The 72,089-nt window shown below is 37.0% G+C and overlaps 5 protein-coding genes across 5 annotated transcripts in view; 3 read left to right on the top strand and 2 right to left on the bottom strand.

The window, feature by feature from the left end:
- The first annotated feature begins 13,562 nt into the window (after nucleotides 1–13,562).
- LOC107855827 (acyltransferase Pun1) lies at nucleotides 13,563–30,169 on the top strand. Its single transcript, XM_047414496.1, is given in 3 exon segments — nucleotides 13,563–14,764; nucleotides 29,282–30,054; nucleotides 30,057–30,169. Coding segments are annotated over 3 exon segments (1,350 nt in total). The 5' UTR covers nucleotides 13,563–14,300.
- A 797-nt stretch (nucleotides 30,170–30,966) lies between these two features.
- On the top strand, nucleotides 30,967–34,794 carry LOC107855894 (GDSL esterase/lipase 5). Its single transcript, XM_016700906.2, has 5 exons — nucleotides 30,967–31,258; nucleotides 31,400–31,521; nucleotides 32,442–32,663; nucleotides 33,572–33,836; nucleotides 34,332–34,794. The coding sequence occupies exons 1-5, from the start codon at nucleotides 31,000–31,002 to the stop codon at nucleotides 34,571–34,573; spliced, it is 1,110 nt and encodes a 369-aa protein (XP_016556392.1). The 5' UTR covers nucleotides 30,967–30,999; the 3' UTR covers nucleotides 34,574–34,794.
- A 762-nt stretch (nucleotides 34,795–35,556) lies between these two features.
- On the top strand, nucleotides 35,557–38,811 carry LOC107855893 (GDSL lipase). Its single transcript, XM_016700904.2, has 5 exons — nucleotides 35,557–36,147; nucleotides 36,562–36,683; nucleotides 36,928–37,143; nucleotides 37,870–38,113; nucleotides 38,340–38,811. Exons 1-5 carry the CDS (start codon nucleotides 35,886–35,888, stop codon nucleotides 38,579–38,581), a joined length of 1,086 nt encoding a protein of 361 aa, XP_016556390.1. The 5' UTR covers nucleotides 35,557–35,885; the 3' UTR covers nucleotides 38,582–38,811.
- Nucleotides 38,812–63,980: 25,169 nt separating this feature from the next.
- LOC107855851 (protein NRT1/ PTR FAMILY 5.10) lies at nucleotides 63,981–69,588 on the bottom strand. Its single transcript, XM_016700859.2, has 4 exons — nucleotides 69,165–69,588; nucleotides 68,005–68,222; nucleotides 65,444–65,979; nucleotides 63,981–65,009 (listed from the first exon to the last, which is right to left on the bottom strand). The coding sequence occupies exons 1-4, from the start codon at nucleotides 69,301–69,303 to the stop codon at nucleotides 64,193–64,195; spliced, it is 1,710 nt and encodes a 569-aa protein (XP_016556345.1). The 5' UTR covers nucleotides 69,304–69,588; the 3' UTR covers nucleotides 63,981–64,192.
- Nucleotides 69,589–70,958: 1,370 nt separating this feature from the next.
- The window catches only part of LOC107855889 (transmembrane 9 superfamily member 1), an 8,630-nt gene continuing 7,499 nt past the window's right edge, over nucleotides 70,959–72,089 (bottom strand). Inside the window, exons 11-12 of the mRNA XM_016700899.2 lie at nucleotides 71,504–71,780; nucleotides 70,959–71,380 (exon numbers count right to left, since the gene is read on the bottom strand). Of these exons, the coding sequence (XP_016556385.1) occupies nucleotides 71,313–71,380; nucleotides 71,504–71,780 (345 nt within the window). The 3' untranslated portion in view covers nucleotides 70,959–71,312. The remainder of the gene's footprint in view (nucleotides 71,381–71,503; nucleotides 71,781–72,089) is intronic.

The raw sequence follows: 72,089 nt of genomic DNA, 5'->3' as shown, positions 1-72,089 counted from the left end.
TTTGATATTTTTCTGTGTGCTCTCCGGTGGTATGGGACACCGTGATGAGTTTTTTTTGTTGTTCTATCTTTCGTGTACTTCCTGGCGGTATGGGACGTTGTGGTAAGTTCTTGTGTTTATGTTCTAAAGATGGTTGATGATGATTATGGCAAGTAGATGCTTTGAGATTTTGTATATGGCTTTACATTTTTGAAATGATACTCAATTGTTATGGAGATTATGGGGTATATTAAGATAGTATGTCATGTTAATACTGTAGTAGTTTAGATGTTGTTACAGTGGTATCAAAGAAGATTCAGGTTCGGTCCTATCCCTTGACTTTAAGATCATTATCTTACTTTATATCGTCTTTACATTATATTTGAGCTTAGTCAGCCGATGATGCCTACTGAGTATCCGTGTTTTGGTACTCATACTACACTTCTATACCTTTTTTGTGCAGACCCGGGTTTTAGTTGTTGCCGTTGAGCTAGTTCATGCGAGTTGACTATTCAGAGATAGGGTAAGCTCTTAGAGATTGAGTTTCCCTCTTTCCCCTCTATCCCTATTTGTCTTTTGCTTTCGAGACAAATGTATGAGATTATTTAAGACATTTTAGATTCTGAGATTGTAAATTCCTCTTGTCAAGTTTAGAAGCTCTTGTATTAATTGTAACACCCTGAAAGTTCCTAACTAAAAATTTGTCCCTAAAAGCATCAAGCATGGGATTCTAGAGTGAATTATACTCAACTCCCTATGGAATTCTTTAAATTTTAACTTTTTATTACGTAGATGACTGAATAACCTTTTCATCAATATAAGATTCGTCCAAAACGGACACTCGGTGATGAAGTTATGGCTATTTTATGTGCTAGTCGTAAAACATCATCATTCAGGTGGATAGCGCGTCGCGGAGAGGGTTTAATTAGTAATTGTCAAATTCCAGTGGGACCTTGCGATGATCCTAATTTTGAATTTTTCAATTTCTAGTGAGACTCCGCGATCATGGCATCGCGGAGTGAGGCAATTTCCCAATTGTCTATTTTCAGTGAGCCACCGCGATTGTGGCGCATCGCGGTGGCTCATAAAATTGGGCACCCAGTTGTAATTTTTACTCCATCTCATTTTGGGTATTTTGGGTAATTCCCACCCCCTTATCAGCTTAAACACGAGATTATATTCCCAAGTGACCACATTACTCATGTTTTCCCCAAAAGTTCACAAGAACTCACCCTAGGGTTTCAAATTAAAAACCCAAACATCTCAAGATTCAACCGTGGGTTTTCAAAACAAATTGAAGATTTGGAATCCCCAAGTCGTGGGCATCAAGAAGCACCATTTGAAATCCTAAAAAGAGATACGCGGGGTTTTTCTAAAATCTCATGGGCATAGAAATCATGATTTTAAGAAAGAGGTTTTCAGATTTATGAATACATTCATGTTTTAGAAATCTTGACGGTATTATTTTTGTCTTTTGACCTTCCCCACATTGATTTGAATTGATATAGGTATATATGTACATGTTTTAAGTTAATGTTTGAATTGAGAGCATGACTCACATGAAATCCCTCTCTTGATGTGATTGTTCCCATGTTTCACATGATATGGATTGTTTTGAAATGCATCTTGAAAAGTATGTTACGAAGTGTCTTGATTTATGAATGATTTGGTTATGAATCTTGAATTCAAAAGAGAGGGTTGTTTGTATTGAAAAATATTGAAAATACATATAATGAAAGAGTGCATAGATTTTGCCAAAAGCACATGACCACCTTATGTTTGAAGAGTTCTTGCATAGTTTTGACTTATGCTTTTGGAACATGAAATCTCTTATACTATTTGCATGTTTGGGTGGTCTAAACTATGTTTTAATGGAAGATCATGCTTATTGCATTATGGCTTAGAATTAGGACTTGCAAGTCTTGGTGTGACGACACCAATTCAGACTATGCCATGATAATTCAGAACAGAATAGAATGCACATTTGAAATCAGACTTTTCAGATATTGAAACTAGAAAAATGCATGATTCAGAACAGGATAAAATTGACAATAAAGAGAGCTTAGGTGGTTCCCCGAAGAAGGTATGAGTTCAGAAAACTCGTTGCCCAAAATCGTAATTTGAAGATCCGGGGTATTATGTCCCCTAGAGGAATTTTACATTGGCCTAGTGCCGTGTAGCATATTAGAATAGAAACTCCAACCCTTGCGGCACATTTGGGTTGGGGGCTTCCCCGCCGAGTCAATGGCGGATTCCATACAGCCCGTGGAAATTTAGAATTGTAGGGGTGTACCACCTTGCTCAGAATTAATATGAAGAACAGAAATTGCATTGTCAAGAACGATTTATGATTTTCAGAAAGGTGCCCATGTTTTTCAAAAATTACTTTATGTATGATGTTTGACAAATTGCTTTCCATTATTTTATTTATATAAAAGATTTATTTTGGAATGCTTTGCATACCAGTACATCTGTATTGGCCCCCCTCTTCCCTCCAGGTTCTGAGGCTCAGTCTAGGGGTCCAAAAAAGCAGTGGTTTCAATTTCAACCAATCTGTAGTTGACAGTCAAGGTCGTGTAATTAACACTTGGGCGGATATCATTAACCGTGCTAACCTTGGTATGGAAGTTATGCATGAACGTAATGCTCATAACTTTCCTCTAGACTTAGCTGCTATCGAAGCTCCATCTACAAATGGATAAGATCCCAGTCTAGTCTATAGGAGGTTTTGAAAAGAAAGGAGCAATAATCATTTTCTTGTTTTATCAAGAGGGTGCTATTGCTCCTTTCTTTTTTTCTTTTTATTTTATTTAGTAATTTACTAGTATTTTACTTACATATACTTTTTTGTTTACATTATAGAAAAAGAAAGAGAGGATATTTGCATGCATTTATCATTTATTCAGGATTGAGTATTCTATTTTCATTTTGTATGTATTTAGTACTTATCAGACAGAGTTGCAGTGTCCAGTTGGTGAGCCTTCTCTTCTCCGGAAGGCTTATTCAGATTGTGTTATTTATGTCCGTTTTGGTCTACTGGGGGCCTTCTCCCAGTTTTAGAAAGTTATCAAATTTCCTCATAGTACAGATTTCGCAGACTGAGTCGGATGTTATTAGATGTAGTTGTTTTTTTTTCAATTTTCCATACTTATGTTGAAATTCAGAATTGACCATGTTTTCGTAGTAGATTATGATTCTACATTTTCCTTATTTATATGAATGTTGTGCATGATTACCAGATAGATGAGGGCATTCTGGGCCTTCATGGTTCGGGATGTCCATCACGGCTAGGCCCTAGTTTGGGTCGTGACAAACTTGGTATCAAAGCATGGTTCATGGTCCTAGGGTGTCTGCAAAATTGCGTCGGGTAGAGTCTTGTTTATGGGTGTGTAGCGCGCCACACTTATAAGCAGGAGGCTACTAGGCGTTTAGGAATGTTTCTCTTCTTTGTGATTTCGTTCGTGCCTTAGAGTCTGAATCAGAAATTGTCCCCCAATCAGTGATCTATTATATTTTAGAAAACAGTTATGCCTCCTCGTCGTTCCAACAACCAGGATACTTATGATGATGAAGTCTGCCCCACCTATGGGATGCGGACCCATAATAGAGCACACACTCCAGAACCTATTCCTACTCTGGGGGTACCTCCAGTACCGACCAGCGCTTCTCGAGCTCCGAGGATAAATGTTAACCATCCCCAATCTTCTTAGAGGGACATATCGAATGCAAAATTAAGACAATCCATTCACATACTTTCCCAGTTGGTAGCCGCGCAGACTCAGAGGTCAGAGGATACTAGTTCTGCATCTGTTACTTCGGAGGCTACTAGGGTAGGCCAGTTTATGAGGATGAACCCGCCCAAATTTTTGGGCACTAAGGTAGAAGAGGACCTGCAGGAGTTTGTAGATAAAATGGAGAAAATCTTTAGAGTTATGCATGTGGATCAGGTGGAAGGGGTTAAGTTAGCAGCATACCAGCTGAAGGATGCAGTAAACCAATGGTATAATGAGTGGGAGAATGTGAAAGAAGAGAGTGTTAAGCCCACAGTTTGGACGAGTTCGTGGAAGCTTTCCTTGATCGATTCTTTTCTCTAGAGCTGAAGGAGGCCAAGGCAGAAGAGTTCATGAATCTTAAGAAGGGGAAGATGAGTGTTCAGGAGTATACTTTAATGTTTAATCAATTGGCCCATTATGCTCTTGAGATGATGAGTAGTATGAGGGCCCGAATGAGGAAGTTTGCTTCTGGCCTTTCAGAGGATCTAGTGCTTGAGTGTCAGGGAGCTATGCTGAATAGGAAATTGGACTTTGCTAGGCTGACAGTCCATATGCAGTAGGTTGAGGAGAAGAAGAAGAAGATAGCCAAGTCTAGAGAGAAGGACAGGCAGGCGAAGAGAGCCAGATCAGCGGATCAGAACCCCAACCAGCAGCAGGGTGGTAATTAGGGTAACAAATGGCAAAAGAAAAAGTTTTGTCGCAAGGCGCAGTCTGCAGCTAGCGCCCCAGCGCCCAGACCTCCAGTTGATAGACAATCTCAGAGTTTTCAGACTAGTCATGGACCCAGAGCTCAGGATACTCAGTCACAGGGTAGTGTGTCTCAACAGTACCATCCTCAACCACGGTGCGACACTTGTTATAGTCATCATCCGAGAAGGTGCCAGCTCGGTGCATTTGTGTGTTATTCTTGTGGTCAGACAAGTCACTTTTAGAGGGATTGTCCTTTGTCCAAAAAGGGTGTTTGGGGTGCCAAGTCTCAGTAAAACTCTTCTGCACCACCACCACCTCAAAAGGGCGCCACTTCAGTTGCCGAGAGCGGTCACAATCGGTTGTATCCTTTGACAAATCACTAGGAGGCAGAAGCCTCACCAGATGTAGTCACCGGTACATTACAAATCTTTTCCCATGATGTATATGTGTTGCTTGATCTCGAGTCTACTTTATCGTATGTGACCCTGTTTGTAGTTGTTGGTTTTGGTTTTGAGCCTGATATGATTCCTGAACCTTTCTCTATTTCCACCCCGGTGGGTGATTCTGTTGTAGCTAGAAGGGTGTATAGGGGTTGTGTTGTGTCCATTTGTAGTTGGGATACCGTATCCAACCTCATAGAGCTTGATATGGTTGATTTTAATGTCATCTTGAGGATGGACTGGCTCCATTCATGTTATGCTACTCTAAATTGTAGAACCCGAAAAGTCACTTTCTCCTTCCCAAATGAACTAGTTATAGAGTGGGAAGGTCATTCTTTAGCACCTAGAGGGCACTTTATATCTTATCTCAGAGCCCATAAATTGATTTCTAAGGGTTACTTGTATCATCTTATTCAGGTTAAAAATTCTCATGCCGAAAGTATTCTTCTTCAGTCTGTCCCTGTAGTAAATGAATTTCCAGAAGTTTTTCCAGATGATCTCCCAGGAATTCCACCTGATAGGGAGATAGACTTTGGCATTGATGTGTTGTCATATACCCACCCCATTTCTATTCTGCCATATAGAATGGCTCCTGCGGAGTTAAGAGAGTTGAAATAATAGCTAGCAGATCTACTAGATAAAGGTTTTATCAGACCTAGTGTTTTGCCCTGGGGTGCACCTGTACTCTTCGTGCGAAAGAAAGATGGTTCCCTGCGTATGTGCATAGATTACCGCAAGTTGAATAAGGTCACAGTGAAAAATAAATATCCTCTTCCCAGAATCGATGACTTTTTTTATCATCTTCAGGGTGCTAAGTGTTTTTCTAAAATAGACCATCATTCGGGGTATCATCAGTTAAAGGTTACGGAGTCAGACATTCCTAAAACAGCTTTCTGAACCAGATATGGCCATTACGAATTCTTGGTCATGTTCTTCGGGTTGACTAATGCTCCTGCAGCTTTCATGGACCTAATGAACAGGGTTTTCCATCAGTTCCTAAACTTATTTGTCATAGTTTTTATCGATGACATCTTGATTTACTCCAAAAGTGAGGAGGACCATGCTAATCACCTCCGAATAATTCTTCGGACTCTCAAAGATCATAAGTTGTATGCGAAATTCTCCAAGTGTGAATTTTGGCTGAATGCTATTGCTTTCTTGGGGAACATTGTTTCTAGTGAATGGATTAAGGTTGATCCCCAAAAGATTGAGGTAGTGAAGAAATGGCCCAGACCCAGGACTCGAACCAATATTCGGAGCTTCTTGAATTTGGCAGGGTATTACAGAAGGTTCGTAGAGAGTTTCTCCTCCATATCTGCACCACTTACTAAGTTGACTCAGAAAAGGTGAAGTTTGTATGGTCTGACTCTTGTGAGAATAGTTTTGAGAAATTGAAAGACAAGTTGACTACAGCTCCTATTTTGACTCTTTTGAAAGGTACAGAGGGTTTTGTTGTGTACTGTGATGCGTCCCGTGTGGGACTTGGGTGTGTACTTATGTAGCACGGTAAGGTGGTGGCTTATGCATCTAGGCAGCTAAAGGTGCATGAGCAGAATTACCCCACTCATGACTTGGAATTAGCAGCTGTGGTATTTGAGCTTAGAAGTTGGAGGCATTATCTTTATGGGGTGCATGTTGACATTTTCACTGACCATAAGAGTTTGCAGTATGTTTTCTCGCAGAAAGAACTAAACCTCAGGCAGAGGCGTTGGATGGAGCTTTTAAAAGACTATAACATGATCCTTTACTACCATCCGGGTAAGGCAAATATTGCAGTTGACGCCCTCAGTAGATTATCTCTGGGCAGTCTTTCTCATGTTGAGGAAGGGAAGATAAAAATGGTGAAGGATGTTCACCGACTTGCAAATCTTGGAGTGCGACTCTTAGATTTTGAAGATGGAAGGGTGGTTGTGTCTGAGATAGCTAAATCATCCCTTTGTGTAAAACTTTAAAAAAAGCAGGCCGGAGATCCCATCTTAATACAAATTAAGAATAATGTGGGTCAGCAGAAAGTCATGTCCTTCAAAATTGGTGGTGATGGTATTTTGAGGTATCAAGGTAGATTATGTGTACCAGATATTGATGGTTTGCGGAAGAGAATCCTTGACGAAGCCCACACTTTGGGGTATGTTGTTCCCCCAGGCTCTACTGAGATGTACCATGATCTAAAATCCATATATTGGTGGAATAATATGAAGCATGATGTGGCTAACTTTGTTTCCAAGTGTTTGAATTGCCAACAAGTTAAGGTGGAACATATGAGGCCAGGCAGTACTTCTCAAGAGATAGGTTTACCTTTATGGAAATGGGAGATGATCAATATGGACTTCATTTCAAGACTTTCAAAGTCCCGAAACTAGTATGATTCTATATGGGTAATTGTAGATAGGCTAACTAAGTCAGCGCACTTTCTGCCTGTCAGGACTAGCTATTCGGGAGAGGATTATGCCAAGTTATTCACAGCAAAAATAGTTCATTTGTATGGTACACCTATGTCTATCATATCCGACCGAGGTACACAGTTCTCTTCTCAATTTTGGAGATTATTCCAGAGAGGTTTAGGAACCCAAGTGAACCTTAGTACTATTTTTTACCCCCGAACGGATGGGCAAGCAGAGCTCACCATTCAGACCCTTGAGGATATGTTGAGGGCCTGCGTAGTTGACTTCAAAGGCAGTTGGGTAGATCATTTGCCATTGATAGAGTTCACATATAATAATAGTTTCTATTCTGGTATTAAGATGGCACCATTTGAGGCATTGTATGGGAGGAGATATAGTTCTCCGATAGGATGGTATGAAGTAGGTGAGATACAAATGTTTAGGCATGATCTTGTTAACCGGGCAATGAAATATGTGAAAATTATCATAGAACGACTTAAGACAGCTCAGAGTCGTCAGAAATCCTTCGCCGATATTAGAAGAAGAGCTCTAGAATTTGAAGTTGGGGATTTTGTATTTCTCAAGGTTTCTCCCATAAAGGGAGTCATGCAATTCGGGAAGAAAGGTAAGCTAAGTCCTCTCTATATAGGATCTTACCAGATTGTGAGAAGGTTAGGTGGTGTTGCATATGAGTTAGAATTTCCTGCCAGTTTGGGTTCTGTCTATCCGGTATTTTATTTATCTATGTTGAAGAAATGTATTGGAGACCATTCGTTAGTGCTGCCTATCGAAGAAATCAAAGTGACAGACTCCTTATCCTATGAAGAAGAGCCTTTAGAAATTTTGGATCGCCAAGTTAGACAATTGAGAAACAAAGAGATAGCCTCAGTTAAAGTGTTGTAGAGAAACCAGAAAATTGAAGAAACAATTTGGGAATCCGAAGTTGACATAAGAGCTAGATACCCAAACCTTTTTGACCCAGTGGATGACGTAATGGAAGGTACAATCCTTGACTTATTCTTTCTATGCCTTAGTATGCTTGAAGTCATGCTTATCTGTGTTCCACGTCAATATTCGGGGACAAATGTTCCCAAGGGGGGGATATTGTAACGCCCCGAAAGTTCCTAACTAAAAATTTATCCCTAAAAGTATCAAGCATGGGATTATAGAGTGAATTATACTCAACCCCTGTGGAATTCTTTAAATTTTAACTTCTCATAATGTGGATGACTGAATAATCTTTTCATCGATATAAGATTCGTACAAAATGGACACTCGGTGATGAAGTTATGGCTATTTTATGTGTTAGTCGTAAAACATCGTCATTCAGGTAGTTAGCTCGTCGCGGAGAGGGTTTAATTAGTAATTGTCGAATTCCAATGGGACCTCGCAATAGTGGCGCATCGCGGGGTATCCCAATTTCGCATTCGTCAATTTCTAGTGAGACTCCGCGATCGTGGTGCGTCGCGGAGTAAGGCAATTTCCCAATTGTCAATTTTCAGTGAGCCACCGCGATGAATGAAATTCAACACATATGTAGCATAGTACATCGACTCAACATAATTTTAGTTAGCATTTGTTAAAATAGTCATTAATAGACAATAATGACTAATAAGACCCCCCAAAAGAGTTATTTCTACTTCGATAGTAGTACAATGTACTTTTTCCCAAGGCCAAGATCGTCAATACAAAGCTACAATATTGTCAGTTTGTAGGAAGGACAATTTAAAATTTTTCAACATAATTAAATAATTAATGACTACTTAGTTGGTAGATTGACCGTAGAAATTAATTAAGTGGGTAAGCTAGGTGGAGGTGGCACGTCAATTGCTACTTATCCATCATGAACAAACAACAAACAGTAGGGGTGAAATATTTTTCTAATCTGTTATTTTTATTATAACAACCATACACATCTTCTGTGTAATCCTGCAAGTGAAGTAAAAAAGAATAACAAATACATGAAACTTAACTCTCTTGTGAAGATAGAGAAATTTCCAAAAAATCTCTAGACTCAAGTTAGCATATCAAGCATATCAAAGCAGTATCGAATAATTATTTTTTATGAAAATTCACACATCTAGGGTGTGTTTAGTATGATGGAAAATATTTTCTTAAAATCGGGCACCCAGTTGTAATTTTTACTCCATCTCATTAACGGTATTTTGGGTAATTCCCACCCCCTTATCAGCTTAAACACGAGATTATATTCCCAAGTGACCACATACTCATGTTTTCCCCAAAAGTTCACAAGAACTCACCCTAGGGTTTCAAATTAAAAACCCAAACATCTCAAGATTCAACTGTGGGTTTTCAAAACAAATTGAAGATTTGATATCCCCAAGTTGTGGGCATCAAGAAGCACCCTTTGAAATCCTAAATAGAGGTACGCGGGGTTTTTCTAAAATCTCATGGGCATAGAAATCATGATTTTAAGAAAGGGGTTTTCAGATTTATGAATACATTCATGTTTTAGAAATCTTGACGGTATTGTTTTGGTCTTTTGACCTTTCCCACATTGATTTGAATTGATATATGTATATATGTACATGTTTTAAGTTAATATTCGAATTGAGAGCATGACTCACATGAAATACCTCTCTTGATGTGATTGTTCCCATGTTTAACATGATATGGATTGTTTTGAAATGTATCTTGAAAAGCATGTTACGAAGTGTCTTGATTTATGAATGATTTGGTTATGAATCTTGAATTCAAAAGAGAGGGTTGTTTATATTGAAAAATATTGAAAATACATATAATGAAAGAGTGCATTGATTTTTCCAAAAGCACATGACCACCTTATGTTTGAAAAGTTCTTGCATAATTTTGACTTATGCTTTCGGAACATGAAATTTCTTATACTATTTGCATGTTTGGGTGGTCTGAACTATGTTTTAATGGAACATCACGCTTATTGCATTATGGCTCAGAATTAGGACTTGCAAGTCTTAGTGTGACAACACCAATTCAGATTATGCCATGATAATTCAGAACAGAATAGAATGCACGTTTGAAATCAGACTTTTCAGATGTTGAAACTAGAAAAATGCATGATTCAGAACAGGATAAAATTGGGCATAAAGAGAGCTTAGGTAGTTCCCTGAAGAAGGCATGAGTTCAGACAACTCGTTGCCCAAAACCGTGATGTGTCGATCCGGGGTATTATGTCCCCTAGAGGAATTTTACGCTGGCCTAGTGCCGTATTAGAATAGAACCTCCAACCCTTGCGGCACACTTGGGTTGGGGGCTTCCTCGCCGAGTCAATGGTGGATTCCATACAGCCCGTGGGATTTTAGAATTGTAGGGGTGTACCACCTAGCTTAGAATTAATATGAAGAGCAGAAACTGGATTGTCAAGAACGATTTATGATTTTCAGAAAGGTGCTCATGTGTTTCGAAAATTACTTTATGTATGATGTTTGACAAATTGCTCTCCATTATTTTATTTAAATAAAAACTTTATTTTGGAATGCTTTGCATATCAGTACATCGGTATTGACCCCTCCCCCTTCCCTCCAGGTTCTGAGGCTCAGTCTAGGGGTCCAGAAAAGCAGTAGCACTTATCAGACAGAGTTGCAGTGTCCAGTTGGTGAGCCTTCTCTACTCCGGAAGGCTTATTCAGATTATGTTATTTATGTCCGTTTTGGTCTACTGGGGGCCTTGTCCCAGTTTTAGACAGTTGTCAGATTTCTGCATAGTAGAAATTTCGCAGACTGGGTCGGATGTTATTAGATGTAGTTTTTTTTTTCAATTTTCCATACTTATGTTGAAATTCAGAATTGACCATGTTTCCATAGTAGATTATGATTCTGCATTTTCCTTGTTTATACGAATTTTGTACATGATTACCAGATAGAGAAGGGCGTTCCGGGCCTTCATGGTTCGGGATGTCCGTTACGGTCAGGCCCTAGTTCGGGTCGTGACATTAATACTATCAGGTCGTGGGTTTTGTGTTTGAATATCAGTTGTCCTTAGTAGTGAAATGTTGTTGTTATATATTGCGTTCACATATAGGGTCCAAGTTGAACGTTCTTACCAAGGTAACTCATTGCAATAGCTTCGGGTTACGGTATTGGCTTATATACCGGTAGGATGTGGTAGGTGCCATCATGACTTTGAAATCGGGTCGTGACACTTGTCTCAACCCACATCGCCCCGCACCGCCCATTGCCATCTCTAGTCACATAGGACACATGTGTCTATTTGTTTAACTTTATATAAATTTAAGTATCTACTTGTTCATGCCCAAAGTTGGAGGGCATATATGCAAGTTGAAGACAAATTAAAGAACAAGTTGATCCATTATGATACATTCTAATACAAAATTATTGAGAGATCTCCTCCAAATCACTGATATGGCTATCGAAATCGTGAGCCTCAACATGTAGATTCCAAATTGAAGTGGTTGTATCAAGCCCTTTATAATATTAGGGTATGCAAATTTATTCATTTAAATAAATAACATTTATAAAATCATATAGTAATTTATTACTGATTTATTTAGACACTAATCAATTAATATCATATTACAAATACATTGTTTATTTGTAGAATTAAATAATATCACTTTGGAATGCTTAAGTGAGGAGGTCTTATCTGAAATGTCATGAAATTTGATCTGAAATTTGTTTGCAACTATATATCCAAGTGGTGTGTCATCTATATCAACCTAAGTGATATATAAACTGTCCATTCTAACATTTAGTTACTGTCCATCTTAATTTAAACTTGTGGAGTACTATTTATCAACATCACTACTGAACACCATGCCAATTGGCGAATCATTTTTCAAGAATCCTTGGCAGGATTTGTGATGGTAATTGTCTCATTCCTGATTTTACTGGCAAGTAACAAAGAAATTTCACTCTTTATATATAAAAATAGCTGTTATTATTTTTTATTATTGTTATTAATTGCTTTCTTTTATGGCCGATTTCTTTTTTCACAGACCATTCTTTGGTCAATTGCAACCTGAAGATGAATTTGATAAAAGTGGACAGACTACAGATACATGGTTTTGAGAGACCACTATTCAAGCATGTTTGCAATGCCTAAGAATTTACAAGTTTTCTTTAATTCGAAATAACTTTGGATACGGAGTGTTTGAAGTTTCATATGAATGAAGTTCATATATTTGATGTTTTAAAGTGGCTAGACATACACTCCGACATGAAACCTAGTAACCTACACTTGATTCGTAAGTTACTCTATTTTTATTAAATCTTTTTGTAGTTCTTACGTAAATATTCAATAACAAAACCAATACTTATGCCTTAGTACCGAGTAAATGGAAATTGACAATATGAATCATTACTGTCTCGCGCTGTAGGGAGGTTTGGTACAATCATAGTTTCTAAGTTACTTTTACTATTTACTGTTTTTAGTAACTAGTTATCTTTATGCCCCTCAACTTTGTCAAAAGGTTACTGTTTTTATTTTAATTAATTACTGTTTTTAGTTTATTATTATTATTATTATTATTATTATTATTATTATTATGGGTTGTAACATAGGGTATATTTGGACATTTTCGCAAAGTTAAGAGGTATATTTATTCCTAAACTTTAAAGGCATATTTGGATCAAACCTGTAACGGAGTTTCACAAAGTTTAGGGGTATATTTGCTCCTAAACTTTAACAATGAGGACATATTTGGACCAAACTTATATCGAAGGATATATTTAGATCTTTTTATAAAATTGAGGGGCATATTTAACCCTTTTTCCTTAATTGAATAAGAAGCTAGGAGACAAAAAACCCAAAAGATTCCTTTCAAATGCTGTATGAACATCTTTAGCATTGGCAATAATGTGATTATTTATACCCTTTTTCAATCAAATTCCAGCATTTTCTTCTCTTACACCTAACAAAAATATAAAGTTATCATGACGTACTTTTGAATCCCAAGGAAAACAATGTCATAATTTGGCAAATGAAACTTACTATCACGTGGGGCTGGACCCCATCATTTTAAAAACATTTTTTTTTTTTACTTTAAACTCAGTTTAATTATAGCTATAAAGAGATATCATATCAAATGCACCAAATATATTATTTGAATCAATATAATTAATATTATTGTATTATTTAAATAAATATCATATTCTATTTACACTTTTATTATTATTACTTTAGATATTTTATATAAAATTTTACTTTATTGACATGTACAACTGTAAACAAAATGAATTGATCGCATTGTAAACACTTCTCATTATTAATAATAAGATTGTAAATTCGAGTCCCCGAAATACTATAATAATTGGTTGAGAGCTCTTAGAAGGTAAAAAAAATAATATTTTCTTTTAAAAATTCAGGTGCTGGTAGGAATAAAAGAATGTGTTGGTTGACTTCCCATCACTTTTCACCTTTGAATCTTGAATTTCAGAGGTTAACAAGGCTATTCATTTTGGAATATTCCATTGCTGATTGGGTGGATCAGTTTGGAGTTCCCTATAAATTCCAACTCAACTTCTCAAAGGAAAAAGGGTGCATTCTAACTCTTCTTTCACCTATTTACTTTCATCTATTTTCTTGTCATAATTTCCTTGAATAACTTGCAAGTCTTTGATGCCATAAGATGGTGGACTTAGAATTTTTACCTAGGACGTTTGAAAAACAAAAATAAAATGCTTAGAATTTCACTTGAGAATATTAAAGTATGTTTTGAACCCTCTAAATCATTAAGTCAATCTCTTATTTTGTGTTGGAGGATTCAAAATCTATTTATAATTTTATATATATAAAAATTTTAAAACTCACTTTATATGTACGGTATAACTTTTTATCGAAAGAATTCGATTCAACACACCCCCTAAATAATTTTTTGTAAACACGGTAATGAACGTGTGTGATACTGTGTGTGGATTCTCTGGTTATATGTGTGATACTTTTTGATAAAGGCACAGCACCCCCTCTCCCCCCTCCCCTCCGCCCATCCTATCCCACCATAAAACACAAAAATGTCATGAATAATATATGTTTGGTTTTTGCAGCTGATATTGAAAATATTCTCAACTAATTTCAGTAACAAAATGGCTTCCTCAGCTCTAGTTTCTTTGTCAAAAAAGATCATCAAACCATTCTCTCCAACCACTCCTTCTGAAAGAATTTACAAGCTTTCCTTCATTGATCAATTCAATAGTACACAATATGTCCCCATAGCCTTTTTCTATCCCAACAATAAGGTATTCAAACCAAATGACATGCGTAACGTTATTGAAAATTCCCTTTCAAAAGCCTTAGCTGCTTATTACGCTTTTGCTGGAACATTAAGGGACAATGTTCATATCGAGTGTAACGATATAGGTGCTGATTTTTACAAGGCTCGATTCGATTGTCCCATGTCTGAAATTCTCAAAAGTCAGGACAGAAATGTCAAAGAAGTATATTCCAAAGATATACCGTGGAATGTCATTGCACCTAATAGAAAATTGGTCATGGTTCAATTGAATCAGTTTGATCGTGGAGGAATTGATCTAAGTGTATGTGTATGTGTGTCTTAAAATACCTCTCAAGCTTTCACACACACAACTGCCATTGCAGCAGTTACTGAGCTTGATGAGAAGGAGGGAAGAAGAGAGAAATTGAACTAAGAAGAGACTTTGTATATTGAGTTATATGTACAATGAGAGTTCATGCCACCTATTTATAGACTCACATGACTAACATGTGATTATCTAGAAGCTTCCTAACAACCTCCTAACAACTTAATCAAGTGGTCAACACACTAACCAACTTGACACACTTAACAAACTCACTTAACAAGCAATGCAACAGTGTTAACTAACTAAACACAGTATTAACCAACTGTTAACTAGCTAATATAGCAGAAGTACCGATCCTATAAGTTTTAACACTCCCCCTCAAGATGCTGTAACACCCCGCTTTTCGAACGAGAACGAAAATCGTCATTTCCTTCACGTAAAGGTTCCAAAAGCCATAAATCCAATGCAAGTTTAGTTTGTTAATAAATTATGTATTGTGGAAACCTATTTGAGCATGAATTGATATCATAGAGGTCCCCAAGCTCAAGGACAAGTTGAAAGTTTTCCTATCGTTCGAATTTTAGTGAGCGTTAAAACTTAGGTCAACTTCAATCGACCATTACTCTTTGTATATATTTAATTAGAGTGCCTACTATATATCAAATGAAAGGTCTTCGAATTATCTTTCCAACGATACCAATTTTGCAAAAATCCAACACCCAAGGAAGAAGGTATGGCTTTGCAAAGTGGAGTGTGTCGTGCAGCATAAGTTGTGCGACGCACACCCTAACTTATGCTATAAGGTGTGCGACGCACAACCTAATGTGTGCGATACAAAGTGCGTCGCACAACCTATATTATGAGATAAGGTGTGTGTCGCATACATTATTACTCAAGTGACTTAAACACTCTATTTTTGGGGGCAAAATGGTCCTTTTCCCACCCTTATTTAGCCATAAACACGAAATTCAGTCCCCAAATACCCCAAAATACACCTTCATTCATCAAAATTGCTCAAGAACTCTCCTTAGGGTTTTAAAGTAAAAACCCAAGAAACTCAAGATTCAACCGTGGGTTTTTGAAACTAATTGCATATTTGGAATGCCCAGAACGTAGGCTTCAAAAAGCACCTATCATCTTCGCATATAGAGGTACGTGGGGTTATCTCGAAATCTCATGGGCTTAAAACTTCATGTTTTTAAAATGGAGGTTTTGAAATTACGAATATGATTATGTTTTAAATGTTTTATGATATTGGTTTGGTCTTTAGGTCTATTCCCAAAGTAATTTGATATATGATATACGTATATGCATGTATTCCGAAAAGATGTTAACTTGAGAGCATGAATTATATGAAAATTCCTCTCTTGATATAATTTTGTATTAAATCCTCATATGATGTGAATTGTTTGAAATCATCTTGACAAGCATGACATGAAATATTTTGAAAATAGTTATTATTTTTGACTTGAAATGAGAGGGTTGTTATGTTGAAATATGATGAATATAATGGTTGCATGAAATAATGATGTGATATTGATGGCTTGCAAGTCGGGTATAATGATACCCTATAGAATAAGATAAATGATTGAATTAAATGAAGTTTGATGCATTGATTTTACATGAGATAGGTGGATGCCTGAAGAAGGCATTTGAGTGTAAGGGCTCATCACTGGAAATCGTGTTTGCCGACATAGGGATTTCGTACCAGGCTACGTGATCTTGTGTACTTGACTTTATGTCATTCCCAAATTAGGACTATGGTTAGGAGCCCAGGCTAAGTGATCTTGGGCACTACTATACTTTATTGGGTCGAGACACCCTATTGTGTGATCTTGTGTGCCTTCCCCTCACTTATACTCTAATCTCGGTGGCAACCGAGATTAGACAGTTGGTGTAAATGTTATATGTAGGGTATTCCACCTAGCTCAGCTGCATTACATTGTTGTTGAAAACTATTACATGATGCTCATGTGTTTTCAAATGATTTGATATGAAACTGCTTTATAATGGCTCTCACCTATATTTGGTAAAAATATTATATTTTGTTTTGATTTCTCTGCATACCAGTACTTTTGTATTGACCCCCTTCCCTCCCAGGTTCGGAGGCACAGTCTAGGGGTCCAGAAAATTAGTAGATTCTCCAGATAGATTTGCAGAGTCGAGTGGTGAGCCTTCTATCTTCCGGAAGGCCTAATGTCTGGCAATTTAATTATTATTTAGTAGTTTTGGGTTTACTGGGGGTCTTGTCCCAATTTTTAGATAGTTATTTATTTCAGTCATGTAATAGAGATTTTGCAGACATTTTTGAGATGTTGATTGAGATTGTGGGACATTATTACCCCTTATTGTTTTCATATGATTCTTGACCATGTTTTCGTTATATTGTGTATCTTTCGTATTTCTTTTGTCATATAAGTCATGTGCATAATTACCAGACAGATAGGGGTATTTCGTTCCTTTATGGTTCGGAATACTCGTCACGGCCAGAGCCCCGGTTCGATCGTGACAAACTTGGTATCAGAGCACAGTTCATGGTCCCAGGGTGTCTGCAAAATTACGTCGGGTAGATTCTTGTTTATAAGTGTGTAGCGTGCCACACTTATAAGTAGGAAGCTACTAGGTGTTTAGGAAATATTTACCTTCTTTGTGAATTAGTTCGTGTTTCAGAGTCAAGTATGTTCCTAATCAGAAATCTTTTATCTTACAGAAATAACAGTTATGCCTCCTCATCGCAATACTAATAAGAGTGATCAGAATGATGAAGTCCATCCCACTATGGGATGAGGACACGTAATAGAGCTCCTACTCCAGACCCTGTCCCTACTCTGGGAGTCCCTCCAGTTCCGACCAGTCTACCTCGGGCTCTATGGACCAATTTTAATCGTCCCCCGGTAAATCAGAGAGATATTTTAAATGCAGAGTTTAGATAATCTATTCACATGTTGACAAAGTTGGTGGCTGTGCAGACTCAGCGGTGAAAGGATACTTGTTCTGCATCTGTTACTTTCGAAGCTACTCGGGTGAGCCAATTCATGAGGATAAATTCTCCCAAATTCACAGGTACTAAGGTAGAAGAGGATTCGCAGGGATTTGTAGATAAAATGGAAAAGATTTTCAAAGTGATGCATGTTGATGAGGTAAAAGGGGTAGAATTGGAGGCGTACCAGCTGAAAAAAGTGGCGAATCAGTGGTACAACGATTGGAAAGATGCGAAGGGCAACAATGCTGAGCCTTCAATATGGAATAAGTTTGTTGATGCTTTCCTTGACAGGTTCTTTTCTCTGGAGCTGAGGGAAGCTAAAGTAGAAGAGTTCATGAACCTCAAGCAGGGTAAGATAAGCGTGCAGGAGTACACTTTAAAATTTAATCATCTGTCCTGTTATGCTCCTGAGATGACGAGTAGTATGAGGGCCCGAATGAGGAAATTTGCATCTGGCCTTTCTAATGACCTGGTGCTTGAGTGCCAGGGAGCTATGGTGAATAAGGAGTTGAACTTTTCTAGGCTGAACGTTCATATGCAACAGGTAGAAGAGAAAAAGAAGAAGATTTCTTAGGCTAGGGAGCTAGAAAGACAGACGAAAAGAGCAAGATCTGCTGACCAGGGTCACAGCCAGCCTTAAAGGGGTAAGTGGGGAAATAAATTGCAGAAGAAGAAGAATTGGGCTAATGCACAAACTGCTACCAGCACCCCAGCGCCCAGACCCCAACAGACAGACGATCTTAGAGTTTCCAGACTCAACATGGATCCAGAGCCCCAGATACTCAGTCGTAGGGCAGTGTGGCCCAGCAGCGTCGTACTTATCAACGGTGTGAGTTTTGTGGAAAGAATCACCTAGGAAGGTGCTTTTTTGAGGGGAGAAACTGTTACACTTGTGGCAAGATAGGTCATCTTCAGAGAGATTGCCCTTCTGCGAGAGAAAATACGGGGGCGGAGGGGGGGGGGAAGGGCTAAGCCCCAAACTGCCTCCACGGCTCCTCCTCTAAGGGTGCTCCTTCAGCTGTCGGGAGTGGTCGTAATCGGTTATATGCTTTGGCTAACCGCCAGGAGGCGGAAGCTTCACCAGATATTGTCACTGGTACGTTGTGAATCTTTTCTCGTGATGTTTATGTGTTACTTGATCCCGGGTCTACCTTATCTTATGTGACCCCTTATGTGGCTGTTGGTTTTGGGTTTGAACCCGAAGTTATTGTAGAACCCTTCACTGTTTCCACTCCAGTAAGTGATTCTGTTGTTGCTAGAAGGGTGTATAGAAATTGTGTTGTGTCTGTTCTTAGTCGGGATATTGTGGCAGACCTTATAGAACTTGATATGGTAGATTTTGATGTTATCCTTGGGATGGACTGGCTCTATGTATGTTATGCCACACTTGATTGCAGGACCCGGAGGGTTACTTTTTCTTTCCCGAATGAGACACCAATTGAGTGGGCAGGAAATTCTGTGGCACCTAGAGGTCACTTTATCGCTTATCTTAGAGCCTGAAAGCTCATCTCCAGGGATTGTATGTATCATCTAATCTGAGTAAAAGACTCCAGGGTTGAAAATCTTCCTCTTCAGCCAGTCTCTATAGTGAATGAGTTTCTAGAGGTCTTTCTTGAAGATCTCCCAGGGATACCACCTGATAGGGAGATAGTTTTTGGCATTGATGTATTGCCAGAACTAGTCCTATTTCCATCCCTATGTATAGAATGGCCCCGCAAAACTGAAAGAATTAAAAGAACAATTCACAGACCTCCTAGACAAAGGATTAATTCGTCCTAGTGTTTCCCCATGGGGTGCACCCATACTTTTTATGCGAAAGAATGATGGATCCCTTCGTATGTCCATAGACTATCGTCAGTTGAATAAGGTCATTATTAAAAACAAATATCCTCTTCCTAGAATTGATGATCTTTTTGACCAGCTTCAGGGTGCTAAGTATTTTTTGAAAATAGACCTTCATTCGGGCTATCATCAGTTGAAGGTTAGGGAGTCAGACATTCCCAAAACAGCCTTCCGAACCTGATATGGTCACTATGAGTTCTTAGTCATGTCCTTCGGGTTGACTAACCCCCTGCTACCTTCATGGATCTTATGAATAGGGTATTCCATCAATTTCTAGACTTGTTCATCATAGTATTCATTGATGATATTCTGATCTATTCTAAAAGTGAAGAGGGCCATACCAATCTCCTCCGAATTATCCTTCAGTCCCTTAAAGATCATCAGTTATATGCTAAGTTCTCCAAATATGAATTCTGGGTGAATACTATTGCTTTCTTGGGACATATTGTGTCTAGCGACGAGATTAGAGTGGATCCCTAAAAGATTGAGGCAGTGAGAAAATGGCCCAGACCCACGACTCCAACCAATATCTGGAGCTTCTTGGGCCTGGCGGGTTATTACAGAAGGTTTGTAGAGAGTTTTTCTTCCATAGCTGCTCCGCTCACTAAGTTGACTCAAAAAAAGGTGAAGTTTGTGTGGTCTGATTCATGTGAAAATAGTTTTGAGAAGTTGAAGGACAAGCTAACTACTACTCCTATTTTGACCCTTCTCGAGGGTGTAGATGGTTTTGTGGTGTACTGTGATACGTCTCATGTGGGACTTAGTTGTGTTTTGATGCAGCATGGTAAGGTGATAGCTTATGCATCTAGGCAGTTAAAGGTGCATGAGCAAAATTACCCCACTCATGACTTGGAGCTAGCAGCCGTGGTGTTTGCACTTAGAATCTGGAGTCATTATCTCTATGGAGTGCATGTTGATATTTATATTGACCACAAAAGTTTGCAGTATGTTTTCTCGCAGAAGGAATTAAACCTCAGGCAGAGGCGTTGGATGGAGATTTTGAAAGACTATGATATGAGCCTGCATTACCATCCGGGTAAGGCAAATATTGTAGCCGATGCTCTCAGCGGTTGTCTATGGTCAGCCTTTCTCATGTTGAAAAAGGAAAGAAAAAGATGGTGAAGGACATTCACCGCCTAGCAAATCTGGGAGTGCGACTCTTAGATTTCGAAGATAGAGGGATGATTTTTCATGAGTTAGCTAAGTCATCCCTATGTGCTGAAGTTAAAGAGAAGAAAGTTGAAGACCCCATCTTGATGCAAATCAAGAAAGATGTGGGTCAACAAAAGGTAATGTCGTTTGAAATTAGTGGTGATGGTATTCTGAGATATCAGGTCGATTGTGCATTCTGAATATTGATGGACTGCGAAAAGGGATCCTTGACAAAGCTCACACTTTGAGGTATGTCGTTCACCCAGGCTCTACTAAGATGTACCATGATCTGAAAACCTTATATTGGTGGAATAACATGAAACGTGATGTAGCTAATTTTGTGTCTAAGTATTTGAACTGTTAACAAGTAAAGGTAGAACATTTGAGGCCAGGGGGTACTTCCCAAGAGATAACTCTGCCTTTATGGAAGTGGGAGATGATAAATATGGACTTCATTACAGGACTTCCGAAGTCCCGAAACTAGTATGACTCAATTTGGATGATTGTAGATTGATTGACAAAGTCAGCGCACTTTTTACCTGTAAGGACTAATTATTCGAGAGATGATTATGTGAAGCTGTACATTGAGGAAATAGTTTATTTGCATGGGGCACCTGTCTCTATTATATCCGATCGAGGTACGCAGTTTTCTTCTCTATTTTGGAGATCATTCCAGAAAGGTTTAGGTACCCAGGTGAACTTAAGCATAGCATTCCACCCTCAGACTGATGGGCAGGCTGAGCGCACCATTCAGACCCTTGAGGAAATGTTGAGGGCTTGTGTGATAGATTTCAAAGGTAGTTAGGTAGATCAATTGTCATTGATAGAGTTTGCTTATAGTAATAGCTACCATGCCAGTATTAAGATGGCACCGTTCGAAGCATTGTATGGGAGAAGATGCAGGTCTCCTATAGGGTGGTTTGAATTTGGTGAGACACGGTTGTTTGGGCCTGATCTTGTTCATCAGGCAATGGAGGATGTGAAAATCATCAGAGAAAGACTTAAGATGGCTCAGAGTCGTCAGAAATCCTATTTCGACGTTAGAAGAAGAGAGTTAGAGTTTGAGTTCGGAGATTGGGTATTCCTTAAAGTTTCTCCCATGAAGGGAGTTATGCGCTTTGGGAAGAAAGGTAAGCTAAGTCCTCGCTATATAGGACCATATCAGATTATAAAAAGGATTGGTGGAGTTGCATATGGGTTAGAGTTGCCTGCAAATTTGGGTTCTGTCCACCTGGTATTCCACATATCTATGTTGAAGAAGTGCATTGAAGATCACTCTTTAGTGGTGCCCATTGAAGAAATCAAAGTTTCCGATTCCTTGACTTATGAAGAAAACAAGTTAGAAAATTGAGGAGCAAGGAGATAGCCTCGATGAAAGTATTGTGGAGAAATCAGAAAGTTGAAGAAGCAACCTGGGAATCGGAAGATGACATGAGAAATAGATATCCCAACCTATTTTCTTCGATGGATGATGAGACAGAAGGTACTATTCTTATCCTATACCTCCTGTTCATTAAATATGTTTAAATTCGTGCTTCAACAACTTCCTACCCATCATTCGGGGATGAATGATCCCCAGGGGGATATAATGTAACACCCCATTTTTCAGACGAGAACGAAAATCGTCATTTCCTTCATGTAAAGGTTCCAAAAGCCAGAAATCCAATGCAATTTTAGTGTGTTAATAAATTATGTAGTGTGAAAACTTATTTGAGCATGAATTGAGATCATAGAGGTCCCCAAGCTCAAAGACAAGTTGAAAGTTTTCCTATCGTTCGAATTTTAGTGAGCGTTAAAACTTAGGTCAAATTCAATCGACCATTACTCTTTGTATATATTTAATTATAGTTCCTACTATATATCAAATATATGAAATGAAAGGTCTTCGAATTATCTTTCCAACGATACCAATTTCGCAAAAATCCGACACCAGAGGAAGAAGTTATGGCTTTGGAAAGTGAGTGTGTCGTGCAGCATAAGCTGTGCAACGCACACCCTAACTTATGTTATAAGGTGTACGATGCACAACCTAATGTGTGCTATAAAGAGTGAACCGCACAACCTATATTATGTGATAAGGTGTACGCCGCATACATTATTACTCAAGTGACTTAACCACTCCGTTTTTGGGGCAAAATGGTCCTTTTCCCACCCTTATTTAGTCATAAACACGAAATTCTGTCCCCAAATACCCCAAAATATACCTTCATTCATTAAAATTACTCAAGAACTCTCCTTATGGTTTTAAAATAAAAACCCAAGAAACTCAAGATTCAACCGTGGGTTTTTGAAACTAATTGCATATTTAGAATCCCCAGAACGTAGGCTTCAAGAAACACCTATCATCTTCGTATATAGAGGTACGTGGGGTTATCTCAAAAATCTCATGGGCTTAAAATTTCATGTTTTTAAAATGGAGGATTTGAAATTACGAATATGATTATATTTTAAACGTTTTATGCTATTGATTTGGTCTTTAGGTCTATTCCCAAAGTGATTTGATATATGATATATGTATATGCATGTATTCTGAAAACATGTTAACTTAAGAGCATGAATTATATGAAATCCCTCTCTTGATATGATTTTGTATTAAATCCTCATATAAAGTGAATTGTTTGAAATCATCTTGACAAGCATGATATGAAATATTTTGAAAATGGTTATAATTTTGACTTGAAATGAGAGGGTTGTTATGTTGAAATATGATGAATATAATGGTTGCATGAAAGAATGATGTGATATTGATGGCTTGCAAGTTGGTTATGACGATAACCTACAGAATAAGATATATGATTGAATTAAATGAAGTTTGATGCATTGATTTTACATGAGATAGGTGGATGCCCGAAGAAGGCGTTTGAGTGTAAGGGCTCATCGCTGGAAATCGTGTTTGCCGACATAGGGATTTGGTACCAGGCTTAGTGATCTTGTGTACTTGACTTTATGCCATTCCCAAATTGGTACTATGGTTAGGAGCCAAGGCTAAGTGATCTTGGGCACTACTATACTTTATTGGGTCGAGACACCCTGCTGTGTGATCTTGTGTGTCTTCCCCTCACTTATACTCTAATCTCGGTGGCAATCGAGATTTGACAGTTGGTGTAAATGTTATATGTAGGATATTCCACCTAGCTCAACTGCATTACATTATTGTTGAAAACTATTACATTACGGCCATGTGTTTTCAAATGATTTGCTATGAAACTGCTTTATAATGGCTCTCACCTATATTTGATAAAAATATTATATTTTATTTTAATTTCTTTGCGTACCAGTACTTTTGTATTGACCCCCTTCTCTCCCAGGTTTGGAGGCACAGTCTAGGGGTCCAGAAAATCAATAGATTCTCCAGACAGATTTGCAGAGTCAAGTGGTGAGCCATCTATCTTCCAGAAGGCCGAATGTCTGGCAGTTTAATTATTATTTAGTAGTTTGGGGTCTACTGGGGGCCTTGTCCCAGTTTTCAGATAGTTATTTGTTTCATTCATATAATAGAGATTTTGCTGACGTTTTTGAGATGTTGATTGAGATTGTGAGACATTATTCCCCATTATTGTTTTCATATGATTCGTGACCATGTTTCTATTATATTGTGTATCTTCTGCATTTCTTTTGTCATATAAGTCATGTGCATGATTACCAGACAGATAGGGGTGTTTCGGGCCTTTATGGTTCGTAATACTCATCACGGCCAGGGCCCCGGTTTGGGTCATAACAGATGCAGGGTACAAAATTTTGAGCACACCAAGCTAGATTAGGAGGCGTAAGTGTTGATCATGACTTAAGCCCTTTGTGAGGATGTCTGCAACCTGTTGATTTGTCTGCACTTACATGGGTTGAACCAACCCTTCTTTGATCTTATCTCTGATAAAGTGGTAGTCCACCTTAATATGTTTGGTCCTCTCATGAAATATGGGGTTAGCAGCTAGCTGAATAGCTGATTTGCTATCATTAAAGATGATAATAGGTTTAGTGATTGGGACCCCTAATTCTTCAAGTAGTCCATCCAACCAAGTTACTTCTGCCAAAGCTATGTCCATGCTCCTATATTCTGCCTCAGCTGAGCTTCTGGAGACAGTGTGCTATTTTTTGGACATCCAGGATATCAATAAACAACCAAACTATACCACATAACCTATAATAGACCTCCTAGTGTTTGGACATACAACCCAATCTGAGTTACACCAACAAACTAACTCTGCAGTAGGTTGTGCCTTAAGCCATATACCTTGTCCTACAGTTCCCTTTAGTTATCTTATTACCCTGTTTGCAACCTACAAATATGATTTTCATTGGTCCTACAGTTCCCTTTAGATATCTTGTCCTACAGTTCCCTTTAGATATCCAGTGTCTGTACTACATAACTGATATCAGGTCTTTTTATTGTTTCATACATCAATTTTCCAACAAGTCTTTGATATGATGTTATATCCCTTAGAAAAACATCTTCTTTAACACCTGCTGCTTTATCCACTTCAACAGAGGTTAGCTTGATATTAGTCTCTAATAGAGTAAGAGCTGGCTTAGCACCAGCAAGCCCTGTGTCAAATATAAGCTCCAATAGATATTTTCTTTGGTTCAATATTAGTCCACTTTCAGACCTCAACACTTCAATGCCTAAGAAGTACTTAAGTTCACCTAGATCCTTAAGTTTGAATTGCTGATGGAGAATATCTTTTGCGGCATTTATCATATTTGCATTGTCACCTGTTATTAGAAGATCATCTACATAAACCCGAATCACCACCATACCTTATGACTTCTTTAAGGTAAAGAGTGAATAATTATAACTACTCTGAGTGAATCCTCCATTGAGCAATGTTGCAGTAAGCTTTATGTTCCACTTCTTGATGCATGCTTAAGCCCATACAGTGACTTAATTAATCTGCAGACTTTGTGTTGCCTTCCCTCCTTGAAACCATCTAGCATCTCCATGTATACTTTCTCATCTAAATCACCTTGTAGGAAAACATTGTAGACATCCATCTGATATATACACCACTCTTTTAATGTCGCTAAAGCAATAACACTTTTCACTGTGATCATTTTTGCTACAGGAGAAAATGCTTCATGGTAGTTTAGCCCCTCCTGTTAGCTATAACCCTTGGCTACCAACCTATCCTTTAACCTCTCTACTTCTCCATTGGCTTTGTACTTAATCTTTTACACCCATTTTGATGCAGTTATGTTTTTGTCTAGAGGGATATCAACTACCTCCCAAGTGTGATTGTCTTCAAGAGCTTTAACCTCCTGTTTCATAGCTTCAATCAACCTTTTATCTCTACTAGCTTCATTATAAGATTGTAGTTCTACTTCTGATGACAGACTAGACACAAAACTTTGGTATCTTGAACTAGTATTAGCATAAGATACATAGTTTGTCATAGGATATCTGGTCCCTTTTCTTTTCCCGGGTGATGAGGTTGACTCATCTATGCTGGGCAAGTTCTGTAGGTGATAAGGTTAACTCATCTATGCTGGGTAAGTTGTGAGTATCTTGATCTTAGATACTATCAAAATTATATGGTAATGCACCTTTTTTTTGTAGCTTATGTGATTGACTATCAGGATCTGAGTAAGCATCTGCTTCTGTTACTGCATCAGCATAATCAAGTAAACTCAATTTAAGAAAATCAGTAGTTGATTCTGAGCTTGGTTCCTCTACAAAAGGGAATGAATCTTCTTTGAACACCACATCTCTTGTGACAAACAACTTATTAGTACACCAATCCAGCAATATATAGCCCTTCTGACTGGTAGAATAACCCATCAATACTGCAACTTTAGCTCTTTCAGAGAGCTTATCACCCTTAGGTAGTACTGAAGCATAACATTTGCATCCAATAAATCTTAGGTGTTTCAACGATTGGACTTTACAGAACAATATTTCATAAGTACTTTTACCCTTAATAGCTGAGGATGGTAACCTGTTAATAAGATACACATCAGCCTTAACATTCAAGCCTCAAACCCTGACAGGCATCTGTGACTGAAACTTGATGGATCTTGCAATATTCAATATCTGTTTGTGTTTCCTCTCAACTACACCATTTTGTTGTGGTGTGTACGGATAGCTACTTTGATGTATTATTCCCAAGGACTGAAACAACTCTTTGCATTTAGAATTAAGGAACCCTATCCTATTATCTGACCTCAGTATTTTTACTTGAACACCAAACTGATTCTGAAATAGAGTAAAGAAGTTTTTAGGGCTACAATACTCTCAAACTTTAATTGTAGCAGATGTAACCATGTATATCTACTATGATCATTAACAACAATTAAAAAATAGTACTTCTTGTCAAAAGTAGGTATCTTATAAGGCCCCCAAAGATCTATATGTACAATATCAAAATATTTTAAAGCTCTAGATGTACTGACAGGAAAGATCTGTCTAGTTTGTTTAGCTAATGGACACACATGACACTTATTCAGAATATCTACATCACTACTGTGCCTTAATAGATTCAAAGTTCTTAATGCCTGGGAAGAGGAATGTCCCAGCCTCATATGCCATAGACTGCACTCATGCATCTCTACTCCTATATTTTGCCCTTGATGAGCCACATTGTTAAGAATTCCATCTACTCCCCAAACATTTTTAAGGATGTATAATCCTCATTTTGCCTTACCAATACCCTTTACCTTGCCACTATGAAGGTCCTGAAATACACAAAAGTCAGGATAGAACGAAACAAAATAATAGAGTTTCCTAGTCATCTTAGACACTTATAACAAGTTTAGTTTGAAATCAGGAACATACAACTCATCCCTTACAACTTTATCTTTCAACACCTGTGTTTCTCCTACATGTTATATGTTCACCTTGGCTCTAGTAGGTAGGTTTACTTTATCACACATTGTGCTATCCATTTTATGTTGTGTGTTGCCACATGGTGTATGGCTCCAGAGTCTATTATCCATTTATGTGGAATAACATGGCTAGAAAAACAAGTAACAGTACTTGTCATATTAGCTTGCTCTGAGTCATTTGTCTCTTTGTTGATCAATGTTATGATATATCTATATTCATCTTTTAGAAACCTTATTCCTTTGCTAGACCAATGTTGTTGTTACCTTTACTTCCCTGGTTACCAACTTGATCAGCCAAATATGCTTTTTCTGGTTGAGGTCCAATAAAGTTATGATCTGATAACTAGCTGGTGTTTTGATTAGCAGCTGATTGTCCATATCCACCACCTCTACCTTGCCCATTGTAGAATGCTTGATTTGACCCTCCCCTTGGATTGTTATAGTTACCCTTCTTCTTGTTTCTCCAATCACTTGGATATCCATGAAATTTGTAACAGTTTTCTCTTGTGTGGCCAGTGAAGTTACAGTAATCACATCTTTTACCTTTGTAACCTTGACTTCCATAACTGGTTGATGCCTGATTCCTGCTTCCATATCCAGAATCTGCATATTTCTGTGTACTTGCGTGACAATAAGCTCAGTTTTCTCACTCATAGTTAAAGCGAAAGTAAGTTGTTGGATCGCATCTTCAATAATCATTCATATGCTTGGTTAAGTGTAGGTGTGGTTCACTTCATCAGTATCTGTCTCTTTGCCTGATCATATGTATTATTCAGTCCACTTAGGAATCGTACTAGCCTCAAATGATATAAGTGCTCTGCATACTCCTTAGACTTAGGACAATTACATAATAAAGCTGGAATAACTGCATCATGTTCACTCCAAAAATTCTTCAACTTAGTGAAGGAGGTTGAGACTGAGTTAGTGCCTTGGTGTAGGTTGTTGATTTCACTGTGCAATTGGTACAACCTCATGCGTTTCACATTATCAAACTTCTCCTTAAGATCTTTCCATACCTCGCAAGCATTTGTTGCATACACAATACCACTGAGTAACTCAGCACTTACTGAACTCATCAGCCATGAAAGAACTACTGCATTGGATGTCTCTCATTGATCATGTAATTCCTCTCTGTATGTGTCCTTGCTACAAGTACCAGTCACAAAACCATACTTACTATTTCCCATAGATCTACACCAAATTCCATAATTCTCTGAACCAGTCAACTTAATGGGAATCAATGCATCTCCTGCTACATCTGATGCTCCCAGAAATAGGGAATCACTAGGATCAATCTTAGGTGCCATGTCTATTTCACAGGCTACAACTAGATTGGAATCAAAATGTCACAGAAATCACAAAAATCTACTACATGTTAAAATACCTCTCAACCTTTCACACACTCACACACAATTGCCATTGCAGCGGTTACTGAGCCTAATGAGAAGAATCGAAGAAGAGAGAAAATGATCTATGAAGAAACTTTGTATATTGAGTTATGTACAATGAAAGTTCATGCCACCTATTTATAGACTCGCATGACTAACATATGATATCTAGAAGCTTCCTAACAACCTCCTAACAACTTAATCAAGTAGTCAACACACTAACCAACTTGACACACTTAACAGACTCACTTAACAAGCAATGCAACAGTGTAACTAACTAAATACAGTGTTAGCCAACTGTTAACTAACTAATATAATAGAAGTACTGATCCTATAAGTTTTAACAGTATGTCACACGAAATTGGAGATATCTGCACATTGAACAAATTTATAAATGACTGGGCTGCAATTGCGCCTGATTCTAACTTAAATATACGTCCTCAATTTATTGGATCATCTATTTTCCCACCCAAAAATGAACGTGTGAATGAGCGACCTCTCGAAAAGTGTGTAACAAAGAGGTTAACCGTTTCAAACCGCACACTAAAATCCCTCCTCTCTGAATGTTCATCATCAGGAGTGACAAATCCATCTCGCGTTGAAACACTAACAACACTTCTTTATAAATGTGGCATGAGAGCAAATTCGAATCAATTATTCAAGCCATCAGTTTTGTTTCAGACTATCAATTTAAGACCTATTATACCTTTGCCAGAGAAGACTCCTGAAAACTTCAGTTCTTCCCTTTTCGTACCAACATACACTGAAGAAGAAATGAAGTTATCGCGATTGGTTAGTGAGCTAAGAAAGGGGAAAGAACAATTTTTTGATGATTACAAAAAGTGTAAGCAAGGAGATCCTCAAGATTTGATTTCTACAACAATGTGACCATTTCGAGAAATAAGGGCACTGTTCAAGGACACTAATATTGATCGATCTTCATAGATGTAGCAGCTTGGTAAATTACCACTGTATGATGTAGACTTCGGATGGGTTCGGCCTGATAAAATAAGTATGGCAGACACTCAACTGAGAAATGCTTTCCTGCTGTTTGATAACAACACAGTGGATCATGTAGAAGCACATGTATCTTTTGATGAGGAAAGTACAATGTCCGCGTTCTGAGAGAGATGGATCAACTTCTTGAATTCGAACTTCCATTTGATCAAGCAATTCCGATTTCCAATGGAGCCTCGATGTTGATTAATGATAGACACTTCAAATGTGGAAAATAGTTTTTGGTGCAATCGTGAATCAGGCTTGTGGAGTTTGCATTTGGAGCTCGATTTGAAGATGGAAGATAGTCGTTGAAGTTGAATGATTGGAACACATGTAGTCATTGGAGTTCTATCGTTCCCATGTCTAACTGTGCTTTAAAATTTTATGATCTTAAATATTCTAAAGGAGTGAACTTTGCATCTGGAGGCGCTGGTTGTTTAGTTGAAACCTACACTGGATTCCTAAGTCCTTAATTCGAAGTAAATGGTTACTGTCTATGTCACTCACTTGGGAGGTTTGGTACAATCAAATGGACTGACTCATTGTTTCTAAGCTACTTAGCATTTAATATTTTTAGTAACCATTTGTCTTAAAGATTTAATAAGTTGAATGCATGCATACACAACTTTAAATATCAGGTATCATCAGATGTCCTTTGAAAAAAACAAAGTTCCAAAGATGTTCAAGAAAAGAACATGTTAAAATCAAAACAATTTTCTGCCTTCATTTACATCTAAACAAAGCAAGAAACATGTTTGGCAATTGATTTTCTAAAACCTGATTACTATGATTAACTTTATGAGGAGAAAGCCAACTTATATATAGGCTCAACTTATATAAAAAAGGTATAGTTATAATCGAACTTCATGACATTGACTTCAGCCGATATATATTGAAAAATAAACTTAGTCTTCACATAGAATCGGTAATGGATGCTGACAAGTACTTTCTTTTTTAAAATCATTCCGTACGCCACTAATACTAATATATATTTCTATGCAAATATAAAACAAATCAATATATCCAAGTAATTGATCATATACCATTAACTTGTTCAGCAATTCTAATGGCTTTGGTCATGTCAACCTTGTTTCACTTCTGCATCTTTATTTTAGTTGCAAGTTTTGCCACCACAGTTTTGTGCCATGAAAGACCTCATCAAGCTGCTCTTTTCGTGTTCGGGGATTCAATTTTCGATCCTGGAAATAATAACTACATCAACACCACTGCTGACTTTCAAGCAAATTATTTTCCATATGGAGAATCATTCTTCAAGTACCCTACTGGAAGGGCCTCAGATGGACGCCTCATTCCTGATTTTATCGGTAAAATTTAATCGCGTCTAGTCAACTGTTTGAAAAAATATTTTACTTTGAGTTACCTGCAAGTTGATCCGAACACCACCTGTAATTTATTTTGCTACTAGACATGAGGTGAAGAATTTGAATTTTGGTTGGATTTTGCAGCTGAATATGCTCATTTGCCATTAATTCCGCCTTATTTTGAGATTGGGAAGAAACATTTTGTTCACGGGGTAAACTTTGCATCAGGCGGTTCTGGTTGTTTGGCTGAAACCGGTCGTGGCTTTGTAAGTGACATTTATTTGTTTCTATAACAAGCAAGTAGCAACCTTACTATATTAATGCATAAACGTCTCAAAAGTTAAACGATGCAGCAACATTAATTACAATCCAACTAGCGAAAATAGAAGTCCAAACAACCTTATGCAACAATTCAATAAGAAACTTGACTAAAATGTCCACTGGCATTTTCACGATCTTGGAATAGGTATACAACATGTTTAATCTACAAAGAAAATCATAGGATTTTGCATCAGACAAGAATTGCACCTTTGATCATTCAGTTTTCATAGCAGTTTCCAACGCTTTATGAATTGATAGTGTTTGTGCGGTGGTGCCCTTTCCAACTAATTGAAATGAAGTATCAAAGCCTTGAAGGAAATTATTTAAATTTTTAAGAAAAAATAACTTTTTTTTAATAAACTCTATTTTCAAAATTATATAATCGATTTTTTCTAATTATTCTTTTTTAAGTAATAACATAATACTCTTGATATATGAACTACTTCTAATAATTCTGTTCTTTTATATAAGAAAAAATTATTTTTTCTATTAATAGTATTTATAAAAAATAAGGCCCTAAAATTTGGGGCCTAAGGCGGCACCTATGTTTCAAAGAGGTAGAGCCGCCCCTGCCATAGTCGCCATGCGCGTGTCATCTTCTTCTCCTTTTGCAAACATAGCAGCACCATCTTGTGCCACAATAATATTTGTATTATTAGTACAATCAGGTACAAGAGAAGAAAAAAAAAGTAATAATCAAATTATTTTCATATCATGAAGATCAAAGATTGTCTTATTTACACTTTCACTTGGCTCTCATTTAATTGAATTTCTTGCCTTTGACTAATTACTTTTATGTAATTCTTATATGAATTTGATAGTTAAATCAATATTAGGTGGAATTGTTGGTTTCAATTTTTGTCAGGTTATAGATCTTAAAACACAGTTGGAATATTTCAAAGATGTGGCAAAACTGTTGAAGAAGAAAGTGGGGAGAACAGAGTCCAAACAGATCCTCTCTTGTGCTGTATATATTTTTAGCACTGGCAGTAACGATTACTTTGCCCTATTACCAAATTCGACTTTTTCATTTTCAGATAATGAATATCTACAGATGATTATGGGCAATTTGACTTCTGTTTTAAAGGTAATTATGAACTTAATATTGATTGGGATTTAATTTGTAGTATTTTTTTTAATCTATTGAGGAAATAAATAGAGATATTGTTACTTTCATTTTCTACATTGAGTTTAGGCTAGAGAGTAGCTAGATCTAGGCGTGTCAAATGAGCAAATTGGACTGAATTAAAGCAGATCAAAATGAATTGAGCTAGTAAAAGGACATTAATCTACCCAAATTTTATTTGAGTCGAAATAACCAGGTCAAAATTGGTTTTCAAATTGCTTTTCTCTTCCTACCTGTAAAATGTATTGCTTTATTGTAATTTTTTTTTGTATAAAAAACCATGTTACTTCATTTCCATATTGACGCTCTCTAAAATTTTATTACTTCATTCAATTTTGTATAAATTTTTGGTGAAAAACTCTAATGAGGAACAGTTTGATCCTCCGGGGATAGTGGATTTCAATTTGTCTCCGGGCTTAGGTCTAACAGGTCCGGTACCCAACTAGATTATGAGTTTGCTTTCAATGTGCCAATTTCTTGGATCAGCTTCTGAGGATTGAGATTATTCTCGACTAGCCTTTAATCAAAGCCGATGGTGAAGGTTTAAGTGGCATTGTTGATCAGGCCTGGAAACGCAGAGAGAGGAAATGATTTGCTTTTCTGAATTTTAAATTAGGGTTAATAACATCTTTTTCGTTTTTTTGTTAGAGCAGAAATCACAAAATGGTCTGCTTTTCTAAATTTCTGCATAGATGGAAATATTTATTCACGCGGAGTGTCATAAACGGTGTACACTATGCACCAGGTGTGTTTTAATACATAGTTCAAGTAGGAAAAGTGAACAACTGATAATTGAATTGTGAAATTCGCAAAAAAAATGACAGTTCAGTTGTGTTTTTGACTATTACCTTTTTAAATTAATGCATCAGGGAGTTTACAAGGATGGAGGGAGAAAGTTTGTGATGCTCAATTTGGCTCCATTAGGTTGTCTCCCTATTCTTAGGGCTCTGAACCTTCAAAAAGGAGTTACAAATGGAAGTTGCATGGAGGAGGTCACAAACATGGCGAAAATGTTTAATTCAGCGCTTCCAAAAATGCTCAAACAACTGGAGAAGCAATTGCCTGGATTTAAGCATACAATATTCAACACCTTCAAAGTATCAGCAGAAACCTATGATAATCCAACAAAATATGGTATGTTCTATCGGATCGAACACAAAATCCTGTATTTTTCTGTTCGATTTATGTAAGAATAGTTATTATACCAATAAGTATTATAGGCTGATTCTTTATGTCTTTCCGTTCACATCAGTGTGTGCACTCAGTCGCATAACTACATAGACTGAAAGGCAATCAGTTGAATGCCCTTTGTCCAAAAATTATATGGTGTAATACTGGATATACAGGTCTAAATTATTCTTTATATATATATATATATTAAACACCATTAACGAAATTCCTGATTTCGCAATGCATGTGTCAGAAACTTCATGGTTCTGCTAATAAACTAGAATATGGTTCTTAAATCCTAATAAGTAGTCTAAATGACATGTTGATGCAATGCTCATGACAAAATGTAATTACACAAACTATATATGTAGAGAAAACATAGAGTAAAATATTTATTTTTTCTATAAAGAATGTTTCCTTTGTCGTAATTTACTTATGATTTTGTTTTGTTTTGATTAGGTTTTAAGATATCAGATACGGCTTGTTGTGGAACGGGTCCATTTCGAGGTATTTTTAGTTGTGGAGGCAAGGGACAGGTAAAAGAGTACGAGTTATGTAAAAATGTGAAAGATTACTTGTTTTTCGACTCTGTTCATCCCACTGAGCTTGCCTACCAACAATGCGCCAAATTAATGTGGAATGGAACTCTAGAGGTTGTAGCACCTCACAACCTAAAATCCTTGTTTGAACTTTCAACATAACCTGATGGTAGCATTGGTGGAAAGAAGGAAAAAAGATATAAAAGTTGATGTTAAGGAGTTTTATCTCTATTGTTATTGCTGTTCTCAGTTAACATGATTCAACTAAATGGAATCATGCAATGTACATTTCAGTTGTATATGCCATTGGAGAAGGATTTGTAATATTGTTTGATTTTGGAAGTCACTGAGATTAATAAAACATTATCCCATATCTGTGTGCATCTCTTACCTTGTTCTTCTACAGACACTTTTGTTTCTGTAGTCTGGCATTGCACCATCGTTAGACCTTGAAAAGATGAATGTGATCAGATAGCGCCTATATCAAATGGATTTAAGACCGAATTCGAATTCTCTCACCATATAGAACTAGCTTATACATATCCAACAGAACCTATGATTTCTAGGATTGATTTCTCATATGATTATTTAACTAATAGTTAGTATTATCTTAGAATCACCTTCATTTTTTCTCTGTTTCAATTTTTCATATTATCATTCTACTATTAGTTATTTCTAGCATAACGTGTTCTTTTACAAGTAATATGAAAGAAGATTTTTTATCTTGTGTACCTCGTCCGCCCCTCATACTTTCAATTCCTTCACATAAATATCGCAAAGGGAGCATTACAAGTAATAGAGAAGTAATGTTGCTTGCAAAAAATGAAAGGAACACATTATATTGCACATAGTCATAGCATCACAAAAAAAAAAAAATTATTAAAACCAACCATTGAAGATACAGTGGAAATGGATAAGAATCTTTTTACTTTTTAGTTACAAGTTTTTGTTTTTTTAAATATATTCATTTTATGTCCCGGTTGCGTGGACAGATTCTGTTTCTATCTTCACTTTCTTATAATTTTGGCAGCTGAGATAACGCCATGCGTCCCTTTGAAAAATCTAAAAAAAATATACTTTCAAAATTCCACAAGCATTTTTTAAACTGTAAATGGGACACTCAATTATTTTCACAATAAAAAAACCAATTCTTATGAGTACCAATCACTCCACCCAGCCAAGTTGCCGACACTTTTATGCAACTATTGCCTCCGTTTGAATTGTTTGTCTGATTTTAATGTGACATAATGTTGAAAAGAAAGTAAAGAAACTCTTGAATTTTGTGTTGTTAAAATACAGATACGTAGAATATATTAAAATGTATTTTAATTTTATAAATTTAAATATGTTACCCGAAAAGCTAGAATTAAAGAATGTTTGAAATGGACTACAGAAAAAAGTAAAACAAACAAATTCTAATGGGGTTAGTATTATATATCCAATTGGTTTTTCTTAAGCTTGTTCAAGTACTCCAATGGCTTTGAACTCAAGCTTGTTTCACTTTTGTATCTTTATTTTGGTTGCTTGTTTTGCTCAACCAATATCGTGTATTAGCAGCCATGATAGACCTCAAGCGGCCCTTTTCGTGTTCGGTGATTCATTGTTTGATCCTGGGAACAATAACTACATCAACACCACTACGGAGTACCAAGCAAATTGGTGGCCATATGGAGAAACCTTCTTCAAGTATCCCACTGGCAGGTTCTGTGATGGACGTCTCATCCCTGATTTTATCGGTAAATTTTATGGCCTTTGGTCAATTATTTGATAAGTGTTCAAAAAACAGGAGCGTAGCTAGAGTTCTAGTTATAGCATCACTAGTACTTTTGGACAATTTAGTATTTCTGTCGAAATTCATTAAACTGCCTTCTCTAAAATTCTGGATCCATCCGAGGAAATATTCTTGAAGATCCTCTCAGTGTTTTAGCCGAAAATAACTATCAGCTTATTAAAAGAAAAGAACTAATTGATCAACTATGTTATGCCAAAAGGAAGTTAAAGTGACTTTCCACAGAGGGAAAAGGAAGATATACTCTTTAAATAGGTTCTATAGTCATCTTGAAAGTTTGATTGCAATGAGCCTCACAAGAATTATTTCGGTATAGAGGTATGAAGTGATGAAATTCTGATTTTCTTTATTGTATTTGCAGCTGAATACGCTAATTTACCATTGATTCCTTCGTATTTTGAAATTGGCAAGAAACATTTTGATCATGGAGTAAACTTTGCATCAGGCGGTGCTGGTTGTTTGGTCGAAACTCATCGTGGCTTTGTAAGTGAATTTCCTTTTTCTGTTGTTGTTGTTGTTGTAAGTTACATTACCTTTGAATTTGTGTAATGCAATTCATGTTTTAATTTGAAAGTTAAATGTAATATAGGGTGGACGCCTTTGATATAATTGGTTTCATCTTACTACATTGATAAATAACGATAACTGCTTCTATGTCAAATGTGCAAGTTACTTAGTATTACCAAGACTTGTTTATGTACCTCTGAAGTTTGATTCCATTTGACAGGTTATAGATCTTCATACACAGTTGAAATATTTCAAAAAAGTCGTGAAACTGTTGAAGAAAAAGGTGGGAGCAACAGAGTCCAAACAGATCCTCTCCAATGCGGTATATATATTTAGCGCTGGCGGTAATGATTACTTGGCTCCTTTGTCAACAAATTCGTATCCTGAGAGAGAATATCTGCAGATGATTATGGGCAATTTGACATCTGTTTTGAAGGTAATGAACTAATTGATTCAACCTAATTTTTTCGTATTTCTTTGGAGTTAGTTTTACCACTTTTATCTATTTTAGACTTCATGGCAGAAATGCAAGGCAAGGCTACATACAATAGACCGTTGTGGTCCAACTCTTCACTGGACTCCATTCATAGCAAGAGCTTTAGTGCACCCGGCCCCTCTATCTACTTAAGAATTGGAGTATTTGCTTTACTAAATGATGTTTGGAGCATCATGCATTTTGTGTTTAACACAAATACGCAGCAAGTATTTTAGACTTGTATAATATCTAACGAGTTAGGACTGTTTTCATTTTTTCTTGTCCTAGAAATCAGATATTGTTACGTACTTTCTTTTTCTGTGAAAAAATGACAAATTTAAAACTTCTTGTGTATCTATATGTTGTTTTTGTTACTATCCGTTACTTCTTTTACTTCAGTTACTACTTTTTCTGGACTGCTTTAAACTATTTTTTCCTTAAATTGAGGATCTATCGGAAACAACCTCTCTACCTCAAAGTTTAAGGTTTGTGTACACTCTACCCTCTCCAGACTCCACTTGATGGGATTATACTATCTATATATTGTATTGTTTTTGTTAAAACTTCTTGTTTATAAGTTCTCTTGTTTGTCGAATTCTAGTGTTTTGTTATTTCATGTTCTCTGTTGAGCTTTGGCTAGGCAATAGCTAGACTAATTCTTTGTGCTTTCTTAAACTAACGCAACAGGGAATTTACAATGAAGGAGGCAGAAAATTTGTCATGCTTGGTATGATTCCCCTAGGCCGTCTCCCTAATATTAGAGCTCTTAATGGCAATTCCATAAAGAAAATCACAAACTTGGCGAAAGTGCACAATTCGGCACTTCCAGGGATGCTCAAACAACTGGAGAAGCAATTGGCGGGATTTAAGTATACATTATTCAACTTGTTCAAAGTATTTTCAGAAAGCCTTGATAATCCAACAAAATATGGTATGTTTTATCTCATAACACTCAACATCTAGTCTCTTTACGTCCGAGCACTGTCGTTGATTTATGTTAACATAGCTAATAATATAGCAATAAGTACTACTGGTGCAATGATCATATCACAATGGAATTATTACTGACAATGTAAAGAATATGAAGTAAAATGTTTCATTATTATCTAAAGAATGTTTCCATAGTCTTAACTTACTTACAATTTTGCTTTGGTTAGGTTTTAAGACATCAAAGACGGCATGTTGTGGGAGTGGTCCATTTCGAGGGATTTATAGTTGCGGAGGCAAGAGGCAAACAAAAGAGTACGAGTTATGTAAAAACGTGAAAGATAACTTATTTTTCGACTCTTTTCATCCCTCTGAGCTAGCCTACCAACAATATGCCCAAGTACTGTGGAATGGAACTCCAGACGTCGTTGCACCTTACAACCTAAAATCCTTTTTTGAACTTTCAACATAATGTCATGGTGGCATTGCTGAAACTGTTTTTTTCTGTTCTATTTGAGTTCGCTTTCTGAAGAGTAAATCTTCAGATTTGATGATATGACTTCATATATAAGTCCTTATGGTTGAATAAAGTTGAAACATTAGTTAGAAGCCTGCAATGTATATTTCAACTGTATATGCAATTGGAGATGGATTGATAAAAGAATGTCCTTTCGATTAGGGAAATATTGAGATTAATAATCCTTACCCTCTGTCTGTATCTCTATCATTGTTCTTCTATAGCCAGTCAGTCACCTTAGTTTCTCTGAGGTCAGACTTTGCACCATTATTGGACCTTGAGAAGAATATAATTAGAGATGGTAATCATAATTAGTCCTTTGGCACTTGGCCTTCTATAATACTCCGCATTTCGGGCTAGAACGAAAACCGTCATCTCTATGCGTAGATGATCCAAAAGCAATAAATCCTATGCAAATATGGCATATTAATCATTTTAGTAGTGTGGGGAATTGAATGAGTTTTCCGTCAACATAAGATTCGTCCAAAACGGACACTCAGCGAAGGAGTTACGGTTAATTTAAGTCCTAGCTGTAAAACACCGTCATTCCTGTCCTTGGCGCGTCGCGGAGAGGGTTTAAATGACGATGGTCAATTTCCAGTGAGACTCCACAATGGTGGCGCGTCGTGGAGTGGGCCAAATTCCCATTCGGCAATTTCCAATGAGCCACCGCGATAGTGGCGCGTTGCGGCGGCCCATAAGATCGGGTTCCCAGTTTAAATTTTTCCAATTTCGTTCAGAAGTTACAAGGGTAGTTTGGACTTTTTTTCAAGTCTCTTAAAACGTCCAAACAAGAGATTTAGACCTCTACAAGCATAATATACGACATTCTCAAGACTTCTCTCAAAACAAAAACCCTAGTTCATATACTTCTCCTCCAAGAAACTCAAGATTCAACCGTACATTTTCAAAATTGATCGGAGATTTGGAATCCCCAAACCGTAGGCTTCGAGGATCAGCCATTATTCTTCATAATCGAGGTATGCGGGGTTTTCCTAAAATCTCATGGGTATAAAAATCATGATTTTAAGAAAGGGGTTTTCGAATTTATGAATACATTCATGTTTTAGAAGCTTCGATAATATTGTTTTGGTCTTTAGGCCTTCCCCCAAATTGATTTGAATTGTATATATGTACGTATGCATTGAAAACCGTGAATTGTGAATCGAGAGCATGAAATATATAATCTCTCTCTCCTATTACTTTATTATTTGATTTACAAGTTATGAATCCTTACATTTTATGGTTTACAGAATAATTCAAGATACTATTTGTCTTATGTGAAATTCATGATGATTAAGAATGGGAGAGAGGAATGCTTTAATGATTTTAAGTGTTGAGATTGATAAACAAAGAAACTTCAGGAATGTTTTTGAGAAGTTGGCCACTACTTATTGAAATTGTTGAATGAATAGAAAGCCTTTGCATGATTTTTGACTTATGATTCGAGATATGACTCTTCCTACACTATATGCATGATCAAGTGGCCTGAACATTGTTTTAGAATGAAATAATCATATATGGATTAGAATAATGACTTGCAAGTCTTGGTATGATGATACCAACTCAGACAATGCCATAACAAAGACAGACTAATACAGAAATCAGACTTTCATGTTTTAAAATTTCTGAATGATGCATGTTCAGAAAAGACTAAAATAGAGCATAAACAGATGTTAGGTGGTTCCATGAAGAGGGCACGAGTTCAGATAACTCATTGCCCAAAATCGTGATTTGCCAATTCGGGTATATTCTATTACACTGGCCTAATGTCGTGTGGCGCATCAGAATTAGAGACTCCAACCCTTGCGGCATACTTGGGTTGGGGGCTTCCCTGCCGAGTCAATGGCGAATTCCATATAGCCCGTGGAATATCAGAGTTGTAGGGGAGTGCCACCTAACTCAGAAGTAATACAAAGAACAGACAGTGCATTGACAAGAATGACTTATGATTTTCAAAAAGTGCCCATGTGTTTTGAGAACTGTTTATGCATGATGATTTAACAAATTTCTCTCCACTATTTTACATATATAAAAGTTTTATTTTGGATTACTTTATGTACCAGTACATCTATATTAACCCCCCCTCCCTCCAGGTTCTGAGGCTCAGTCTAGGGGTCCAGAAAAGTAATAGATTTTATCAGACAGAGTTGCAGTATCCAGTTGGTGAACCTTCTTTAGTCCAGAAAGCCTGTTTACTTTCAGACAACTATTACTAGATATGGTTTGGTCTACTGGGGGCCTTGTCCCAGTTTTCAGAACAGTTTTGAGATGTAACAGAGATTTCACAAACTGAGTCAGATCTTATTCAAATGTTTTAAATTGTAGTTTTTCTTTCTCAAGTCTTGAAACCCAGAGTTAATGACCATGTTTCCATATCAGATTTTATTTTCGTATTTTCTTTTATGATATGAATGTTGTGCATGATTACTAGATCAGATAGAGAAGGACGTTTGAGCCTTCATGGTTTGGGATGTCCGTCACGGCTAGGCCCTAGTTCGGGTCGTGACAAACTTTGTATCAGAGCCAGGTTCATGGTCCTAGGGTGTCTGCAAAATTGGGTCGGGTAGAGTCTTGTTTATGGGTGTGTAGCACACCACACATATAAGCAGGAGGCTACAAGGCGTTTAGGAATGTCTCTATTTCTTCATGTTCTAGTTCGTGCAATAGAGTCAGAATGTTCATCTTTCATACTCTAATTTGTGCTATGGTGTCGCCCATACGAAAGTAACAGTCATCCCAATTCTTTCCTTACTCTGATATTCTCAGACATGTCTCATTATTGGGGTGATTCAAGTACAGAAGTTTAGAGTCTAAATGACATGGTTTTTTCTGATTGAGCCATATAAGATTTTGAAATTGTGCAAGGACTTGTGAAAAGTCTGTTAGTGCCTAAGAGTGTATTGATTCTAGTGTGAACTTTGATTCTGATGAAATTGTACTTTTCAGCCTGCGGTATTGAGCGTATTCAGTCATTTTCAGAATTTATATTGCTGATGTCACGCTTAAGGGGGATGATGTGTAGCAGAATGTTGGAACTATATTTCCACCTGAGTAGTAGTATAAATTAAGTGTCGGTGTCATGACCTATTAGTAGTGATGTTGGACCAAAAAGTTAGTGATGTGAAGTCATAAAGTTATAAGTCAGAGTAAGGGTGACTTTTGTGTAAATAAATATTTTAGTTGAATAACCAATGTTTGAGGATGATTTACTCCTTTTTAGTGATAAACTATTGTGGTAGCTAGTAGCATGTGTGGATTGTATGGCAGTCTCTGGGGAAGTGTTTGACTCAGATTTTTTTTTATTTATACAGGGTAAGATATATATCCTTAGATCATTGATTATTGTGTGTTAAGTTTCTGTCTTTTGTAATCTTTTTATCATTGTGTTGTTGAAACTCGAAGTCTAGTGAAGCAGTGTGAGGCCTATTTTGATTCACTAGCAACTTATTGTCCATCTTGTTGGTTCTTATGTTAGATGGAACTAGGGGTTTAGAGGCGTAATGGCAGGAAAAGTGGGAAGGGCAATTTATTGAATGTATGTATAGCCGAATCTTTTGGCATGAGATTGAGTTGGTATCAAAGTGATATGTCCTTATGTGCTAGTTTAGTAGAAAGTAGAGAAGGAGTAATTAGCTAAGGTGAGCTGTTGTTTGCTCGAAGTATAAAAATGGCTAGATTAGCCAGTAAGTTATAATTATAGACACAAGGTTGTTTGTGGAATTTGAAAGTAGTCTAAATGTACGCTTGGGTAAGTAAGTGTGATGTGAGAATTCTGTATAAGTAGATAAGATTGTATGGAGTTATAATATAATATTAAGGTTGACCATGTCTATTATGTGACTCTACCCTCTTGACTTTCTTTTCTTTGGTAGTTGTAGACTAGTACTACTTGTGAGAAGGCATGCAATAGATTTGGAGACATAGCAGTGATGTCATGAAGGTGGATGTGATTATTTCTTGGTTAATGATACTAGTTTTATGGAAGCGATCTAATAGTCTTGAACAGTGCATGCAAGAGCTTAAGTTTATTTGGTTCATAATGAAGTATGATATTGTATGTATGAAGTAGAAGTATGCCAAGGTGATATGAGGTTGCAGTATTTTTCTAAGGCTATTACATGTTGTATGTGGCTAGTGGTGTCGTTGAGTTGCTAAGTGGAGAAAGACTAGTTAAATGGTATATGGTGTTCTAAATAGCCGAGTTAAGGAGTTTTGATAGATAATGTTAAGCCTTTTGATATGATCTTGATTCTCATAGTAGAGAGATATAAGTTTGGAGTCGTGATGCTGGTAGACTATGACAAAAGTGGTATGGTCCGACAAAGGTTTGGAGATATCCATGTTTAGTGTTAGAAGAATCTGAGTTAGTGAATGTTTAAGTTGTTATATGATGACTTTTGGAGATATAAAAACCTAAGGGTTGAATCTTAGAAGTAGGTATTAGCATTGGTTGTTATACATGATGATACTGTCTTATAGGGTAAGTTAATTTTACGTGTATTGTTATATCCCCGACTCTAGAGTAAAGTAATTTCAACTTATACAAGAGTGTATATAGTGGTTCAGAGACTTAGAGTAGTGGCTGAAATCTAAGGGGGAGATGATAGAACGAGTAACCAAGTCAAGTTTTCAGATGATAATAGATGTGCCAGTAAGTTGTGAAATTGGCCGTGAGAAAGAATGATGCTCAATCTATTCTTATTTCAGTAGTTTACTTCAGTTATTCCGATACATACTCATGCTTCATGTCCAGCTTCATGATCATAGCTCTTGTTCAGGAATATGATAAGGAATCATGTACTCTCCTAGTTCCTAGTATGATGAGTTCCCAGTTTGTTTAGCAGTCAGAATCGCTTTCCGTAAGTTATGAATTCCAAAAATTCAGATCATGCAGTTCATGACTCTTGTGCACATGTGATCCTCTTAACGATCAGTGAAAAATTCAGATTTATATCAAGTACGTCCTCATATTAGATATCTTCAATGAGTCCATGCCGTGAGTGCTCTAGTCCTCACGCCTCAGTAGGGTATCAAGTTATGCTTAGTACTCTCCTCATGTTCCGGATTTCGGTATTCCAATTTTTCAGTGACCTTTTCCCTTAGGTCGAGATAGTGATGATGAACAGTTGTCTAGATTAGAAAGAGTAAACATTTCTTGTTGATGAAAGATGGTTGTGTGCTTATTTGAGTTAAGGCAATAATTGTGGAGTAAGATTGAGGCCAAGTCTTTGATATATGTCAAGGTTTGTTGAAGTTTTATGTGTTATATTTGGGAAAAATTGTTGTGTGCTTGTTTTATGTAAGTTTATAATTTGAAAGAATTTTGGGGTGAAGTTTCGTGTATGGCTTGGTTAGTTGAGGATATTTTATGTGTATCATCTGAAGAGTGCAGGGAAGTTGTTATGGATAGAAGTATTAGAGAATATGAGAAATATGCTTTATGAGTGGTTGTGTAGAAGTGTACATGTGGGTATGAAGATAGGCTTTAATGTCATGTTTGTATGCATATGGATGGATGCCTTAAGTGTTTGTGAGTGTATAATACGAAGTTGAAGGTAATTGCTGGAGTGGCAGTAAAAATTATGCAGGAGATGAGGAATTGTGAAATGCAAGGTGTTCTAAATTCATGATTCAAACTAGTACTACAGTATTATGTGGTGCGTCTTGTGATTTTGAGTTAGGCTTGAATATGATGAGGGGATTTAGTTCAGTTTAGACATTAGTAGATGGAAATATCAGCGGCTATGTGAGAAAAATAAGTTAAATCAATGAGCATGGTGTTTAAGAGGAAAGTATAGTTGAGAGTATTTTTAAAGTGTGGCTAAACTCGAAAGTAAGAAGTTGCATTGCCTAAGGTTTGGTAATTCTATCCTTGTTTATGAGTTACATGTCTATATTCTATGCTATAGAGTAGTGTCATTGTTGTGATTCCTTAGTTGGATGTCTTGTACAACTCATGTCAGAGATTCTTTGCTCCCTGGCGCTACTAGAACTTCTTTAGAAAGAGTGTTGAAGAGATACTCCAGTTAAGTATAAGTGTCCCGTATAATTCAGTTTAGCAGTCAGGCAGATAAGTTACTGTGGTTTTCCACCTTTTCACCCAGTCCTACTATCTGAAGTCCAATGCGTATGACCATCCCAAAAGATAATCTATTCCATCCGTGTAAGTTGCGAACTCAGTTCAGTCCTAGCATCATGTTTCAGATTCAGTTATTTAGTCATAACTCAGTTCATACGAGTTCAGCACATAATCTCAAATTTTTCCAGCTATTTTAGCACAGACAGTGTAATACCTTTGTACGATCTAAATCTTATTGCCTCATGATTCATACTTACTAAGTTATCACTTCCAAATCCAATGTGTATGATTTGAGCATAAACGCTTCGGGGGGTATCCTAAACTCTCAGCATGAATCAGCTCCTTAAAACAAGTAAGGGCAAGTCAGCTCAGAATTCAGTTTTATGATAGAAGTTTAAATGTTTCAGATCAGTTATATTCTTTCTTAGAAGACACATCAGTTCCGCATTATTCCATGCCTCTAAGTTTCAATGCTCCTACCCATCATTCGGGGACGAATGATCCCAAGAGGGAGATAATGTAACACCCCGCATTTCGGGCTAGAACAAAAACCGTTATCTCTATGCGCAGATGATCCAAAAGCAATAAATCCTATACAAATATGGAATGTTAATCATTTTAGTAGTATGGGGAATTGAATGAGTTTTCTTTCAACATAAGATTCGTCCAAAACGGACACTCGGTGAAAGAGTTGTGGTTAATTTAAGTCCTAGCCGTAAAACACCGTCATTCCTATCCTTGGCGCATCGCGGAGAGGATTTAAATGACGATAGTCAATTTCCAGTGAGACTCCGTGATGGTGGCATGTCGCGGATTGAGCCAAATTCCCATTCGGCAATTTCTAGTGAGCCACCGGGATAGTGGCATATCGCGGTGGCCCATAAGATCGGGTTCCCAGTTTAAATTTTTCCAATTTCATTCAAAAGTTAACAAGGATAGTTTGGACTTTTTTGCAAGTCTCTTAAAACGTCCAAACAAGAGATTTAGACCTCTACAATCATAATATACGACATTCTCAAGACTTTCCTCAAAACAAAAAACCTAGTTCATATACTTCTCCTCCAAGAAACTCAAGATTCAATCGTGGATTTTTTAAATTGATTGGAGATTTGGAATCCCCAAACCGTAGGATTCAAGGATCAGCCATTATTCTTCATAATCGAGGTACGCGGGGTTTTCCTAAAATCTCATGGGTATAGAAATCATGATTTTAAGAAAGGGGTTTTTGAATTTATGAATACATTCATGTTTTAGAAGCTTCGATAATATTGTTTTGATCTTTAGGCCTTCCCCCAAATTAATTTAAATTGTATATATGTACGTATGTATTGAAAACCATGAATTGTGAATCGAGAGCATGAAATATATAATCTCTCTCTCCCATTACTTTATTATTTGATTTACAAGTTATGAATCCTTACATTTTATGGTTTACAGAATAATTCAAGATACTATTTGTCTTATGTGAAATTCATGATGATTAAGAATGGGAGAGAGGAATGCTTTAATGATTTTAAGTGTTGAGATTGATAAACAAAGAAACTTCAGGAATGTTTTTGAGAAGTTGGCCACTACTTATTGAAATTGTTAAATGAATGGAAAGCCTTTGCATGATTTTTTACTTATGATTCGAGATATGACTCTTCTTACACTATATGCATGATCAAGTGGCCTGAACATTGTTTTAGAATGAAATAATCATATCTAGCTCAGAATAACAACTTGTAAGTCTTGGTATAACGATACCAACTCAAACAATGCCATAACAGAGACAGACTAATACAGAAATCAGACTTTCATGTTTTAAAATTTCAGAATGATGCATGTTTAGAAAAGGCTAAAATAGGGCATAAAGAGATGTTAGGTGGTTCCATGAAGAGGTCACGAGTGCAGATAACTCATTGCCCAAAATTGTGATTTGCCGATTTAGGTATATTATATTACGTTGGCCTTGTGCCGTGTGGCGTATCAGAATCAGAGACTCTAATCCTTGCAGCATACTTGGGTTGGGGGTTTCCCCACCGAGTCAATGGTGAATTCCATATAGCTCTTGGAATGTCAGAGTTGTAGGGGAGTGCCACTTAACTCAAAAGTAATACAAAGAACAGCCAGTGCATTGACAAGAATGACTATGATTTTCAGAAAGTACCCATGTGTTTTGAGAATTGTTTATGCATGATGTTTTAAAAAATTGCTATCCACTATTTTACTTGTTTAAAAGTTTTATTCTGGATTACTTTGCTTACTAGTACATTTGTATTGACCCCCCTCCTCCCTCCAGGTTCTGAGGCTCAGTCTAGGGGTCCAAAAATTTAATAAATTTTATCAGACAGAGTTGCAGTGTCCAGTTGGTGAGCCTTCTTTATTCCAGAAGGCCTATTTACTTTCAGACAACTATTACTAGATATGGTTTGGTCTACTGGGGGCCTTGTCCTAGTTTTCAGAACAATTTTGAAATGTAGTAGAGATCTCGCAGACTGAGTCAAATCTTATTCAGATGTTTTAAATTGCAGTTTTTCTTTATTATGTCTTTAAACCCAGAGTTAATGACCATGTTTCCATATCAGATTTTATCTCCGCATTTTCTTTTATGATATGAATGTTGTGCATGATTAGCAGATCAGATAGAGAAGGACGTCCGGGCCTTTATGGTTCGAGATGTCCATCACGGCCAAGCCCTAGTTCAGGTTGTGACACCTTCGGTCTAGAAAACGACATTGATGAAGACGTGTAGGTGCATTATTCTATGATAGGGATTGTAACTTTCTTAAATTTTCTATTTTGTTACTCAACGACAAAACTTTGTTTATTTATTTTTGAGGATTGGTAAATCTAATGATATTTACGTTCCAATTTTTGCCTCATAGAAACAAAGCCTATCTCCATGCTGACCATTAAATATGAGATTGGGCCCTGTAACTCCTCGTATGTTTGTTCATCTTTTTAGAGCTAGAAGTGAGCCTATGTGACCCTTAGATCGAGTAGAAATTGATTGGCAATGAGTTGGGTAGTGTTGGGAAAGCTTAAGATGATGAGTTGGTTAGTGTTGGGAAAGTTTAAGATGTGAAATGGGACCATGAGTCGCATGGTAGGAGGTCGTGCCTTGGCCTCACATCACACAAACTATCACGGGGTTCACTGCCTGGACCCTGTAGTGGTTCATGTGTTGTAGGGGGGCTAACCTTGCGATGAGGCATGCGTTGCAAGGGGGGTCGTGTGATGGGGTGTGTGCGGCACCCCCACCCCCTTGTTTCATCAACAAAATTTGTTTTTAATTGTTATTTTAAGGGTGTGGGTCTTTTTACTGTATGAAAAATGTCCCCCTTTCAATCTAAACGACCCCAAGTCTTCAAATACAATTTCCATCAGTCATAACTTATTCTACTTTTCCCCATTACTCGTAGAAGTAAAATTAAACTAGGGTTCTTGATTCAAGGTTCGAATCTCAAACTCAAGATCTTTCGATCAAAAGGCATGCTCAACACTTCCTACTTTAACTATTACTACAAATTAATGATTTCTTTAATATTTTCGTGCATTATGTTGACGTTTAGAAACTAGGGTTGAGAATTTTTCCCTTGGTATTAATCATTTTCTAAACAGTAGTAGTAGGTTTTGAGGTTTGAAAATACTATTTGAGAAGGGTGAAATTCTTTTTATGGAATTGAATAGTTAAATGATATAAATGTTGAAAGTTATAACCTTTAAATCTTTCAAAGCTTTGTTTACAATGGTGAATAAAGTATGTCACTCCGTCCTTTGGACTCTTGAATGTATTGAATCTTATGTCATGCTTTAAGACTCTTATGAAAATTTAATAATGATTACGTTTATGTTTTTGAATGATGAGGTTATGAGTCAATAATGTTTTATGATTATGATTTTTGCATGATATGAATGACTTGCAAGTCTTGGTATAGCGATAACAAAATGTAAATGCCTCAATGAAAGATTTTATGGATAAATGTTGATGAAAAATGTTTTAAATTGAGTTTAAAGAATATTGTGTAGTTCACTGAGAAGGAATAAGTCCTCGTGACCCGACGCCTAAAATATATGTTTTGCCAACATTGGGTGGGGGTGGGGGGTTTTGATCTTTAATGGGACGACCTCCTGATGTTCTCCTCTATAAGGATATTGTTAGACCCACAGTCTAAGACAAGATGGCTAGCAAGGCTATGTTGATGTTTCGTCTTTTGATGGAATATTTTACATCTTTTTCAAAGGATAATTGTTCGTTTTAAAGCAACTGGTGTTGTATTTGGTGCTGGATTTTAGTGTTTTCAAGTCAAGGACTTAGCTGAAGAAGTAACTTGGAAAAACAGTAGAAAACGAACACTGACGGTCAAACTGACAAACCGTCAACTATGTGATGGACTATCAGAGCGTCCATCAAAGCTAAACAGAATAGACCAAGTAAATGACCCAAGTGACGGTCCAAGCGATGGACCGTTAACCTGACCGTCAGGCCGAGACAGAAAGTCCATCCTCAAGTGATCAAGCAACGATCCAAGTGACGGACCGTCAGACCAGTGACGGTCCATCAACATGGTCGTCACCCTTAAGAAGAATAAGAAAACTTGGGACCATCAACGATGGTCCAAGTGATGGACCCTCAGACTACCGATGGGCCGTCAAACTGACCGTTAACTTCGGCACGGCATTATTGATTTGAAATTTAAAATCCCTAGTACCTGGGAGCATATAAATACCCAGTTTAGGTTTAGATTAGACATCTTTCATTCATAGATTATTCACTTTTCAAATTTTGAATATCTTGTAACTCATTACTCTCTGAGAAAGAGCTGAAATTGTGGATCTAGATTCTTATTCACCATTCTTCTTTGGAGATCAAAGATAACAATTGTGGGACTTTTTGTAAGTGATTCTTTAAATTAATTTATGAACAAAACAATGTTTTCTTCTTCTTCTTCCTTTGAGATGTGTGGCTAAACCTCTCATAACTAGGGTTATGGGAGCCTTGATGTGAATGGTTGTTTTGGGTTGTGGGATTGTGTGAATTCAATAACAATTACAATTTCATAAAGTCTTCTTCATTTTAATGATATTTCTTGGTTGCAAACTTGAAAGGTGAGCCCAAGAACACCACTTGTTTGAGTAGAAAATATGTGTGTTGGGAAAAGAAGAGATTTACAAGGAGCCTAAAGACTTTAACCTTTGGGTTAAGGGTTGATGCCTTAACAGGATCAATCCTCTTGGAAAATCAATTGAACATATTAATTTGCTCTTTAAATTTGAGAAAATTAAGGGGTAATCATCTATTAAGGTGAGAAACAAATAAATGAAGTCTAGAGTTCAATATATTCTTGCAATTGGAATTTGTTACGTATGAATTTGAGACAACCCATAACCTTGACTACTATAACATCTCGGTGAACATAATCCTAGTTTCGTTATTCTCATTGAGTTAAACTTTACACGCTTACTTCTTAGTTGAAAGACTGTTTACTACAAACTTACTTTATTGTTAACAAACAAACCCCCTTGTTACCTCAGAATCTTCGATCAATCGTCCATTAATAATCATAACGCTTAATTTACACAGTATTCCCTGTGGGACTCGACCCCAACCTAGTTGGATTCTATATTTTATGACGACCGTTTATTATTTCTAATGAGAGTTATAATTTGGGCATATCAAATTTTGGCGCCGTTGTTGGGGAATACGGTTGTCAATTAAGTTTATGAATGTTAATTGACAAGTGGTCAAGTTCCTAATTTTACCTTTATTTATTTATTTGTTCTTTGTGGGATAATTGTTGTGTATGCCAATGTCATGACTTGAACCAGGCCCTGGCCGTGATGGACATCCCCAACCATAATGGCCCGAGCCCCTTTTTCCTTTTTGGCAATCATGCACATCATTCAAATAATATAAAGAGATGCGGAAGTTTCGACATACGGACAGATGGTCAATATAATAATTCTACTGAACAATCCAAAATGAAATTTCATAAACCCTTAACAGTATCTAACATCAGTCTGTGAAATCTCTAATACATCAAACCAACATCTTACTCAGAACTGGGACAAGGTCCCCAGTTGGACCAATACCATAATGAAATAACAATACTCTAAGAATGGCCTTTCGAAGTAAGGGAGGCTCACCAACTGCACACTTTTGTCTGACAAATCTACGGCTTATCAGGACCCCTGGACTGAGCCTCAGACCCTAAAATATAGAGGGTCAATATAGATGTACTAGTACGCAGAGTAATCCAAAAAAAATACAACTTTTATACAACATAGGTGAGAGCTATTATAAAACATGTTATCGCAAATTCATTTGGAAATACATGGGCATAGTATAATGAGTTTCAACAATACTTCAGCACCATTGAGCTAGATGGTTCACCCTACAACTTCACATTTTTCACCGACTACCAGATCTCGGTTTGCTACAAAGATTGGAGTACTAGTGAGGGGAGAAAACACAAGATCACACAGCAGGGTGCCACAAACCTCAATCGAGTCAACATGTCGTGGTTGGGCTCATGATCACAAAGCAGGGATCCTAACCATAGGTCCCGATTTGGGATGAAATAATAATAGGTACATAAGATCATATAGCAGGGTACCAAGGTCCCGTGTCGGCAAATCACGATTTCCAGCATAGAGTCTTCTGACTCATGATTTCTTTGGGTAACCATCTAACCCACATCGGTCAGATTTTAAGTTTATTATAAGGAAAAAATGCATCATACACACACAATATTATTTTCCTATTTTATTCGCGGGGTATCGTCATACCCCGACTTGCAAGTCATCTATATCACATTGATTCTCAGTAGTTCTTATGCAAATTATTTATAAAATAGCACAACATTAGCTAAACACAATTTTCATGATAAAAAGGGCTTTTAAAACTCATGCTCTCAATAGTTTAACATTAGTATCATATGGGTTACCTAAACATCATTATGGGGATTAAAAGATTCACAACTCATGTTCATAACACCTTTCAAAATCCAAAGTATATGTCCACTATTCAACAATCAAGATTTATAAGAAAAACAACCCCATGACCTTTCAATATTCTTCTCAAAAACCCTATCATAATGCATGCTTTTTGTTAGAACGAAAATTCATACTTATAATCATATACATACTTAAGTAACATTTTAAAACTTGTTAGAATTCATAGAAAAATCATGCCCATGAGATTAGGACAACCCCACGTACCATAGTTTTCTTAGAAGAGAGAGTGGAACCAGAATCTTAATTAAGTTCTTAGAATTCTTGACCTTAAGGATGAACTTTTGATCTTTGGAGAATAGATTAGGGTTTTGATTTTGAGAGACTGAGAGTAGTTTCTCATGTATTTAGCTCTAAACACATTTTAATTTTGTGTTATAACTGAGTTTAGATGAGGGAAATAGACTAAAATGCCCCTCTAGAGCCAGAATTCAAAAAAAATGTGAACTGGGCACACTAACCGATGCGACGCATCAATATTGCGTTCAATGCATTATTGATGTGGTGCAATAACTTCACGTCGGGCCACTATTTCCAACATCCAAACACATTCCATCCTTTATCCAAAAAATCTAAAACTTCTCCGAGACACCCTCCTTCCATTCCCGAACATGAATCAACTTTAAAAACCAAGTTTTGAGGTTGAAAAGATCAATTTAAGGAACATAAAAGTTTAGGAGCTAAAATGAAGCTAAGTTATTCTTGACACTTAGAAAGATTTCAGGTTGCCAGCTTCTTAAGCATGCTACTAGGTGTGGTACTACGTCAAAAATTTTGCGGGGTGTTACATTATCCCCCCTTGGAATCATTCATCCCCGAATAATGATATGGAACATAGGTAGGCATGATTTAATCATACTAAAGAGGAGATAAAAGAATAGGCAAGGATTGTACCTTTCATATCGTCATTCACCGGATCAAAGAAATTTGGGTATCTTGCGTACATATCATCCTCCGACTCCTAAGTAGCTTCCTCAGCCTTTTGATTTTTCCACAATACCTTAACCAAAGCTATTTCCTTATTCCTCAACTTTCGGACTTGGAGATATAAAATGGCAACGGGTTCTTCTTCATATGACAAGGAGTTTTTCACATTGATTTCCTCTATAGGTAACACTAAGGAATGGTCCCCAATACACTTTTTCAACCTAGACACATGGAACACAGAATGTACAGAAGCCAAACTTACGGGCAATTCTAATTCATAGGCAACCCCACCAATCCTTCTCATAATTTGGTATGGTCCTATATAACGAGGACTAAGCTTTTCTTTCTTTCCAAACTGCATGACTCCCTTCATAGGGAAGAATTTGAGAAATACCCTATCACCAACCTTGAATTCTAATTTTTTTCTCCTAACATCGGCATAGGACTTTTGATGACTCTGGGCTATCTTAAGTCGCTCTTTAATAATTTTTACCCTCTCTATTACCTGATGAACAAAATCAAGCCTAAACAATCAGGTTTCACCCACTTCATACCACCCAATCGGTGATCTATATCTCCTCTCATAGAGAGCTTTAAAAGGAGCCATCTTAATGCTGGAATGGTAGCTATTATTGTAGGAAAATTCTATCAATGGCAAATGATCTACCAAACTACCTTTGAAGTCAATTACACATGCCTTTAACTTATCCTCAAGGGTCTGAATAGTGCATTAAGCTTCCCCATCGGTCTGAGGGTGGAATGCAGTACTTAGGTTCACTTGGGTACCTAAACCCCTTTGGAAAGATCTCCAAAACAGTGAAGAGAATTGCGTACCTTGATCGAATATAATGGATACAGGTGCCCCATGCAAATAAACTATTTCTTTGATGTGCAGCTTGGCATAATCATCTCCCGAATAGTTAGTCCTCACAGGCAGAAAGTGGGTTGACTTGGTCATCCGGTCTATAATCACCCAAATGGAGTCATATTAGTTCTGGGACCTCGGAAGCCCGGTGATGAAGTCCATATTGATCATCTCCCACTTCTACATAGGTAAAGCTATCTCTTGAGAAGTACCACCTGGTCTCAAATGTTCCACTTTGACTTGTTGACAATTCAAACACTTGGAAACAAAATCAGCAACATCACATTTCATATTGTTCCACCAATATATCATTTTAAGATCATGATACATTTTAGTAGAGCCTAGGTGAACAATATACCTCAAAGTGTGAGCTTCATAGAGGATCCTCTCTTGCATACCATCCACATTTAGTACACATAACCTACCTTGATACCTCAAAATACCATCACCGCCAATTTTAAATGCCATCACCTTCTATTAACTATATTATTTTTAATCTGCATCAAGATGGGGTCTCCGGCCTACTTTTCCTTCACTTCAATACATAGGAAAGATTTAGCTATCTCATGAACAATTACTCCCCCATCTTCGGAATCTAGAAGTCGAACCCCTAGATTTGTATGCTGGTGAATATCTTTCACCGTTTCCCTTTTCCCCTCCTTAACATGAGAAAGACTGCCCATAAATAATCTACTGAGGGCGTCGGTCACTACATTCACTTTGCCTGGATGATAGTGCAGACTCATGGCATAGTCTTTCAATAGTTTCAGCCACCGCCTCTTCCTAAGATTCAACTCCTTCTGCGAAAAGACATACTATAGACTTTTATGGTCAATGAAAATATCAACATGTACCCCATATGGATAATGCCACCATATTTTAAGTGGAAACACTACAGCCGCTAACTATAAGTCATAGGTGGAATAATTTTGCTCATGTACCTTCAACTGCCTAAATGCATCAGCTACCACCTTGCCATGCTGCATAAGTACACACCCGAGTCCCATCCGGGATGCATCACAATACACAACAAAACCCTTTGTACCTTCAAGAAGGGTCAAAATAGGTGCAATATTCAACCTGTCTTTTAATTTCTCAAAAATACTCTCATAGGAGTCAGACCCCACAAATTTTGCCTTTTTGTGTCAACCTGGTAAGTGGAGCAGTTATGGAAGAGAAATTTTCTACGAACTACCTACAATACCCTGCCAAACCCAAGAAGCTCCGGATATCAGTTGGAGTCGTGGGTCTTGGCCATTTTATCACTACCTCAGTCTTTTGCGGGTCAACCTTAATCCCCTCACTAGACACGATATGCCCCAAGAAGGAAATAGCATTAAGCCAGAACTCACATTTGGAAAATTTTGCATACAATTTATATTCTTTGAGAGTTTGAAGGATGCTTCGAAGATGACTGGCATGGTCTTCCTCATTCTTAGAGTAAACTAAAATGTCGTCAATAAGGAGTATAACAAATAAGTCTAGAAACTGGTGGAATACCCTATTCATAAGGTCCATGAAAGCAGCAGGGGCATTAGTCAGTCCAAAGAACATAACTAGGAACTCATAATGGCCATATTAGGTTCGAAAAGTTATTTTGGGAATGTCAGCCTCCCTAACCTTCAACTGATGATACCCCAAACGAAGGTCTATCTTAGAGAAATATTTTGAACCTTGGAGTTGATCAAACAAATCATCAATTCTGGAAAGAAGATATTTATTTTTAACTGTAACCTTATTTAATTGACGGTAGTCAATACACATACGAAGGGAACCTTCTTTCTTACGCACAAAAAGTCCTTATATAAAGTATGATTAGCATTATAAAGTATGATTTTCTTCTTATTATTTTAGTATTTTAGATATTCTAGCTTAGGTCATTTACATTTAGCATGTATTATTTACAAATTATGATGATGAGATGATGTTTTACTTATGCATTTTACCCCATATACTCAGTACATCCTCAAAGTATTAATCCACATATATTTCTATGTGCTACATTATCTCATAATATAGGTACAAGTTGTAGTATGTACGGTCAAAATCAGACAATTGCAGATTCAAGCCAGCAAATGATGAGTCCTCCTACTTCGAGGATTTCAGTTGAATGTTATTTTTGTACTTTACCTTCTTACTCATATGTATTGATTAGTAGTAGTTGGGGTCGCATCCCAGGTGTCTATATTCAGTATAGTAGAGGCTTTATAGATGTTAGTTAGAGTCGATTATGTAATTTCAGTCCCTCTTTTTAGACTTTATCAGAATGTAAAATGATATCAGTATTGTGTTTTTCATAGATTCCACCATTATTATGTTTCTGCATAGTAACTTAGTCATTTTATGTATTTTATTCAGTTACTTATAAGTTATGCCAGTATAAGGGTTAGCTTGGGATCACTTGTGGTCCTAAGCACTATGTGACGTCTCAGGATAGATTTTTGGGGCGTTACAAACTTGGTATCAGAGCACAGAGTTCAAGTGTCCTCGGGTGTCTGTGAAGCCATATCTAGTAGAGTCTTGCGGAATGGTACGAAGACGTCTGTACTTTTTTTTAGAGGCTACAAGGCATTTAAGAAAAGTTTCCTTTCTTTCCTACTCTAGATCGTACAGTAAAGTTGTTTTCCCGAAATCTTCTATCTATTTGTATGTTACCCCAAAATTCCTCATCTATGTTAAGCGTTAGGATCTAAGTTTGAATTTTTAAAGATTGAGCAAATAGAAATAAGAGTTAAAGCTCTAGATGGTGTGAACTCAGGACGTGGTTATACTCGTGAAGATTCTAAGCTAGTAAGTTTTCAAGATAATATATGATGACTACTGTCTATAGAAAGGTAGAGTTAAATCCTAGAATGAAGTGTTAAAAGTGGGTTTTACACCTTCAGGTGTAATCTTTCAGGGAAAGTCTATTATATGTGTGTATTGTTATATTCCAAGCCCTAGAGTACAGTGATTGTAATACAGTTTAGGGTTTAGTAAGGGCTTCCTCAGACTTAGAATGATGGCTTAAAGATAAGGGGGAGATGATAGAACAAATAACCAAGTTAAGCTCTTAGATTCTAGTAGTGGTGCCAGTATGTTGTAGAATAATAGAAAGAGAGAATGATGCCTAACCCATTCTTATTACGGTATTTGTATTTCAGTTATCCCAATATCTACTCATGTCTTGCATGTCAGTTCCATGATCATATTTCATATTCATATGTATCATAGAGAATCATGTACCCTCTCAGTTCCTAGTATGAGGAGTTCCAGCTCGTTCAGTAGTCGAAATCACATTCCATAAGTTTTGAACCCCTTATTCAGGTCATCAAGCTCATGACTCATGTACTCATTCTTTTCAGTATGTTCACTTCAGTACTCATGCAACACTCTTAATGATTAGTGAAATTTAGATTTATATCATGCACGTCCTCAGATTGGATCTCTTTAATGAATCCATGTAGTGAATACTTTATTCCTCAGGACCCAGTAAAGTGTCAAGTTATGCTTAGTCTCCCTTCATGTTTCAGGCCCTGGTTATCCAACCTTTCAGTGACCTTTTTCTTAGGTCAAGATTGTGATGATGAACAGTTGTGTAGATCAGAGAGAGTAAATATGTCATGTTGGGAAAGGTGGTCGTATGCTTATTTTATGTAAGTATATAAGTTTGAAAGAATATTGAGGTGAAGTTTTTGTGTATGACTTGGTTAGTTGAGAATATTGTATATGTGTCTTTCGAATAATAGTCCATGGAAGTTGTTCTTGATAGAGGTTTGTAGGATGTGACAAAGGTGTTTTATGGGTGTGTGTTTAGAAGTACATATGTGGTTATAAATACAGGCTTGAACGTCATGTTTGTATATATCTGGATGAATGTACTGTGTGTTAATGAATGTCTAGTACGAGGTTGCATGTGGTAATGAGAATTATGCATGAGATAAGAAGTTGTGAAATGCAAGATGTGTTGAATTCATGATTCAGACAAGTATTATGGTGTTATGTGTTGTACCTTGTGATTTTGAATTAGGCTTGAACATGATGAGAGGATTTATTTCGGTTTTAGACATTAACGGATGGACATATCAATGGCCATGTGATAATTATAAATTAAATCAAGTGAAGATAGTATAGTTGAGGGAGCATTTGATGAGGTGTTGCTAAGCTTTAAAGAAAGAAGTTGGATTGCCTAAAGCCTAGTAATTCTACCCTAACTTATGAGTTACATGTCTATGCCCCATGTTACAGAGTTATAGCTTCAAATCATGCCCAAAGTTCTTTGCTCCCTCATATCATTAGAACTCCTTAAAAAGGTGTTGAGGAATCCTCCAATTGGGTATGAGTATCTAGTATGATTCAGTTCGGATATCCAGCAATCCAGTTTAACAATCAGACAGATAAATTTCTATGGTTTTTCCATCTTCCAATTTAGTCTAGTCTTACTACCTGAAGTTTTATAAGTACAGTCATTCCAAGAGATAGTTGTTCGCACCTATGTAAATTGTGAATTCAGCTCAGTATATGTATCGGGCATCAGTTTCAGAATTCAGATATCTAGTCATAATTCAATTCATAAGTATTCAGTGAATGATCTTAGTTTTCCAAGTATTCCAGCTCAGATAATGTGATACCCATTGTGTGATCTTAGCCTCATTTTCTCATGATTTATGCCTGCATAAACTATCAATTCGCAGTTCTATAAGTACCATCGCGCCATGAGCACATCAAGCAAATTCTAAACTCTCAGCATGAATCAGCTCTTTATAATAAGTAAAGGCAAGTCAGCTCAGAAATCAGTATCACGCTAGAGGTTTCTAATATTCCAGACTTAGTCATGTAAGTATATTCCCAGACATGAATGTTCAGTATGTAATCTCAGTTGCCTCAGTTCAAATTTTTCATTCCAATCAGTCTGTTGAGGGTGCTACTTGGGGAGCAGAAGCAGACATGCGAACCAAGTATCCTCATCTCTTCTCCACGAGCTCAGATTCAGTCGAAGATAATAGTCTTCCTTCATTCAATTTATTTCAGTTGTGCATGATAGCTTATAGCCTCAGATTCCTCAGTATTCTTAGCTTATCAACCACATTCAAGGACAGATGTTTCCAAGGGAGAGATATTATAATACTCCATAATTTTCCTAGCTTAAATTCATTCTTAGAATATTAAGGAATAGCTTCCAAAATGAAGAATATTTATTTTATGTGCAATTTTCCAGTTTTAGACCCTCCAATCAAAGGAAATTGAATTAGCTTTCCAACGATATAAGCTTTGCCTTAATCCGAAAACTGAGTAAGAACTTATGGCTATTTTAAGTTTTAATCACAAAACATCATGATTTAGGCCAGTAGCGCATCACGAAGCTAAGCCAATTGGCATTCGGCAATTTCCAGTGAGACTCCGCGAGTCCACCGCGTCGCGATGATTTCCAATTTCCTATTTGCCAAAATCCAGTAGCCCAACGCGATGTTGGCGCGTCGCGCCAATGGACAAAATGGTAAAATTATAAGGCACCACGATAGCTCCACATCACAGAGAAAGCCCAGTTCTCACTCGTCCTTTTCCAGTAAGCGACCGCAATTGTGGCGCATCGCGATGGCCACCCAATTCAGAAAAATGTGTGTTCTTCAGTTCCGACTTAAATTTTAAAGAGGGCATTTTGGTCAATCCCCAAGGCCCCAATTTGTGTAAAACAGAATATTAAGCATATTCCAAATCACTTTATGCTTATTTCATCAATTCTTTCTCGAAAAGAAAAAAAACCCTAAAGCTCAAACTTTCTCTCCAAGAAATCCAATTTTCCTCATCAATTCTCCAAGATAGTTCAAGATTAAGAATTTCCAATTCAAGAACTCCAAGAACTCACCTTCAAAAGCATCATAGGAATCCAAGATTCAAGATTTTTCATCTAAGATCATCGATTAAGCTATGTGGGGTTATGAACAAGGACAATCATTTCATCCTTGTGCCCAAAACTTATTTTAATTATAAATTTACTGAATTTTGTATGATTTCCCATAAATTCAAGTTAGGATTTATAACCATTATTGTTATTTGCAAGTTTATAAGATTTCCAGTGATTTAAAAGTTGAATTACATGATTATGTTCATATTTGTATGCATATTGCAGTAATTTTCAGATTTTAAATCGATTTATCAATATTTACATTATCGAGTATGAATATTATGATGTTTTAACATGAGTTTGATGCATGGGTCATTAAGCCCTAATTAAAGATTGTTATTTCAAGATTTGTTGTGTTGTAAGCACCCAATGACTAGATTCCTTTCAGATTGTTGTTAAAGATTTGACCCTTTTGGTCTCAGAATAGATTTGCAATCCACTTTACTGATTTAGATTATAGATTTAGTTTTGCAAATAAACAGTGGGTTTTCATTGTAAATCACTATACTATTTTAAAAATGGATTTTCATCAGAATGAGCATACAGATTTAATGGGAGTAGTACTTAGCACCGAGATAGGTATGTTACTACGGTTTCATACCCCAGAACTACGTGCCAATGTAGGATTTAGATTGTTCCCACTTATACGTGGATGATAGATATGTGATCACTTACATAGGTTATACTTCCTGGCAAGAGTATGACTCTTCTCCCCAACGTGAGGATTCTTCCTTAGGGGGATAAGAACGTTGAACTCTATGAATGCTCACGTGGTTTATGTCGGTTAGAAGAACCTCCCATGCAGAATCAGTTTTCAGATTTCTAAACCCCTAAGATAAAGTATTTGCCATATTTTAGAAACTAAGTGTAAAGGCTCACAAACTTACTCAGATATTACTTTACTTAAGATTTCAGTTACAGAATTACAGCTTTTAGTTTTTAGACATAAAAAGGTGAGCCCTTTTTCACTTAGCCTATATGATTTGAGAATAGAACAGAAATACAGATTTTAGAACCAAGTGTTATGACTCACAAGACTCATACTATATGTTTTACTATTCATGATTTATGATATTCAGCTTTTAGATTACTCAAGCCTATGTAAATCATTTACACTTAGCATGCATTATTTGAAAATCTATGAATATATACAGTTATTGTGTTACTTATGCATTCACCCTCATATACTCAGTACATCTTCAAAGTACTGATCCACATATATGTCTATGTGCTACATTGTCTTATAATGTAGGTACAAGCTGTAGTATGTACAGGCAGAATCAGACAGTGGCAAATTTCAGCCAGCAGATGATGAGTCCTCCTACTTTGGGGATTTCAGTTAGACGTTTATGAACTTTACTTTCTTACTCATAAGTATTTATTAGTAGTAATTGGGGTCGCGCTCTAGCTATCTATGGACAGTATAGTAGAGGCTTCATAAATGTCAGTTAGAGTCAGTTATGTAATTTCAGTCCCTCTTTTCAGATTTTATCAGAATGTACAATTGTATCAGTATTGTATTTTCATAAATTCCATCATTATTATGTTTTTCCATAGTAAACTCAGTCAATTTATACATATTTAATCAGTTGCTTAATAGTATGCCTGTATAAGGGTTAGCTTGGGATCACTTGTGGTCCTAAGCACCATGTGACATCTTAGGATAGATTTTTGGGGTATTACAAAGGCAAGAGTGAAGAAGATGCAATCTGGGAGAAGGCTCAGAACTTGTGGCAGTTCGACAATCAGATTGAGGACTACCTCAAAACAACCTCAACGAGGGCGTCGAGTTCATCTGGTGGGGGTGCATTGTTAGACCCCAGTCTAATACATGATGGCTGGCAAGGCCATGTCAAGGTGCACATTGGCCTTGACATGTGCTAAGGCAAGCAATGTGATGTTGTGGTGGCGATGAGATAGCATACAGGTGATGATGACCAAGGTGCTGAAGTGATGGCAAGGAAGCCTTGGGCACATGAGGTAACGGAAGGCGCATTTCTCCTATACGGGCATGCGTGTAAGCAGTGACATAGGTATGGCACGGCACTGGCATGACATCAACACTGGCATGACATAGGCGATGGCATGGCACAGGCGATGACATGGCGCAAGCGAGGGCATTGTCATAGTCAAGACAGTGTCACGGCATAGGAAGTGGCGTGGCTTAAGCAATAACATGGCCGAGACAGTAGCATAGCGCAGAAAGTGGCATAGCGCGGGCGTAGGCAGCTACATGACACAGACAAGGCATGATGTTGGCCAGGCAAAGGCGTGGCTGAGAGACATAACAAGGCAAAGACGAAAAGTTCTAAGCATTGGAAAGCTGGAAATTGGCTAAGTGTTGAACATATCAAAATTGGCTAAAGAAGCTGCCCATGTGCTTATCACATGGGGCAGTTGCTAATTTGAATTTTGAATGTTGTAAACATGTGTGATTTTCAAAATGTATTTGAATGCTTAGATTAGGTTGTTGAGTCATGTGATAGGCATGCAGGCCATGTCCAATGACATGCTGCCAAGTGTCACTGTTGTAACTATTGTAACTGCCCATGTGCAGTCTATATATTGTGTTGCTGGAAATTGTACAAAGGAGGAAGTGTTGTAGTGCCTTAGTACAATTCGTGTGACATTGTCCTTTGTAATTCTGAGAGAATAATAAAGGTTGGGAACTTGTTTCCTGTACATTGTTGAGTACTTTACGTTTCTGCATACTTTGTCTATTATACTTAGACTGTGCAGTGTGTGTGGTTGAAGTTGTGCAGTGTGGTACGACTGTCAAACAGTGATGTTGCGAAAAAGAAAACGCCTATGTCTCAGATACTATGATGGCCAAGTTATGTTGGTCTAAGTTCATGCGGCGAACATGGAATAGGGGCCCACCGGTTGAGCGAATACCAGACCCATAAAGCCCGTAGGTTACTTAATGTCGGTGCAAACCACATAGTTCAAAATGAAGGTTTCAAATGGTAGTGTCTTTATGTATTTATGATTTGCTTATTAGATAGCTTTGTCCCTCTCCCCTGGGTTGCATGCCAGTACGACGAGTACTGACCATTCCTAGATGCTACATCTTTTTATGATGTAGGTTCGGAGGCATTTTCTTGTGATTCTTTACAACACTAGAATCTTTGTGGGACAACAAGTAGCGAGTGGTGAGCCCTCCATCTTCCGGATGGCATTTGATTTCATATGTCTTTGTGGGACAACAAGTAGCGAGTGGTGAGCCCTCCATCTTTCGGATGGCATTTAATTTCATTTCTTCAGACATTGGCTATTTTTTTTTATGGTACGCCGGGGCCATGTTCCGGCTTGGGATTTTAATGATAATATTAGAGGCTTCATAGACTGATGTAATAGGTGTCATTAAGTCTTATTTCAAGATTTGGTTTAGCAACTATTGCCTAATTTTAATTTTTTATCTTTGGGTCCAATTTCTGCACTTTAATAATGTTTATGCTTATGGTGTTATGCTAAGGAGTCTTCTCGGGCCTTTGTTAGCATGGGTTGCACGTTACGGCCAGGGCTTCAGCTAGGGTCGTGAAAGGCCCCTTCTCAAATATTTGATAGAATGGCCCGCTCCACCCAAGATCGCTTAGATCATAAGAGAACTCATGGCTGGAAGCAATCGTGTCAAGCATATGAGATGATGTTCAATGGGAGAGAGAACGTTCCAGAGAACAGACTGCTGTTACAAGGTGATTACGAATTGACTGATAGCTAGCTACTGGCTTTAGCATTGCTGCTTTAAAGCATCAGGCAAGTTATAAATTCACAGCATTTCTATTCCCCTGGTGGATATACAGTCAGTTGTAGTCTTCGCAGCGTTCTACTAAATGTAGCCTCATAAACACCTTATCTGTTTCTCAGAGTTGGCCCAACTATTAGCTGTAATTAGATCAGATCAGATTCGAGCAATTAGATCAGATCCAGACGTGGATGTTGCTCCACGGATATATAGACTTGACCTGCTCCTACTCACTCTAGAATACCATCATAGCATGCAAGGAATAAGAGGGGATATATGTGGAATAATCACTCTCTTGGTTGGAGGTTGTGTGCTTGCCTTTCAATCGAATAAAATTGAGAAAGTCTATCCCAAATGCTACAGCCTACAGGTATAGGAAGAATTTTGGTAACGAAAAGCTACGATACCACTTAAGCTTATGGGTGGCATGAGTGCACTTAACTTCGATACCAATTGTTCTTTTTTCATGTACAAAAACCTATTCTCTTGTTCAGCTGGACAACCAAATTTATCTCGGCAAAGTGTGTCTCTGTTATTGTTGGCCTTACAATTAATTTACAGTGTAATATTTGATTCAACTATGGTATGATATGTCTTTATTCAAATGAATCAATATTTTGCTGAAATTTAAATTGCAGTTCGCCATTGACGTACTTTACTAAAATAAGGAATTCATACACCAGACATTCCATGTTATGACAAGTTGTAAGGTCTCAAAAGAATATCCTAATACTGCTCTTGTTAAATGGTGTTTCAAGCGCTACATTATTTTAAGATAACAGTACTCTGAAATTACAACTACACCACATAAAACATGTGCATACACTAGTTTTTTGTAAATATCAAACAAAACTATACGATCAACGAACAATTGCATAATTATATCGAGTATCCAACAATAATAACACAAACACCTAAAGCCTGCAGTTTATGCAGATATGCCTTCTACCAGCATAAGGTGTTCTTTGACAAGAATATCACTACACTAAGCACAGAGAATACCTTTAAACTGTTGCACCATCGACTTCTCCAAGCTTAAGTTATCCTACACAAGTACACCATACATCTTAGAGAGAACTTGACTTATTGTATAAATAAGATCTTGAAAAATAGATGTACGCGGTGAACGCGATAGTACTAAGTACAGCAAGAACCCAATAGAAGTAATCCAGATGTGCCCGATTCAAGTTATCTGAAAACCAACTGGTCTGACCATCTTTCCCCGTGATGTTCTCGGTAACAGAGATAAGAAGACTGCTCAAGAAGCTCCCTATGCCAAAAATGCTGAGGTAGAGAGAAAGACCTATACTTTTCAACTCGACTGGTACCTGATCGTAGAAGAACTCCTGCAGACCAACCATGGTGAATACATCGGAAATACCAAATAGTAGATACTGAGGTATTAACCAACAAATGCTCATGGGAACTGTTGCCTTTGGCATGTCAACCAGCCCATGTTCTATAGCAGTTTGGAGACGTTTCTTCTCGACTATAGCTGCAATCACCATTGAAAGTATAGACAAGAAAATCCCAGTTCCAATTCTTTGGAGCATCGTTATGCCTGATGGTTTCCTAGTTATAGCTCTTGCAACGGGAACCAAAATACGGTCATATATAGGAATAAAAACGACAACAGAGAGGCTAATGAAAGATTGTAATGAGGCAGCTGGTACTTCAAAATTTGAACCAAGATATCTGTCCAAAGTTGCACCTTGCTTGGTGAATAAAGTGGACGACTGTGAAAACACAATAGCATACACCAAACAAGTTGTCCATATCGGAATCAACCTAAGAACAGCCTTAGCCTCTTCAACCTCGCTGATACTACAATTTTTCCCATCCTCCTGGGAACCATCGGGTGCAACCAACGCTTTGTTGAGGAACCTGTGTTGAGTAAATAACAATAAAATGAGACGCCTTTAATACATTTGATTAAAACAACATTTTATTATACAACAGCAGCAACATACTTAATGGAATCCCCACAAGTGGGATCTGGGGAGGGTGGTGTGATGGGTACGCAGCCTTACCCCTGCTTTAAGGCAGAGAGGAGAATGGCTTATACAAAAATATTTTATTTAAATGGCTAATACTACCCCACAAATTATAAATCGGTTGTCCTTATATGCATTGGGATTTTACATTCAATAGCAAGCTGAATATTATGCATTTGTTAACTCTTTAAAGCCATTCCAGAAACATTTCTGCTATCCTAACCTATTGCAGAACTGTAATTTTTTGACAAATTATCAGAAGAAGCATAAAAAATCAACTCCTCTTATTCATCCAATTATAAAAAACAAGCAAAATATGCTCACTTGAATTGTTCAGAACCTTCACGAGGCAGAATACCCTGAACTTCTTGTTCCGCTGATATAGCTGAAGCGGTTATTTTCCAATTCCTAGCTGCATTAACAAACACATTACCAATTCTAAGAAATGGGTTCTTTTCATCACTGTTTTGGCAAAACCGATAAGTGAAGCTTCCGAGCAAGAACACAACAAGCGCGAGACCCATGACAATACAGGGAATTCCAAATCCCAGACCCCAGCTAAGGTTATCTTGAATGTAGTTCAATATCCAGAGGGTTACCAATAGCCCACCACACATTCCAAAATACCACCAATTGAAGAATGAGCTTTTAGCTTTACTTTCCTCTGGGTCTTGAGCATCAAATTGGTCCGCTCCAAAAGCTTGTACACAAGGCTTGTGCCCTCCCTGTCCAATAGCTACTAGATACAAAGAAAAGAAGAAGAAAATAATTTGGAACTTGGGAGGAGAACATGTTGCAGTATCTTGGCAGTCAGTATTATTGAAAGGGAGGACAGTTGAAAGCGTCAAGAAGCTAAGTCCCTGCAGTTCAACAAACGAAAAATGTTTTACTAGCTAAATCAATTTTTGCTAAAGCAGAAAGAAGACAGTACTACCGTCAACAATGAGAAGAATACCTGTTCATATGCATCATTACAGATTTCTCATAGGGAAATTTCACCGAAGACAATTTTCTTACTTAAACAAATCACGCAATAGAGCAGCGACTTTGGTTTTTATCATTCTCACTATGACGAAGAGAGGCTGCTTCGTATTAAGAAAGCATACATGGAGCCATACTTTAAGTGCTCATTTGGTTTCAAGTATTACAAGAAAATTCAGCATAAGCAATAAAATATTTGGTTACATTTTTTATATTTGGATAAAATTCAGCATTTACTTATACACTTCATTTGGTTGTCATTTTTGTTGCTAACATAAATAATAATATGCATAAATTATGCATGAATCCATGAATTATTTTACGCGGATTAGGAAGTGGAACAAGAATAGGGGGATCAGTAATACATAAATTAAAGCAACCAAAATGACCAAAATAACCCTCACTTTAAACAATCCTTTTTAAAAAATATAAAGGGAGCACATATTTTAAACTATGTATTGTATAAAATAACCGTATAATAAGAACTGCATTACAATCCGTGCATTACTAATCTTTACATTACAATCCATGCATTATTAATCTCTCTAAACCAAACTGCCCCTTGGAAAAGAACATTGTGGGTCAAGGTGAAGCAACAACCCAACTGTCTATTTCCTCTAACAGAGATGCTGCTTCTAGATAGCAAACTTTATAATATCTGATTCAAATTTCTGAGCTCCTTCTACTAAAAGATACTGAGATCTGAAGCTATTAATAGTCACAGTCAAACTTTTGTCGGCTGTTTCACATTTGTAGTAACTTTTGATAAGGTATTGCAGTAGTACCTTATCAAATAAAAGGTATAACAATGCCCCGTGATAGCATGAAGTCCGCACAGTTTTTTATTCGATAATTCTAGTGTCTGGGCTAGCTGGTGTGCACCTCGACTTTCTGCCGGGTACTGCAACCTCCCATCATCACAGGTACCGGGCACTCTGTAGTGTCCACTAAGGCTTAAGAAGTTGAAAAAAAGACAGCCTAGTGTTTGTGTCTAAGATGGATTAGAACCGGGTCTCCAAGGTTCGTCCGCCTCATTGACCACTAGGCCACTACCTTGGCTGCATGAAGTCCACACTTTTATGCTACTTGTTTTATATGCTATGTACTTCCCCAATTTCTTCATCTTCACAGTAGCTATACTTGCTTTTCATGAAATGTTTGATATCCAACTGAGGACTTTACTCTTTCTAGTAGAGACAATGTCAGGGATGTTACACCTGCAGGATAGTATATGGTTGACTTACTAATTATACAGCATCAATGAAGATGCATGGGAACTAACTTTGCAACGCCAAGCACATAAAAATTTTGCATCTATTGATATATTCCTCAATAATAAACATCAGTAAGCGATGTTTGGCACATCACACAACTTGCTAATAATGTTCTCTAAAGAAGCAGGACAATGTACTAAAGCCAAAGTCTGGTCATCATTAACCCATGAATCAAAACTGCCTAATCGCACTGAAATTGCTACCTAGTACAAATTCATAAGTATTCAGTTAAACCTCAATGGAAATCGACTACAAATCTCCAGAAAAGCCAATAGAACTTAGGCCCTAAAAGCTCAAACTTTCAAGTAACCTTTTTTATCCTGATATTCTAAGAACAAGTTTTAATTTCAACCAAGTCCCAAGAGACATAGGCGTATTCATTACTTTCACATCTGGTGTTGGCAAACCCACTACTTTCGCCTCACCTATGTATGTATCTGTGTGTCTACTTTGTGTGCACTCAATGTCACAATAGAGGAATGGGTCCAGATTCCTACAACCACCGACTTAAAATTGTGATCCGCCTTGGCCAAGAGGGTCAAAGCCTATCAGCAAAGCACTTCCACAACCTATTATAGCATAAGTGGGGAAAACCAAAGTACAAGCATGTCACCTGAACTGAGTACTAACCAGAATGTAGAGCAAAGAGGAGATCATAATGGTCCGATACCGACCAAGATATGAATCAGCAATAAATGCACCCAAAAGTGGAAGAAGCGATGCCGTTCCACTCCAAGCATTTACATTCTCCGCTGCCATGGCAACTGACTGGCCTAGTGGCCCCGTTAGGTAGCTTATTAGGTTTGAACTTATCCCATAATATGCAAATCTCTCTGCAACCTCCACGCCTATAAGACAGGAAGAAAATAATCAAGTTTTAAACCCAACAGCTAAATTCGTGTGGACAGATTTTGAAAATAAGCAACAACTATAATCAAAACAATATAACGCCTCAATCCCCAATAGCTAAGATCAATTATATGCATTCTTAATATTCATCTCGCTCCATTTGAGGATTTTCACTAAGGGGATTCAAAAAATGAAGAAGTAAACAGACGAAGAAGCCAAAAAGGATTCAACATCTACTATATATACATAAAAAAAAAAATTAACCATGTATAAACAGTGTAATTTTTCGCCTGGTTCAGCATCTGCTATATATACATACAAAAATAATTTTAACCATGTATAAATAGCGAAATTTCTCGCCATAGGGGGCTTGGATAAACCCGTCAGCGCTACCTGGCCCTGGATACAAATGCTATAATTGCAGAAAGAATTGAAAATCCATAAAATAGCAGGCAAAAATCAGTAGTTAAAACAACAAGCAGCTAAAATGCATAAAGATTTGAAAAATCAACAGCAGTAGAGGACAACGAATCAAACTTTGAGACAATTCAGCAGCTAAAATTGTAGAAAAAAAATGAATATCATTAGAACAAGTTGAAACAAAAGTCTAATTCTTAAGAAAACACGACTTGCAGTTGCAGAATGATTTAATACTGAAAAAAAACAGTTTTTAAGACACCCCAGAAGCAAAAATTGCAGAAATATTTGAATATACATAACGGTCAAATATCCCATTTTAGAAAGAAAACACAGATGCTAAAATTGCAATCATATACCAAAATTATAGACAATTAAGTACTCCCCGTTTCAATTTGTTCTTCATCTACTTTCCTTCCTAGTCCTTTTCAAAAAAGATTTCACATTTGACATTATCATTAATTACCACCACACCACAAGATTCAAAAATTTGTTTTACATTGTTAAACTCAAGAAGTATTTACCTATGATGAAAGATGCGGATCTCCATCCACCGGATTTGGATCGGGTCACCGGGTTACCCTTATAGTCAACGGAGCCTTCAACGACGTCGCCGAGAAACGGGGTCTCGGCGTCGGAGATGTTGTCGACTCCGTTGGCCATGTAGATTTTAAAACACAAATTGACTTCAAATTGTGTGGTTCCATCACTAATATCATAATAAGGCGTTACGTTTTGTCGTTTTGCTTCTCAATATGATTGATGGCTAATACTAGCAAGTAGTAGTAATATTTTACTTTTACTTTTTTGGCGGTTTTCATCATGGTTGTTGGTTGGAGAGTGACAGGATTAATAAATGGAAGAGTTATTCCATATTGATAAAATATTTTAGTATTAAAATCTAATAGTAGAGGTAATCTGATAATTGTGAAATAATAAAATGACTTTTGTTCAAAAGCAAAAATGTCAAGAGTATTTGTTATATATACAAAGCATATTGTGGATGTCTATTAAGCAATTTTTTTTTAAAATAGATGGGTTTCGAGTATACTAAGTAGATAAGACAGTGTTAGGTTTTTTGTTTTAATGATTGACAAATCAATCTTGGGATCTAATTTTCATGGAGTCATGCATAACACTTTTGATAATGAAGTTGAAACTATTCAGGGATCAAGTTCGTCGGATCGATGTGTTGTGTATCAAGTTAGCATACAGTTGGATATAGTACCGAGTGGCAGTAAGTTGGTGGCAAAGCTTCAGCACTTTTTTGCCCCCACTAATCAAAAGAGTCCTAAGTTTTCTTGTCCCATATATATTCAACATGTTACGACAAGAAAAACTAAGTTCTCATATGCAAAGAACATTCAATCTCTCTTGAAGCAAATCTTTGAAGCAAAGTCTCACTTGCAACAGGGACCTACTCATTCATTATTTTTGTCTGAAGTTTGTTTTGTATTTGAGTCTTTGTTTAGTGATTTGTAAACGCTCATCCTACTTCTCTAGTCCATAGATTGTAGGTTTCTCATTGTTGTTCTATTTGTGTGTGTTGAGCCTGCTAGAGTTAGCTGATATTTGAGGCTAGAGTTAGCCAGTGATTGATTTAGTTAGAGTTAGTTGTTTTAGTGTTAGCAATAAAGCTATTGTTGTGGAGTCTTGTAATAGAGCTATTGCAAGTTGTTGTGGATTAAGATGTTAATCCTTGAACTATGGAGTATGTATTCAAGTTACTTGAAGATAGTGAAGTGATTGGAAATTCTACGCGGTAGGTCGTGGTTTTATTCTCTTAAGTAAGGAGGCTTCCACGTAAATACTGTGTATGCATTATTTCTTTACATTGTACTTCTAGTTTATTCTTACCGAATACGTTAGGTAGGGACCAGGTCCCTAACTTGGTAGACTACTCGTACCAGCTTGCAAGCAGCTTTCTAAAAAGCCTTACAGCAACTTCCTCACACTTGCAAACAACTTGCAACTAGTTCAAGCAAGAAGACTGGAAGTAACTTAAACAGGTTGTTCATAAATCACTTCAGCTATAAAATCTTAAGTAACCCAAGCAAGCAGCTTCAAAGAAGCTTTGTACTTGCTTCCTCTAATGTCTCACAACTACTTTTTCTATAAATATAAAGTCAATTTAATTCATTTGTACGTGAACAATTGAATTTGAAGTTGGATAATATATAATCTCTATCTACGTACTTTAATTTAACAAAGCTCATTTACTATATAGTCTCTTTTTCATATAACAATATTTTACATTTAGAGACAAATATTTTAGGATAACAAATATTATAAATGACTTGCAAGAACAAAATCAAAAGTTCAGAAACAATCTTTTCCAAAGGAATGTATCATCGAATAATCTTTTAATATGGCAACATGTGTGTTGGAAAAATTTGTATAAAGCATTTAGAATACACAAGGTAAAAAGAATCTACATAAGTAGTCTTTAAAGTTATCCATGTAATATATAGAGAGAGCTTCATGAAATTTGATTGTCAATGTATCCAAAGATACAATGCTGCTTCTACTCCATGAAAATTTATAGCTTCATCTAATGTTTATTCACAGTTTGCGATCAGTATTGCCGTGAACATACTCTCAAGAGATGAGTAGAACTCAACATGCATGGTGAACTCTATAAAGAGTAACCTCTCTTGGGCAGTGTCATGCGCTTAATCACATTTGATATTCCTGAAAATCCTCCTCACGAACAAATTAGAGCCGAGATATCCAACAGCACCTGGAGTTTCCAGAACAGCAAGCAAGAAACAATTGATCGGGTTAATGAAAGGGAAAAGAGTTCAAGGATAGAAACAGAAGTGGATTTTCCACAATTAATGCAAATTAAATTAAGAGAGCTTACCGCATAGGATACCGACACCAAGGCAGAACATAAGAGTGTAGCCAAAGTAAAAACTGGTCTGGAAGAGACCAGACATTCTAGTCTTTGCATGATAGTAATATATAGCATATAGGTAGACATATAGAGCAGTGGAGGCAGCCGAGAAGAATGAAGTCCATTGCCAATGATAGTTCTCCGCGTTCAGCAAGAAGTATGTTCCCAAGATTGTCACACAAACAGTGACAATGATCAGAACAATGAAGACAAGGAGCATGAATCCATACACATAGTAGTGCACCTGTCAAGAATATTGTCAAGATGGTTACTAGAATTACGAATTGAAGACATTTTTCAGCCAAATTATATATACACTGCAGAAATATAAGTAGATGAACTCTTCTGAATCTCCAGCAATGTAGAGAAAATACTATCTAAATCTATGCACAACTGACAAGAAAGTAGTAAATGTCAGTGACATGTAAGACATTCCTACATACAATGTTTTGAGTTAATTGCAAGACAATATCTGGCTTCCAACCTCACAGAACAAACGACTACAAGAGTTGAGATATCCTGTAGACATACATGATATATTCTTTTTGAGAAA

This window comes from Capsicum annuum, chromosome 6 (assembly GCF_002878395.1).
Source record: "Capsicum annuum cultivar UCD-10X-F1 chromosome 6, UCD10Xv1.1, whole genome shotgun sequence".
NCBI lineage: Eukaryota > Viridiplantae > Streptophyta > Magnoliopsida > Solanales > Solanaceae > Capsicum > Capsicum annuum.
The sequence above is the reverse complement of the archived record's forward strand: the minus strand, read 5'-3'. Positions and strand labels throughout refer to the sequence as shown.

Coding starts and splice junctions, on each gene's coding strand:
- LOC107855894 (XM_016700906.2), top strand. CDS start 31,000: ATGGCTTTGGTCATGTCAACCTTGTTTCACTTCTGCATCTTTATTTTA. Junction 31,259..31,399: donor CCTCATTCCTGATTTTATCG/GTAAAATTTAAT, acceptor TGGATTTTGCAG/CTGAATATGCTCATTTGCCA. Junction 32,664..33,571: donor ATTTGACTTCTGTTTTAAAG/GTAATTATGAAC, acceptor TTAATGCATCAG/GGAGTTTACAAGGATGGAGG.
- LOC107855893 (XM_016700904.2), top strand. CDS start 35,886: ATGGCTTTGAACTCAAGCTTGTTTCACTTTTGTATCTTTATTTTGGTT. Junction 37,144..37,869: donor ATTTGACATCTGTTTTGAAG/GTAATGAACTAA, acceptor CTAACGCAACAG/GGAATTTACAATGAAGGAGG. Junction 38,114..38,339: donor TGATAATCCAACAAAATATG/GTATGTTTTATC, acceptor TGCTTTGGTTAG/GTTTTAAGACATCAAAGACG.
- LOC107855851 (XM_016700859.2), bottom strand. CDS start 69,303: ATGGCCAACGGAGTCGACAACATCTCCGACGCCGAGACCCCGTTTCTC. Junction 68,223..69,164: donor ATCCGCATCTTTCATCATAG/GTAAATACTTCT, acceptor CCTGTCTTATAG/GCGTGGAGGTTGCAGAGAGA. Junction 65,010..65,443: donor GAAGGTTCTGAACAATTCAA/GTGAGCATATTT, acceptor TACTCAACACAG/GTTCCTCAACAAAGCGTTGG.